Source organism: Leucoraja erinacea, chromosome 12, assembly GCF_028641065.1.
Source record: "Leucoraja erinacea ecotype New England chromosome 12, Leri_hhj_1, whole genome shotgun sequence".
Classification (NCBI taxonomy): Eukaryota; Metazoa; Chordata; class Chondrichthyes; order Rajiformes; family Rajidae; genus Leucoraja; species Leucoraja erinaceus.
The window spans coordinates 24288611-24360699 of NC_073388.1; the positions used below are offsets into that span (position 1 = coordinate 24288611).

The following is a 72089-nucleotide window of genomic DNA, read 5'->3' on the forward strand; positions in this document are numbered from 1 at the left end:
TGTGTGTTATCTACTTAAGGCTGTGTCTATAGGTCCTCCTGACTGTCCTGTCCAGTAATGGTTGCCTCATAGAACCAGTTCTATATTCAACCCCAAGGTTCACTCTGTTAATCATGTTCTCAATCACCATCCTCGCAGGCATCAAATGTGTGATTAACATCCACGTGTAACTCCTTTCACTTCTTTCACCTTATCATTCCTGCATTCTGATACTTTGGCAATCTCCAATGTCTCCATCTAGACAATTCTCCATGGATTGGTGGTCAGATCACTTCCACTGTGTCCCGTACCTGAAGCTGTCCTGTGTCTAGGCCCACCCTGTGTCTAGGGGCGCCTCTTCTGACTTCTGTCTGTGAAGCGATTTCTACGTAGTCAGAAACATTTGTTTTCCATAATTATTCATATCCTGAATCTTCACATACACTTCCTATAATTATTTTATTTCATCGAATTTCTTCTATGTTCACTCGGACACTACCCAGAATTAAATCAAAGGTGTGTGAACAGCATCCAGTTGTTAACAAATAGCACAAATCATTTTATTATTATTATTGCCAGCTTGGAAAAATTCTTTAAAAATGAATGGGAGAATTTACATGAAGTTGGGATTTCATAGGTCAGGTCTTCCATAATCCAGGGAGTCGCTGTATCTTATCAGAAACAATACCCACTGTTTTCTTCACCATGCCTATGAGATGCTATATGGTATGATGATGTTAAAATGTGTTGGCTTCCATCTGAACAGGGCATTGTGACAAACTAAGTCAACTGGAGCCACTGACCAATATTCCCAGGTAGGCAAGGGATATATTTTATATATCGTTTGCATATCTTTCATTCATTGTTTTTTATCTTCTATATCTCTCGTTTCCCTTTCCCATGACATTCAGTCTGATGAAGGGCCTCGACCTGAAACGTCACCCATTCCTACACAGAACTAGTGTGAACGGGCGATTGATGGTCAGTATCGACTTGGTGGGCCAAAGGGCCTGTTTCCATGCTGTATCTCTAAACTAAGAGTCCACTGTCCTTAGGTCATGGGTTGTTTACACTACGTAAATCATGACTCTACCCGCCCTATAGCTGGGGGTAATACTTGACTCCTGCAAAGATCTCCATAAATTGTAATAGACTCAGGTGGATCCACTATTAAGCTTTGCTCTATACAGCTGATTAACCCAATGGTGCTCTTTGTCTTACAGCCAAAGCTCTTCTTTGTGTTACAAATTGCGAAGGGACTCAATGTGTTTGAAAACCCTATAAAAATGGAGTAATACTGTGGCATTACGAGGAAAGATTAGATTAGTTATTGTCATATACACCAGGATGCAATGAAATTCCTGTTTGCTTGAAGTTCATAGAGTAAATAGTATAAGGTAATGATAAATATTACAATAATTACATACAACAAATGCAAAACAATGGAATGGTGCCAAGATTGTAGTGCAATCTGATATAGTGCAAAACGAAAACCCACAGTGCAAGAACAAAATAACCAAATAGTTAGAGTATGTGGCAGCACTTTCAATGGGGTGTGAAAAGGGCAATTGGTTCAGGAATCTGATAGCTATGGGGAAGAAGTTGGATGTCTGTGCTTTTAAGCTCCTGTACCTTCTCCCAGTAGGAAAGCTCTCTAATATTAGTCAGTTCTTTAGAATCTATATGGCTGCCAACTTGTCTTGGCCAATTTCAAATGAAAGCAAACAATTCTTCTTCTTTCGTGTGGCATGCACAGCCTAAAGTTGTTGGACAACTTGTTCTATTTGATCTTCCGTTTGTGCAAGTCGAGTTGATTGCATTAGTCGAAACAGGGCGGACCACGTGAAGGTTGCAATCTTCCACCCCAGCAAACAACCCCTGAGACACTTAATAGTCAGGTAGATGCAGTTCCTGAAATCCATTCAACTATCTATAGGCATAAGGGAAGTCCAACATTGAGGTATTGAGAACCTAACAACTACGTAATAATATCTTGGGACGTTGGCCATGGATACAGCTCATTATCAACAGTTCTGTTCAGTTCCATCTGCATTGGGGATGACCAGCATTGTAATTACCCAATCACTGCGCCTGCCCTCCAAAAGCTTCTATCTTCAGCTTCCAATCCACCTATGGTTTAAGGGTCCGAGGAGTTGGTAGTAGCTGGCAGTCAATGGGGTTGACTGGTGGACAAGTGCAAAGATGGTCTTGTATTCCACAAGACACTACACTTATCATTGAAAAGTTGCTCTCATGCACAGATGATTCAGCAGACTCATGGTCGCCTTTACAACACTACTGATTTCCACCCACGCAAGATGTTTGGAGCAGACATTTGCCCATCAGTACAGGGTGGCTTGTTTAATTGGCCACAGTCATTCTAGACATCCTCAGCATGGTTTCTTCCTGGACAGTGCACAATAAATCTCCAAGATTCTGCAGGACCTTCCTGGAGAACCACATAAAGTGGTGCTGCAGGTTCCCACTGAAGTCATGATGAAAAACTGCTTCAACATACCATGACTCACTTATCTGTAATCTGCACCATCTTAATCATCATCCACCTCGAACAACAACTCATAATTTCCATTAAGGCCGTGCAGTTCCTTCCCACCACATCGTTTATTTTTTTTTGCCAAAGTCGCTTTCAGTGAACCCAGGTTTGCAGTTCTGGTCTCACTCACCATTACAGGAAAGATGTAGAGGCTTTAGAGAGGGTACAGAGGAGGTTTACTAGAATGATGCCTGTATTAGAGGGTTTCAAATACAGGGAGAGGTTGGAGAGACAAATAATTTTCTTTGCACTGTTGACCTAATATATAAAATTATGAGAGGCATTGATAGTCAGAACCCTTTCCCGAGGGTGGAAATGTGCAACAGTATAGGACATAGCTAAAATGGTAAGAGGGTGAAAGTTCATTGGAGATGTGTAGGACAAGTTTTTTTTTTTTTTTTACACACAGTGTGGTGGGGGCCTGAAACACATGGTAGCAGTGGTGATGGAGGCAGATATGATGGTGGTGTTTCAGAGGCTTTTAGATAGACATACAGATGTTGAGGAAATGGAAGGATATGGATCATGTACGGGCAGATGAGATCAGTTTCACTAGGCATCATGTTTGGCACAAACATTGTGAAAAGGGCCCATCCCTGTGCTGTACTGTTCTATGTTCTATGTTCTATGAAGGAGCCTCCTGCTTTTCAATGTCATACCAGGTCAGAAACTATCTCCAGTGTCCCTTCAAACATTGAATCCTTTCTCCAACCAGATCCAGTTAAATGTTCAAGAAGGAACTGCAGATGCTGGAAGATCGAAGGTACACAAAAATGCTGGAGAAACTCAGCGGGTGCAGCAGCATCTATGGAGCGAAGGAAATAGGCGACGTTTCGGGCCAAAACCCTTCTTCAGACCTACTTTTGATCAGACCATCGGCCTCATCTACAAAAATATTTCTATAGAGACACTGCAGAGATACTCTAACACAATGCCTCCAAAGATCGTCAAGGGTAAGAACTTTAACATGCGAAGGGCAGAACAAACTGGTGACTACAAGCCCAGGGTAGCGAGATAAAGGTGCAGTTTCAAGAGCTTTTTAGATTGTGGTTTGCGGTTTCAGCAAGCTCCCATACATAGCTCATGTCTGTCTCTACCGCCACTAGTAATATTTCCTTCCTCTTTCCACAGGTAACTACGTATCTCTGTTCTGAGTTCTACCCTGGGACTTTTATGATATTGTTTCCTCTTAATGAACAAATTAACTTGCTCCATTCAGAAAGCAACTAAACTAAACAGCACCTTGATGCAAACACAATGAGAGCTCACTAATGCCTCTACTACCTCAGAAATTTGAGGAGATTTGACATGTCACCAAATACTCTATCAAAATCTACAAGTATATGGTGGAGAGCATATTGATTGGTTGCATCATGGCCTGATTTGGAAATTTGAACAATTGAGAATGAAGGTCTGCAGAAAAGTACTTACATTGCTTGGTTCATCATAGACACCGACTGTTCCACCATCAAAAGGATTTACATGAAGTGATGCCTCAAGAAGGCAGCGAATAACATCAGTCCCAAGGCACCTTGGCCTCGCTCCCTTCTCACTGATGCCAGAAAGAAGGTAAATGAGCCTGATAGCTATTGCCTCCAGGTTTAAGAACAGCTTCTTCCCATCGATCATCAAGTTCTTGAACCACCCTGCATAACCCTAACCACAACCCTACCTGAACTACCTTAATCCTACCAAACCATAATGGACTTTGAAGTGGACAGATTCTGAAGAAGGGATCTGACCCGAAACATCACCTAATCCTTTTTCTCCAGAGATGCTGCCTGACCCATTGAGTTACTCACAGCATTTTGTCTCTATGTTAACTATGGACTTTGCTCTAATATGGTTGCTCTGCATACTTTGGTTTTTGCACTATCGTGGTCTAGTTAGTTTAGAATAACTGCTAACTTATTGTACATTCATTGATGTTATGAACACCTTGAGATTGCAAATCCTCTAATTTGTCAGATTCAACACGCAACAAAGCAGGTTGCACAAAATCAGCAATGTGGCAGTTACATAGGAGGTGTGGACATAATTCCTCATCCGCAGAAAAAACAACATTGGTTGCTAAATTGTAGAATTAACTGGAGAGTAAGTTCTTGAATATTAATCCTTATGGGGTAATTTCCTCGCTGTTCTCTATCTGATTGGAATAAGCCACATTAAAAAATATTTTTCATGATGTATTGGAACTGATTTGATTCATTTGATTTTGACTAAAAATGTTGAAGCAACAACTTATATTTATTCAGGATTTTCAATGATAACTAATACTAAATTCCTTCACTACAAACCTCATGAAGGTAACCAATGATCTAGCTGACAAACAACATAGAAAGACAATGAGGCAAGAGGTGGGATTGGGAGGTGGGGAATAGAGGGTATAAGCTTGGTTCATGGACGGAAGGAGATTCCAGACAGTACAAATAGATGTCAAAAATGAAATCCCAATCAATCAATATACTGTAACTGGAGGCAATTGAAACTGCAAATTCATAAATATCTCTGGGACAATTTCTTCTGCAACTTGCGATGCTTCCACTTGGCATTAAACCAACATCACTACACAGGCTGAAGGCTTCAATGTACAGGGAGCCCTTTTTAAGTCTATTAAGTGATAATGAACACAACTGTTCTGGTAATTTTTCAAAACTCTTTAGATTCTGTATTGAGTAGTTCCTGAGGATTTGAGGGTAGCTAATGTAAAAGGGAGGGAGAGAGAAAACGGGGAATTACAGACCAGTTAGCCTAACAACGGTAGTGGGGAAACTGCTCGAGTCAGTTATTAAAGATGGGATAGCAGCACATTGGGAAAGTGGTGAAATCATTGGACAAAGTCAGCATGGATTTATGAAAGGTAAATCATGTCTGACGAATTTTATAGAATTTTTCGAGGATGTAACTAGTAGAGTGGATAAGGGAGAACCAGTGGATGTGTTATATCTGGACTTTCAGAAGGCTTTCGACAAGGTCCCACATAAGAGATCAGTATACAAACTTAAAGCACACGGTGTTGGGAGTTCAGTATTGATGTGGATAGAGAACTGGCTGGCAGACATGAAGCAAAGAGTAGGAGTAAACGGGTCCTTTTCACAATGACAGGCAGTGACTAGTGGGATACCGCAAGGCTCAGTGCTGGGACCCCAGCTATTTACAATATATATTAATGATTTGGACGAGGGAATTGAATGCAACATCTCCAAGTTTGCGGATGACACGAAGCTGGGGGGCAGTGTTAGCTGTGAGGAGGATGCTAGGAGGCTGCAAGGTGACTTGGATAGGCTGGGTGAGTGGGAAAATGCATGGCAGATGCAGTATAATGTGGATAAATGTGAGATTATACACTTTGGTGGCAAAAACAGGAAAGTAGACTATTATCTGAATGGTGGCCGATTAGGAAAAGGGGAGATGCAACGAGACCTGGGTATCATGGTACACCAGTCATTGAAAGTAGGCATGCAGGTGCAGCAGGCAGTGAAGAAAGCCAATGGTATATTAGCATTCATAGCAAAAGGATTTGAGTGTAGGAGCAGGGAGATTCTACTGCAGTTGTACAGGGTCTTGGTGGGACCACACCTGGAGTATTGCGTACAGTTTTGGTCTCCTAATCTAATAAAATACATTCTTACCATAGAGGGAGTACAGAGAAGGTTCACCAGACTGATTCCTGGGATGTCAGGACTTTCATATGAAGAAAGACTGGATAGACTCGGCTTGTACTCGCTAGAATTTAGAAGATTGAGGGGAGATCTTATAGAAACTTACAAAATTCTTAAGGGATTGGACAGGCTAGATGCAGGAAGATTGTTCCCGATGTTGGGGAAGTCCAGAACAAGGGGTCACAGTTTACGGATAAGGGGGAAATCTTTTAGGACCGAGATGAGAAAAACATTTTTCACACAGAGAGTGGTGAAACTCTGGAATTCTCTGCCGCAGAAGGTATTTGAGGCCAGTTCATTGGCTATATTTAAGAGGGAGTTAGATGTGGCCCTTGTGGCTAAAGGGATCAGGGGGTATTGAGAGAAGGCAGGTACAGGATACTGAGTTGGATGATCAGCCATGATCATAATGAATGGCGGTGCAGGCTCGAAGGGCCGAATGGCCTACTCCTGCACCTATTTTCTATGTTTCTATGTTTCTATGTAGTTGAGGCCAATCATTGGCTATATTTAAGAGGGAGTTAGATGTGGCCCTTGTGGCTAAAGGGATCAGGGGGTATGGAGAGAAGGCAGGTACAGGATACGGAGTTGGATGATCAGCCATGATCATATTGAATGGCGGTGCAGGCTCGAAGGGCCAAATGGCCTACTCCTGCAACTATTTTCTATGTTTCTATGATGGGACAATTTTGTGTCACAGACCAGCAAGAGAATGCTTTCCATGTTTGCGATGTCTTCACGAACTTTTATACGTAAAGTCATAAATGATGAGATTTCTACTCTTTCCCTATCATAAGGAAGGCCTTGTGCTGCTGAGTAAAAATGCAACTGAAAAAAACCCAGCCACATGTTGATGATGCGTAATAGACAGACTCTGAGACTTAAAGGCCAGCACATGGCTTTGGTAGAGTCGCCAGGCTAGTAATACAGAAGTGTTTAAGAGGGAACTGCAGATGCTGGAAAATCGAAGGTAGACAAAAATGTTGGAGAAACTCAGCGGGCGCAGCAGCATCTATGGAGCGAAGGAAATAGGCTGAGTTTCCGCTGAGTTTTCGCTGCACCCGCTGAGTTTCTCCAGCACTTTTGTCTACCTTAGTAATGCAGAAGGCTGGGCTCAAATTACACAATGGTAGCTGAAGGTTTGAATTCTGCTAAGAAGCAACTAACTTTAGAGCAAAACTATTAGATTGTTTTAAAAACACACTCAATTCACTAATGTTGATATGAAATACAAACTGCCGAATAAATAAATAAAAATAAAAAGTCTGGAAATATTTAGCAGATCAGGAAGTTCCTGTGGAAAAGATTTTTGACCAGCTGAGTGTACTATCTGGATCATATACTGGCCATTTTTATTGAAAGGCCAGACACAGTAACATAACAGGTACAGGATACTGAGTTGGATGATCAGCCATGATCATATTGAATGGCGGTGCAGGCTCGAAGGGCCGAATGGCCTACTCCTGCACCTAATTTCTATGTTTCTATGTTTCTATATGTGGCACCGGACCAGCCTGGCAAGCCAATTAGTCATGAGGCAACAAAGGGATTGTCTAGTGACTATGAAATATAAACAGAATAAAGGACAGTAATCTGAATATTTTGTCAGCATTTTCTGTGTGTATAAAATATTTTCAATTGTTGATATCAGAAGCAAATGCCTGGTCTGAGTTAAGGTCTGAGTGTTATTAGTATGGTCTATTGAGTCTTTCCTTCTTGTTTTATTTTGCCGCAATGAGTTGAGGAAGTAGGCGTATGCTTGAAACCACTGATCAGAAAACATGTCATAGAAATTACATCAGGAGGCTCAAACGCATGAGCAAAAGAGCAAAGCAAAACCTACGTAGTCCTCTCAATGGAAATTCCACCAACAGAGGAATATAAAGTGTCTCTCAGTGAACCAGCAGCATTTTCAGTGAGACAGAGGCAGAAGCAACTCACAGCAGGTAAGAGTCTATGAAATTATAACTCAGGTCTTCACCCACAGTCCAGTTGCTTCTTAATTATTTATGATTATTGAGTAGCTGCCCAGGTGAGAGATTTAAAGTGAAGTACACAGAACCGCTGACAAACTCCACCCTTCATTGCGGCTTATCATGGAAAACTTTTGTAGTGAAATCGCCAGATATTTGGGAGAGTTTGAAGAGTTTGGTTGTTCAACATCATGGTTGGGGGGGGGGGGGGGGGGGGGGGGGGGGGGTCATTTAGAAACATTTAGAACATAGAAACATAGAAATTAGGTGCAGGAGTAGGTTGTGTTTTGATTGTTTATTATAAACAGTAATGTTAGTGTGAACAAATGTACTGCAATTGTGTATGGGATGGTATTCAGATGGTGAGAGATCAAAGGTATAGACAGCAAATGTGCAGTTAATGTGGCAGGCAGAGGCAGACAGTGTGGATGTAAAGATCTGCAACGTTACTGCATGCGTTAGCACTGAGTGAGTGTAATTACTGTGTTTAGTTTGCAATATTATGTAATGTATTGTTGTCATATAAAAGGTAATCAGCAGAGAGTACTGACTGTTGGAGGAAAAGTTTAATTTTTCTCTTAGGTATAGTTTAAATTTGCTCTTACTTCACGTAGGTAATGTTAAGCATCTTAAGTATCGTTGCAGCTAGTGGGGGATATCTCATTGTACTGTAGATTTTCAGCTTGTAGGTGGTCAGAAGGCTTTGAGAGTTCAGACAGTGAGTTACTCACCACAGAATATCCAGAAACGTTTGCAGGGACAGTAATTGCGTGGTTGTCCAGAAACATTTCTGAGTAATGACTACCTCCGAAGATTGATGATGGGGAATTTAACAATAGTTAAGCTATTGAGTGTCAAAGGTGAATGGTTAGACACTCTCTAATCTATAACTGAATATTATTTAGTTTAGTATAGTTTAACTTAGTTTATTGTCACATATACCGAAGTACAGTGCAAAGCTTTTGTTGCATGGTATCCAGTCAGTTGGATAGACTGGGAAATACTGTTTTGCTTCTTGTGTCAATAGAATAGTATTAGCTGATAGATTGGATAGCATGCAAAACAAATCTTTTCATTGTACCTTGGTACATGTGATAATAATAAGCCTAACCTAAGCCAATTACAAGGACCGCTCATACCCGTTTATTTTCACATAATCTCTATCATCGGGAAAAAGATACAAAAACCATGAAAGCACATTAAACCAGTCTCAAGTCCAGCTTTTTCCTCGCTGTCATCAAACTCTTGAATGGACCCCTCCCTAATGACATCAGGGATGAATTTGTTGATATTCCAATCTACCTCATAATGGCCCTTGCACTTTTTTTATCTGCACTTTCTCTGTCGCTGTAATACTATATTTTGCACTGTTTATTTTTCTCTTTTGCAGTACCTGATATACTCACGCGTATTATGGTTTGCCGGGATTGTGCACAAAACAATGTTTTTCACTGTTTCTTGGTACAGGTGATAATAATAATCAATACCAATAGATTACTGCCCCAATGTATTAAATGTCTGCATTTGATAGTAGAATCCACAGTATTTTGTCCAACATACATCAACTTTCAAGCTGCGCTCTTGAATTCTATTTCCCTTCAAGCTACATATTACCTGCAAGTTTCACCGTTTCTGAATCCGTATTTTTAATTTTAATATAAATAAGAAATCTGTTGGAGTCCCATAAACAAACACTTATGCACGACATATAAAACTGCCTGACGCCTCCTCATCTCAATACAATTCCTCAAAAAAGCAACCATTGCAATTAATCTATAATTCAATCAACTTTCCCTACTCAAAATTTAGACTGAACTTTAACCTTAGCCAATCACAATTCGTGTCATATGCTGCATGGAATTTGAATTAAACCACCTGGTACAATTTTCCATTTGAGTTGTCACAACATCAAATTTTGTGTAAGTTCAACAGATGTGATTTTCCATTTTTAAAGGTAGTTTTTACATTATAAAAACAGACAATAAATAGATTCAATGATGATAATAATACAATTCAATTTCACATAATGGCAATATGAGCTCTGAGTATTATAATTTAATTTTCCTGTTTCTTGTTGGCAACATATTTTTAGTGCTTCCCACAGCCTAACAGCTCACGTTTTGATGCATTAAACTGAACATTCATTGAGGCCATTTACTGCTGCAATATTATAGTATAAGGACTTGACTGTCATTAAGTTTACCGGATTGAACAAAGGCTTTGAAGTGTTCAGTGGCCACCACAAGCCTATTAACCACAATTGCTCAACTGAACAGCAGGCTAATGCGGAAACAGGGTGTGAGAAAAGTCTTCAAAATGTCACTATGTGTGAAGAACTGATTTCTTCATGACAGAACTTGTTAGGGTTTGGGATGGAAATGAGGATGTGGGTACTAGTTTGAGCCAGAAAACTAATTTAGGGGCAACTTATTTGACTCAAATACACTAATACCCTAAATATTGGAAACATTGAGTTTCCTGATTGTCTAGTTAACTAGCTTTAGACAAATTTTCATTCATTTGCTTGCATTCTGATATGAAAATGCTCAACGATTAAGCCATTTTGTGTCCCTTTTCATTGTACCTGTACCTTACCACGTTGCGTATACATGAATGAACTCAATGTTTAACTTTAAACTTAACTTTAAAATATATATTAATATCTGAAAAAAGCCAATAATAGCTGCAAGAGTTTAAAAAAGACAACATTCCACGAATGACAAATTACCCAAAATAGATTACAAACAATGACTATACCTCGGATAAGATAAGAAGTGTTCAGTCTAAAATGCCTTGCTCCTGGATTGAAAAAAATGGGCCTGCTTCAATTCAGCTAACTTTTAACGTAATGGAATATTTTTGCTTGCAAATTGAATCTTATGTTTTCTTTTCTCCCCATGTTTTAGATGACCATCATGACTAACATGTCTTTGTTGGTGGTATACCATGACAACATCACCCACACCACAATGAGCTCCAGTGCATCAGTCAAGGAATCGGGCTGTATAATTGAAGATGGCTTCCTTTCAATCTTGTTGCCTATTTTCTACACAATTATCTGTGTGATTGGGCTGCTGAGCAACCTGTTGGCTTTGTGGGTGTTTTACTTCAACCAGAAGAAGGCAACGTCAATCTCTACATACATGAAGCACCTGGCCCTGGCCGACCTGCTCTTGTTGCTCTGCCTTCCTTTCAGGATCTCCTACCACATCGGAGAGTATGAATGGCTGGCTACGTGTTACTTCTGCAAGATCATTGGGGCTTTCTTCTACATCAACATGTATGTCAGCATTGCATTCCTAGTGCTGATCAGCTTGGACCGCTATTTAAAGATCACCAGGCCTCTCCGCAAGTTCAGGATCCACAACATGAAATGGAGTTCGTGTATCTCCATGGGCGTGTGGGTCTTCACAATTCTGCTCATGCTACCCTTTATTGTGTTGAGCATCTTGAACTCAAAAGACTCAAGATGCTTCCACTACAAGAAGCAAGGTTTAACAGCCGGTTCAATGAACCTGGTCGCAGTGATTTTTATTTTCATACTCTCATTGCTTTTCCTAGTATCCTACGCTAAGATTGCTGTCAAGCTTTACAGAATCTCCCTGGGGAAAAAAAGGGAGCAGATCAGGAAAGTGAGGACCAGAGCCATTTTGAAGACTTTTATCGTTCTTGCGATCTACATTATGTGTTTCATGCCGTATCACATTGTCCGAATCCCGTACGTTCTGTCACAGATGAACATAATCTCCAGCTGCCAATCGGAGCATATCCTGCATGTAGCCAACGAACTGGTGCTGTGTCTCTCTGCCCTCAACAGCTGCCTTGATCCAATCATCTATTTCTTCCTCTCCAATTCTTTTCGCCGGACTATAATGTATACCGTTCATGGAAAGTTCAACAAGAATTTTCCCAAAACCAACGGGACGAAGAACAGTTTTAAATCCATCACAGAGATCTGAGTGTCAGAGCTGCAAACACCTGAGTAGATGATACAGAAGCAGAAGGTGTGGTCTTCAGGGTAGCATAGTCTTGCTCGAGGATGGTGTATCAGGAAAGGCTTGGCATCGTTACTTTCCTGCGGATTTAAGCAGCCTTACCAGGTGGAGCACAAATAGCCACTTATGGATTAATCCTGTAACCAGACTGGCAAATACATAGGATGCTTCATTTAAAAACATGATCACAATAAGGAAAATCCAGTTACTATGGGACGAGGGCAGCTACAGTTATGTGGAGTCTGATGAATGCTGGAACTCATGGAAATAGAAATATCGATGCAGGAAACCTTTGATGTAATCATACGTATTTCCACTGTGGCTTTATCACAACAGAAACTTAGTGTTTTTGCAAAGATGCAAGACCTACATTATATCCAATTTATGGCCCTGGTAAAAGGGCACGAGGAATGCTCACCGTCATTTCACATGCTTATAACATGGCATCGTATTAAAGTGCAATAAGGTATATTCCTCCTTGCGTAGCCTCAAGGTCAGTTATGGCAAACCTTCAGCTTTCAACTTCTCCTTTCCAAGCTATGTGGACACCAGGATGTATGGACTATCTGGAGAGAAGCAGAAGAAACTTCGCAACGCTTTTCACTCGCCTCCCAGAGCACAAGTTTTATGGAAAAGCAAATTCCACGGGGACATTTCTTAAAGAGAATAATTATTGTTTTAATGAGAACCCACCTTATCTGCACTAAAGACACCTTTTGGCCTGCTGGATGAAATAGAAATGAACCACAGGGCAGAGAAAAATATGCGGTGAATTCATTTTCTAGTGCAATAAGCAAAATGGAGTAGTCAATACACGAACTGACTAAATATATTGTGGCTTAAAGAGCCACCTTATATGTCTTATTTTATAAATAATTGTCTTTAAATGGAGTTAAACTTAAACCATTAAAATTATTAAACTGTAAATAAATGCAATGTGCAAATGGAAATTGTATATAAAAATCCACAAATTATGCTCAGTGTTACATCAAAATTTAGTCAAAAGGTAATTTTGTACAATTTAGCTTTACTCAAATAAAATATTTTATTTTTTCAATTATTTTTGGTTTTGAATTTTTAAACAGAGTTATTTGCAGAGACTGGGTGATAGGTTGCTGTCTCCTACATTTGCTGGATCTCTCCTTTGCTAACCATTTTAACTCCCCTTCCCACATTGACTTTCTATCCTTGGCTAAAGTGAAATCACGTGCAGCACCTCGTGTTCCGCTTGGGAGCTTGCACCCAATGGTATGAACATTAAATTCTCCAGTTTCAAGTAATACTCATACCTCCTCTCTTTTGCACTGCACCCCACACCCTCCTTCCTCGCCTACCACCCTCCTCCTTTCCCCACCTCTGTAGGCTCATCTCCCATTCCCGAGTCCCCATTTCCATCGATCCTCCCCCTCACCCCCTTCTGTCTGCTTTTCACTAATAGCCTTGGTCACTTACTCCACCCATCTGCCAGTCATTCCCCACATTCAACTGTATCCACCCACTTGCCAGCCTTAGCTCCACCCTCAACTCTCTTTCCAGTTTTCTTCCTGCTACTCCATCAGCCTGAGGAAGGATCCCAATCCAAGTCTGTCCATACACCCTCCACAGATGCTGCCTGACCTTCTGAGTTCCTCCAGCACTTTGTTTTTTGCTGTAATAATATTACAGATTGAAGCATTCTCTTTTCAGATGTTGCCCGACCAGCATTTTTAGGCTTTGTTATTAATGACAATATGCACTGCATATTTCCTTACTCTAACTCACTGCGGACACTACCTCTTCTCAAGATGTACAGAAGTGTGAAAATGCGCACCTCCAGATTAAAGGACTTTCTTCTCAGCTGTGATCAGGCAACTGGCCCATCCTATCACCAACTAGAGAGCGGTCTTGAGTTACATTTACCTCATTGGAGATCCTCGGACTATCTTTAATCAGACTTGACTGAACTTTATCTTGGACTAAACATTATTCCCTTTATCCTGTATCTGTACAGTGAGGACAGCTTAATTGTAATCATGTATAGTCCTTCTGCTGACTGGATAGCACACAACAAAAAGCTGTTCACTGTACCGCAGTACACGTGACAATAAACTAAACTAGATAAATATTATAAGCTGTTCAAGAAGGAACTGCAGATGCTGGAATATCAAAGGTACACAAAAATGTTGGAGAAACTCAGCGAGTGCAGCAGCATCTATGGAGCGAAGGAAATAGGTAACGTTTCGGGCCAAAACTCTTCTTCAGACTGATGGGGGTTGGGGGGGAAGAAAGGAAAAAGGAGGAGGAGCCCGAAGGCTGAGGGATGGGAGGAGATAGCCCGAGGGCTGAGGAAGGAGACAGCAAGGGCTAACAAAATTGGGAGAATTCAATGTTCATGCCCGCAGGATGCAGACTACCCAAGCGGAATATGAGGTGCTGTTCCTTCAATTTCTGGTGTTGCTCGCTCTGGCCATGGAAGAGACCCAGGACAGAGAGGTCAGATGGGGAATGGGAGGGGGAGTTGAAGTGCTGAGCAACCGAGAGGTCAGGTTGGTTAATGCGGGTCGAGCGGAGGTGTTCGGCGAAACGATCGTCAAGCCTCCGCTTGGTCTCACCGATGTAGATCAGCTGACATCTAGAGCAGCGGATGCAATACAGTGGCTTGCAAAAGTTTTCATACCCCTTGAACTTTTCCACATTTTGTCACGTTACAACCACAAACGTAAATGTATTTTATTGGGATTTTATGTGATAGACCAACACAAAGTGGTGCATAATTGTGAAGTGGAAGGAAATGATACATGGTTTTCAAATTTATTTACCAATAAAAAACTGAAAAGTGTGGCGTGCAAAAGTATTCAGCCCCCCTGAGTCAATACTTTGTAGAACCACCTTTTGCTGCAATTACAGCTGCAAGTCTTTTGGGGTATGTCTCTACCAGCTTTGCACATCTAGAGACTGAAATCTTTGCCCATTCTTCTTTGCAAAATAGCTCAAGCTCAGTCAGATTGGATGGAGAGCGTTTGTGAACAGCAATTTTCAAGTCTTGCCAGAGATTCTCAATTGGATTTAGGTCTGGACTTTGACTGGGCCATTCTAACACATGAATATGCTTTGATCTAAACCACTCCATTGTAGCTGTGGCTGTATGTTTAGGGTCGTTGTCCTGCTGGAAGGTGAACCTCCGCCCCAGTCTCAAGTCTTTTGCAGACTCTTAACAGGTTTTCTTCCAAGATTGCCCTGTATTTGGCTCCATCCATCTTCCCATCAACTCTGAACAGCTTCCCTGTCCCTGCTGAAGAAAAGCATCCACACAGCATGATGTTGCCACCACCATGTTTCACAGTGGGGATGGTGTGTTCAGGGTGATGTGCAGTGTTAGTTTTCCACCACACATAGTGTTTTGCATTTAGGCCAAAAACTTCAATTTTTGTCTCATCTGACCAGAGCACCTTCCTCCACATGTTTGCTGTGTCCCCCACATGGCTTGTGGCAAACTGCAAACGGGACTTCTTATGGCTTTTTTTCAACAATGGCTTTCTTCTTGCCACTCTTCCATAAAGGCCCGATTTGTGGAGTGCACGACTAATAGTTGTCCTGTGGACAGATTCTCCCACCTGAGCTGTGGATCTCTGCAGCTCTTTTAGAGTTACCATGGGCCTCTTGGCTGCTTCTCTGATCAATGCTCTCCTTGCCCGGCCTGTCAGTTTAGGTGGACGGCCATGTCTTGGTAGGTTTGCAGTTGTGCCATACTCTTTCCATTTTCGGATGATGGATTGAACAGTGCTCCGTGAGATGTTCAATGCTTGGGATATTTTTTTATAACCTAACCCTGCTTTAAACTTCTCCACAACTTTATCCCTGACCGGTCTGGCGTGTTCCTTGGGCTTCATGATGTTGTTTGTTCACTAATGTTCTCTAACAAACCTCTGAGGCCTTCACAGAACAGCTGTATTTATACTGAGATTAGATTACACACAAGTGGACTCTATTTACTAATTAGGTGACTTCTGAAGGCAATTGGTTGCACTGGATTTTATTTAGGGGTATCAGAGTAAAGGGGGTTGAATACTTTTGCACGCCACACTTTTCAGTTTTTTATTTGTAAAAAAATTTGAAAACCATGTATCATTTTCCTTCCACTTCACAATTATGTGCCACTTGGTGTAGGTCTATCACATAAAATCCCATTTACGTTTGTGGTTGTAACGTGACAAAATGTGGAAAAGTTCAAGGGGTATGAATACTTTTGCAAGCCACTGTAGATGAGGTTGGAGGAGATGCAGATGAACCTCCGTCGCACCTGGAACGACTGCTTGGGTCCTTGAATGGAGTCGATGGGGGAGGTTAAGGGACAAGTGTTGCATCTCTTGCGGCTGCAACGGAAAGTGCCCGGGGAGGGGCTGTTTTATTTTTCTTGTCTGGCTCTTTCTACCATCCACCTGCCTCTGCCTCCCAACTCCTTCCCTCCACATCCCCCCCAGCTGGCTCCACCCGGCCATCATCCCTAACCCCTCCTTAGAGCACTTCTCACCTACGCTCATTTCACCCCTACGATCATATTTTAAATTGGCTAATATTTATCTCCGCTCTTAGTCCTGCTGCAAGATCTCAACTCAAAAAATTACCAATTCTTTTATCCCCACAGATACTGTTCGACCTTCTGAGTTCCTCCTGCAATTAGATTTTTTTTTGTTCTGGATTCCAACATCTGCAGTCTCTTGTAGTCCCTTCCTCTATACAGCCTTTCTGCACAATTCACATCAGAGCAAGCTCCCACGGATCACCCCCCGTTTCATCAACCCTCATCTCACAGTGACACAAGGTCACTCGTAGCCCGAGACGTGATAAGTGTAACCCATTCGGCAGTGGGTGTGAGAGAACAAAGTCCCGTGTTTCCTTCACTTCTATAACAGTTTTCCACGCAGCTGTTCTGTGGTGGCCATGGGGAGAGCACTTTAACATCCACTGCTCCTCTTAATGTTGCAGCAGCTACATGTTTTTTTAAGCAGCTTTTAGAGATTGTCTGCATAAATCTTGTTTCAGCACATGATTTATATTCAAAATATCATAAAACTAATTTAATGAACGCTATTCCAATTTCATAGGTCCGCAGAGGACCGAGTGAGCGTTAGCTTTGTACATAGCTCACGCTTGGTGCACCAAAAGAGGGTGACATTCAATTCTGAAGCAATTGCGTCACTATTTCATGAACCACTGATTCTCCTTCCAGCATTTCATTTATCTGTTGAATTGTCGCTTGGCTCCCTCCCCTGGCTCAACGTTCTATTACAACTGCAGGTATCCTTTCTACACAACCATGCAGAATTTTAACTCTTACATTTTCTCACTGGTTGCAACGGATAATCCAACAAGCTGAGTGGAATCAGCACAAATTGTGAACAGCAAAGGTCATATGGCTCATGTCAGCTTACCTGTCCTGAATCCTAACTCGAGTAGGCACCTTACTGCAATATTTCATCATCTGTGTTAAACTTGGAATCAGTGGTAGAGAAACACTTGCAATGTGATTCATACTGCTATTACTTACAACAAAATTTGCCAATGGCTTGCAGCTAAAGAGGCATCCAAATTTTCTGGGAGCATTATTTACATAACTATTGGTGAAAGCATTGAAATAAAACATGTAAAAGAGACACAATCTACTAGGGCAGTCGAGTTTGACCTTTCAAAGATTCTCTTGAGTAAGTGCTTTTCAACAATGCTCTGAGACACAAACAAATCAAAAGGGAACATCTCCACTCTTCTACTTCTCCCCAATATTATTTCATAACAGTTGGGATAGAATTACCATCTGCTATCTGTACCAAGGGGCTGGCCTGCCCAGAAGAAAAAATCAGAACTGCAGAGACGAGGGCTCTGTTGCAAATAAAAAACAGAAAAAACACAGATGCCAAAGTTCTGAAATAAAAAATGAAAATGCGAGAAATAGTCAGATCAGGCAGCAACTGTGGAAGGAGAAACAAAGTCAAAGTTTCAGGTCTAGGACTCTTCTGAGGACCTGAAGCATCAACTCTGTTTTTCTTTCCATATCGGGTGCCTTATCTGCTGAGAGTATTGTAAGAAACCCTTGTGCCCCTCCACAGCAAGTTAGAAGTTAGGAGGAGGATTTTCCTCAGTGTGTTCCACAATTTCTGAGACTGCTTCTCGGAACCAAGTGACACCAAGATCTGGTGGCAATTCTCTCATTGCAGAGACTGCAAACCAGAGCTATAAATTACATTGCTGAGTGATTTCATAGAACTTAATCCTCAGAGTGGAGTTGCACGTAGAAGGATAATTGCAGAGTCCCTGGATCCAGGGGTGGGTTGCCTACTGGTGAACGAATACAAACCAGATCCCCTTCTGAATGTGGCGAGTCACATTACAGACACAATAGATTGAAACATTATTTTTATTTTTTACATTCAACAAAGATACAACAATTCATCATTTTTGGAAAGGCAACAGGGATTATATATATATATATTTTTTAAACATGAACCATCTATAAAGATCTTAAGTGGAGAGTTACTGTTGAATACGTTGGGGAGACATCATTCACTGTGGCACAATTTTACCCAATGTTGAGAGTGAATTCACAGGGCTCGTCATCATCTTTACCCTTTTCACTTTGCACTCAAAACTAGTTTAAGTCACATGTAGATAGAGTCCAATTACCTGAGTGGAGAAAATAGCTATCAGAAAATCAGAAGGAAAAAGGAAACAGCTCACAGCAAAGCATTTCGACTATTAACATAGAGCCATTTTTTACTTTTTCCAAAAATGTATCCTTACTAGCTTTTCTTGTTATTTCCCAGTTAACCACTGAGATATCCACTACGATTCTCAGCCTCAAATTCATGTTGACATTCTCCACGTGGTCCTAGACAATGAACAGCCTGATGCAGCACTCATCAGATGCACAGGCTCATACATACATTCCAGCTACTGCTGAGAGGAAGAGCAGTGTGGTAATGTACAGCCATTAGCAACCTGCAGTGACTGCTCCCAGGGCTGCACAAGCACTACCAGACCAGTGTCTTGGGAGTAGCCATAATGGGGGAGGCTGTGTTAACGTGCATGTGCTTTGTTGAGGGTAAGTGCTGAGGCTTCGACTCATGAAGCTTTGGCAAGGAGGCGGGGTGGAGGGTGACAAGAAGATAAGGTCCGAGTTTTTTTTAATTGAAGAGATTGGTTGAAGACGACTTTTGGCATGCTGGCCTTCATCAGTCAGAGAATAAGTGTAGAAGTTGGAACATTATGTTATAGTTGCATAAGTCACTATTGAGACCACATTTGCGGTATTGCGTTCAGTTTTTGTCACCCTGTTATAGAAAAGATTATGCTAAGTTAGAAAGAATGCAGAGACGATTTACAAGGATGTTGCAGGGCATGAAGACCTGTGCTATAGTAAGAGGTTGGGCAGGAGAGGACTTCATTTCCTGGAGCACAGGAGACTGTGGTGTGATCTTATAAATGCCTGTTAGGTTATGAGGGGGAATAGATATTGTAAATGCAGTCTTTTATCCAGGTTTGGAAATCAAGAACTAGAGGGCATAGGATTAAGTTGAGAGGGGAATTAATTCGATACTCTATACTCATGACTGCGTAGCCGGTCACAGTGCGAACTCCATCATCAAGTTCGCTGACGACACCATTGTTGTGGGATGTATCACTGATGGGGATGAGTCAGAATATAGAAGAGAGATCGAGCAACTGTCCATATGGTGCCAGCACAATAGCCTGGCCCTCAACACCAGCAAAACCAAGGAACTGATTGTGGACTTTGGAAGGAGTAGGATGGGGACCCACAGTCCTGTTTATATCAATGGGTCGATGGTTGAAAGGGTCAAGAGCTTCAAATTCCTGGGCGTGCACATCTCTGAAGATCTTTCCTGGTCCGAGAACACTAATGCAATTATCAAGAAAGCTCATCAGCGCCTCTACTTCCTGAGAAGACTACGGAGAGTCGGTTTGTCAAGGAGGACTCTCTCTAACTTCTACAGGTGCACAGTAGAGAGCATGCTGACCGGTTGCATCGTGGCTTGGTTCGGCAACTTGAGCGCCCTGGAAAGGAAAAGACTACAAAAAGTAGTAAACACTGCCCAGTCCATCATCGGCTCTGACCTTCCTTCCATCGAGGGGATTTATCGCAGTCGCTGCCTCAAAAAGGCTGGCAGTATCATCAAAGACCCACACCATCCTGGCCACACACTCATCTCCCTGCTACCTTCAGGTAGAAGGTACAGGAGCCTGAAGACTGCAACAACCAGGTTCAGGAATAGCTACTTCCCCACAGCCATCAGGCTATTAAACCTGGCTCGGACAAAACTTTGATTATTAATAACCAATTATCTGTTATTTGCACTTTATCATTTTATTTATTCATGTGTGTATATATTTATATTACGGTATATAGACACATTGATCTGTTTTGTAGTAAATGCCTACTATGTTCTGTGTGCTGAAGCAAAGCAAGAATTTCATTGTCCTATCAGGGACACATGACAATAAACTCACTTGAACTTAATAAGAACTTGCGGGACAACATTCTCACATATAGGGTCGTGGGTATATGTATCAAGCTGCAGAGGAAGTAGTTGCAGCAGACATAATAACAACATTAAAAAAAACATTTTACTGGTATATGGATAAGAACGGTTTCGGGAGATATGGACCACATGCAAGAAAATGGGACTAGCTTAGATTGGCCATCTTTATCAGCATGGCAAACTTGGGCCAAAGGGCACATTTCCATGCTCTCTGACTCTATGACTAAATCTTAACTAACCTCCTTCCACCTAGATGAAGGATGCATGAGACCCAGTCTGTCCAATGATGGACTGACAGTCAATGCATTGTCTAGTGAAGACAAATTTCTATCTGAAATGTCCTCGCTCTTCAGGGAACAGGGATTCCCCTCCTCCACCATAGATGAGGCTCGCACCAGGGTCTCTTCCATACCCCGCAACGCTGCTCTCTCTCCCCATCCCCGCACTCGCAACAAGGGCAGAGTCCCCCTAGTCCTCACCTTTCACCCCACCAGCCGGCAAATACAACAAATAATCCTCCGCCATTTCCGCCACCTCCAACATGACCCCACCACTCACCACATCTTCCCATCTGCCCCCATGTCTGCCTTCCACAAAGACCGCTCCCTCCGAAACTCCCTTGTCAATTCTTCCCTTCCCTCTCGTACCAACCCCTCCCCGGGCACTTTCCGTTGCAACCGCAAGAAATGCAACACCTGTCCCTTCACCTCCCCCCTCGACTCCATTCAAGGACCCAAGCAGTCGTTCCAGGTGCGACAAAGGTTCACCTGTATCTCCTCCAACCTCATCTACTGCAAGCCGCTGTTCTAGATGTCAGCTGATCTACATCGGTGAGATTAAGCGGAGGTTGGGCGATCATTTCGCCGAACACCTCCGCTCAGTCCACAATAACTTACCTGAACTCCCGGTGGCTCAGCACTTCAACTCCCCCTCCCATTCCCAATCCGACCTCTCTGTCCTGGGTCTCCTCCATTGCCAGAGTGAGCAACACCGGAAATTGGAGGAACAGCACCTCATATTCCGCCTGGGTAGCTTGCGTCCTGATGGCATGAACATTGAATTCTCCCAATTTTGCTAGCCCTTGCTGTCTCCTCCCCTTCCTTAACCCTCAAGCTGTCTCCTCCCATCCCCCCGCCTCGGGCTCCTCCTCCTCTCTTTTTCCTTCCTTCTCCTCCCCCTCCACCCCCCATCAGTCTGAAGAAGTGTTTCGGCCCGAAACTTCACCCATTTCCTTCGCTCCATAGATGCTGCTGCGCCCGCTGAGTTTCTCCAGCATTTTTGCGTACCTAAGACAAATTTCTAACTGGGAGTATGGGGCATTGTGATCAGGAGAGGCAAAGAGGCATGCTGTTGGATGCACCGCACTTGGATCATGCTAGAGAGGTTAACTGAAAGACTAGGCTGCTGTAGAGGAACAACAAGGAGAGGAGAAATGTGGGGCAACCACTGTGTTAAGGGGTTGTCCCAATTCCCTTACCATTTATCTTGACTTTCCCCTCTACAAAATGAACTAAGCATTTTCAAAATAGTGAAACCATTGACATGAAGGTCAAAAGCAACTTGGGGATTCTTGTGCATAGATCAATTTAAAAAAATGGGTCAGACAGCATGTCTGGAGAAAAGGAATAGGTGGCATTTCACAGTCGAGACCCTTCTTCAGACTGAAGCTCTCTTGTATTAGCAAAATAACCCAGCTGCTAACAGGCAACTGAATCATCCTACCGTGATCAGAGAGCACTGCTGAACTATCTACCTCTAATGTCCCACAGATTATCTTTGACCTGACTTTGCTAGCTTTACCTTGCACTAAAAGTTATTCACTTATCTTATACCTTTACACTGTAAATGGATTGATTGTCTGAATAGGATAGGAATAGGAATACTTTATTGTCACATGTGACTAGGCACAGTGAGATTCTTTGCTTGCATGTACAATGTATACAAATAGCAGCCACCTACAGCACTGACAAATTTACGAAGCACGATGACTCCCCCTTGTTTCTCCCCCCCCCACCTACTACCTACCCCCCCCCCCCCCCCCCCCCCCCCCACACACACACACAGCGGTCCCTCCATGCCAAGTCCTCCATTGTTCTTCCCCTCCCCCTTCACAGCGGTCTCCCCATTGACCGTGGGTCGGCCTGCGAGGCATCGCCGCCGCCGCGAGGCTTCACCACCGCCCGAGGCTCCATCGTCACGAGGGGTCACTGCTGTCGACACCCCACTTCACGCCTCCATGAGACTCAACTGACCCAGACTCTGACCCGCGAGGCCCCGGCCAGGCTCCGACCCAGGCTTCTACATGGCGATCCGGGAGGCATGGAGAGCGCGGCACCTCGATAAAGACCTCCGGCTGCGTTCCCAGTCCACAGCCATCGCCTGTGGAGATGGACTGGATGGAAGGAGGTAATGAGCCTGTGATCAACTGGGCTGCAGGTTCAGGTGGTTAAGAGCAGAGCAGATGCCAAACCAGAAATGTATTGTCTTCCTGCTGACTGGTTAGCACGCAACAAAGAGCTTTTATCTATACCGTTGCACATGTGACTATAAACTATACTGAACTGAACTGATGCCAAATCAACTGTTAATGTTAACTCTTGCATTCAGTTCGCCAGGCGCATTAAAAAGGCAGCTAATAACAGATGGTCAAGTTTAATCACCTACTTCTGTTCCCATGGCTCCCCTCGAGGACATCCACACTTGGCGTCATTGATAGATTTTATCAGATGATTTAGTAGCAACAGGTTTCCTTTCACTGGACAATAATAAGGTTACTTCTCACCCTCTGTATGAACAGGTTTTTCCTGGTCATGGCCACAATAATCACACTCAGGCAAGTGGACAAGCCCAGCAGCTGCAGGAATGTTGGAACAGAGGGCAGGTGTCGCATCCAGAAAGTCATGGTCATCGGCTGAGTTGGAATTTCCTGAATGTAGACAATGAATAAGCTTTAATCCTTCCTGTTCAGCAACTCCATTTAATGGTTATTTTGTACAAATAATTGCTTTTATTATGTGTTATCATTGCCCCGTCTTCTACAGGTGCACAGTAGAGAGCATACCGACTGCTTGCATCGTGGCCTGGTTCGGCAACTTGAACGTCCAGGAGCGGAAAAGACTGCAAAAAGTTGTGACCACTGCCCAGTCCATCACCAGCTCTGACCTCCCCACCATCAAAGGGATCTAAAATAGTTGCTGCCTCAGAATGGCAGTCAACATCATCAAAGATGCACACCATCCTGGTCACACACTCATTTCACCATTACCATCGGGAAGAAGGTACAGGAGCCTGAAAACTGTAACATCCAGGTTCAGGAACAGCTTCTTCCCTACAGCCAACACGACAACAAATACTGAAATACAACAGACTATTATTATTATTATTGTACTATATCTGTTTATTTATTGAGTATGTGTGCATGTGTATATACACACACTGAACTTTTTTTTCTCCCGTTATGTACTATGTTTACATATTCTGTTGTGCTGCAGCAGGGAGAAATTCCATTGTCCCATCTGGGACATATGACAATAAAACACTCTCGACTTTCTTGACTCTCTTGTTGGTAGAGGTCAAAGGTTAATTTATTTGAGAGAAACAGCATGGGAAAAGGCACACCGTGTCCACACTGACCATTGATCACTGATTCACACTCGTTCTATGTTATCGCACTTTCACTTCTACTCCCTACACACTCGAGGTAATTTACAGCAACTAATTAACCTACAAATCCGCACATCTTTAGGATGTGGGAAGAAACTGGAGCATCCAAAGGAAACCCATGTAGTCACAAGGGGAAGGCGCAAACTCTCCACAGACAGCGCCCTCCATGGATCACTGTGTATATTTACAGTTGGGAATATGTCCTTATGTCCCACAAGCTAAAGCACAGTTCATTCCTACTCTCCAGATATACTAACGCTTATCACAGAAACCAGTCACTCAACTTCAAATCTGTTTTATTACTCAATCACCAGGCTGATTTAGTAACAGGTTGCTTACAGTTTTAGTTTAGGTTTCTCAGCACTTACTTGAACCTCAGGCTCGAGACTCCATATTGCTGCCTCTGGAATGATTCCCACTGCACACATTACCTGCAGATGGAACACGGGCTGAATGACAACATTGCTCAGCAATTATTCTCACACACAGATAGTTCAAACTGAACCAAACTTGAACTCGGATTCTATCTGTTCAGTGTCATCTCAGGGGAGAGTATAATGTTACACTCACTATTTTCACCTCCATGGACTTCTCATGTTTTACATGACTAACCCATGCTGAAATTACCACCACTGCATACAGTTGTTCAGATGTGTTTGTTAGTGGGGAAATACACGATTTTTCAAGTTTAAAGCAGGATATAATTCTAATGAAAAACAACATTTGGACAATACTTTGAACGGAACAGTATATTGATAAATATATACAAATAGAACATGCTGCAAATAATCAACATATCCATGGACCTTTCACTGCTGTTTCCGCTTCTCCGCTTCTCACTTCACAGAAGGCCTGCCACATTGCTCCAGCTTTTTCTTTTAAGTTTTAGGTCACCAGAATTTACAGTATTTGTCTATTACACTGGTGACAGTTCAAAACCAGTGCCCACAAGCACACTGATGCCACTCGCTTCTATCCTCTGTCAGCATTGATTTAGCCGATCCCAACAGCATGATCAGCTTCAACATCTCCAAATGTCCTTTCTCCTCTAAATAAGAAGTTAGTGTGGGCAGGCTATTCCAGTATGTTCTAATACATATTTAATTTGTCAGAGAAATATACAGAGGCTTGACTGAAGTGAATCAATGGTTGGTGGGGGAGTCATTTCATGTAGGTCTCATTCCTGGTTTACCTCTCTGGCAGCACGTTCCCCAGCCCGTACCGCTCCATCCATGTACCCACTCCACTTGGTAGCCGTTTCGGTGCCGGCAAAGTAGAGTCTCCCAAAAGGCTCTCGTAGAACTCTGCACATTGAAAGCAATGTGTATCAGTTAATTCATCAAACCAAGTCAGTTTATCTAATACTGAGTAGTCATCTCCTGTTTAGATCAGAATCTGAATACGTTGTCCCTCATTGAATTTTGTGCAACATGTGCTGTCCAAGTGTTTGACCTCACAGGCCACTGTGGAGCCTTGGGTCCTAAATAGAAAACACTAATGTTCATTAGTTTGTTTATATCGCCATCTGACGATATCAACAAATCTCAGTTAGAGATGCAGGAGTTGTCCACTGGGGAGGCAGCAGTGCTAAGAAAAGTCCTTTCCAAAATCCACTTGCCGGATCTCCTATTTGCCTCTGAGATTTGTAAGAGATATAGCCGGTAGAAACATAGAAACAAGGTGCAGGAGTAGGCCATTCAGCCCTTCGAGCCTGCACCGCCATTCAATATGATCATGGCTGATCATCCAACTCAGTATCCTGTACCTGCCTTCAAGGCACCTACCACAAGGCCTTAAAGATACCACCAAAAATGTCTTCCATTTTCACTGGAAGAATGTGAAGAAAGGTCGGTGTCCACTCCCAGCTCGACATCCCACACATGAGCCTCTAGTTACACTCAGTCATATTGGCAGGCCCAGCACCAGACTCCCAATCCAGGCACTCTGTCCTCATCTCCATAACTGGAAGAGTTATCCAACAGACAAACAAAAAGATTCAAGGACGCACATAAAGTCTACTTAAAAAATACAAACTCCTCCTAGAATCCCAGGCCCATAACCATTATTCCAGATGGAATGGAAAGCCTAGTGTCCATGTATTGGGAGCTCATTGAAGTCCAACACAGTGATGGAAGGTGTGCACCATCACACAAATTATCCACCTGCGCTTGTCATCAGTGGAAGAGTCTGTGGCTCCTACAATAGTCACCTCAGAAAACCCAAAACTGGAGTGGAACCATTCATCCTTGAGTCTGAGGGATTGCTTAATAAAATAGGCCAGCAAGCACCATGGGGATGGATGAACAACTGTTAGTATGGTTTAGGACATGTGCAGCAGAGTTTTAGATGATCTAAAGTTGAGATAAACTAGTTCGCGGGAGTTCAGGTGCATTTGTATTGGAATTATTATATCTTATGGCAACAAGGGAGGAAATAAAATTGTTCAATTGTAGATTACTAGAAGGAAAGCTGGAGTTAGACAATGTTATAGAGGCAGAAACAGATGGCATGGATAAGTAGTGCAATACATAACTCTGAGACAAACATGAGTCCGAGCTTGTGAATAGTCTAGTTCTGTTTCAGAAGAATTACAACAGATACTATTCATCTGCAGAGGTCCATCTTGGTTGTAAGCATAATGTTGATCCCATTTACTTGACAGAAGGGACATTCTGTTCTATGTTGCAGCTATCAAGAGCAAATATTGTGACGTGCGTACCTGCCAAACTGAACAAACGTTCCGGGTGGGAAATATGCAGTGTAGCAGCCACCTGAATACTGCTCTGCACACCAGTCCTTCTCTTCATAATGAACAGCCTGGCAGAAATAAAAGTTAATCTTGTCATTACCTGTAATCAGGGACGGCCTTAAGCCGATTGGACCGATTGCTCCCAATTGTCCCCGCGATTAAGGGGACCCCGCGCCAGAGTAATCTAATCTCGGCTAGGGTAGATCTACCCCGGGTGGAGGGGGGAGAGAGGGGCGGAGAGAGAGTAGAGGGGTGTGAGGGGGAATGGAGAAGGAGGAGATGGGTCGTTCGCTCACGGCAGCGCTCCCACCCCTCCAGTCGCCGTGCTTCACACACACAGCCCCGGCTCCACCCCTCTCTCTCCCCGGGGAGATGCGGTGAACAATACACGGAGGGCCAGCCCGGGGTTAGGAGCAACGTTTACAAACATCGGCCTCAACTCCCACTTGTCCGCCCAGACCCCGGCATCTGCTCCCGCCGCCGGCCCTCTCCCTCCCTTCTCTCCTTCCCTCCCTCCTTCCTCTCTCTTTTCCCTTCTCTCATTCGCTCCATCCCTTCTTTCTCTCCTTCCCTCCCTCCTTTCTCTACTTCCCTCCCTCCCGTCCTTCCTCCCTTCTCTCCCTCCCTCCCACACACACATAACGCACAGACAACTAACACACACATCTAAGTTAGGATGGGGTAGAAGCCCAAAGGGTAGGATGGGGCTGAAGCCCAAAATTTAATGCCTGGACTGGTTTTTCACCAATGGTTATTGGTTTTCCAGGATCTATTTAATTAAATTACTTTTTTTTTCATTTCAGTCACTAAAACAAGACGTATTGTAACTATATACTTTTCAGAGCTGATCTACACATTTTGTTTGTTACTTGTAGGCTTACATGTATACAATTTTATATTAAAATGTAGCTTAGATCTGTTTGGTCCACTAAGTCGCATGCACTTTTTAAACGCACATTTTGATTATTTTCCATTCTACCATAGAGATATCAAGTCTACAATAGACTTTAATTATATTTCTATTAATCTACAGACCTTGGCTGGGAACCTGGGGCTCACCAAAATTGTTCCCAATTGGGCCACGCACCTCCTAAGGCCGGCCCTGCATGTAATAATAACAACAGATGTATGTGGGCACTCAACTTCTGTGTAGGCACTCAATTAATTTTCTGAGCGCATAATATGAACATAATTTTTGAATATTCTTTGAACAATAGTCATTGTAAGGCATGAACCAACTGGAGAAAATGGTGACCATATTACCGAGGGAAGGACAAACAAGAATAAAATTACCAATTTTATAATGAGACTGCTGTTGGGCCTTTGTCATGGAGTCATACGAGTCGAAAAGGTACCCCTCAGGTTCCTATTAAATCTTTTCCCCTTCACCTTAAACCTATGTCCTCTTGTTCTCCATTCGCCTCTGGGGGAGACCCTGTGCACTTGCCCAAGAATCAATGGCAAGTGACAAGCAGATCAATATTTGTTTTTGGCCCGTGGATGTACGAGTGGCATTTTCAAAAGTGAATCCCAACCCCAACCCCCCTCACCCTTCTTTAGAAAGTGCTTACATACAGGGCTTCCTCTGTTCCCAGAACTTTTGCGTAAATCTGGCAAATTCTTTTCTTCCTGAAAAAGAAACAAGACTTTGTGCCAAAAATCTCAACTAAAAAAATCACTAGGTTAAAACCGTGGCATAAAATATCACAGCCATTGGAAATCTGATATAAATCAAAGGATGGTAGAAAGAGAAAGACAGGCAGCTTCTGTGGAGAGAGAATTGCTGTTTCATCAGCAAAGTTTTTAAGATGGAGCAGATGGGGGGGGGGGGAATGGCAGAGAGAGCAAAAGGAACACTAGAGTCGGGATATGGGAGGAAAAGTAGGGGAGAATAAATAACAAAAATGGCTGTAAAGTGAATTAAAGGAGCATAGTAAAGACATATATTGAATAATAAGTGGGTTTTGAGATGATGAAATTAGGAGGAGGAATACAACATTTGAAGAGACCAGAAGGAGGGAAATAAAAACTGTGAATGTAGGAAATATAATATACAAAGGCAGGAATAGTGGTAATAATCTGAAATTGTTGAATTCAGTGTTGTCCTAAGAATTGTAATGAGCCTGGTGAAAAGGTAAGGATGTATATCAGAGTGGATTTGGGAGAGTGAAGTGAAAAACTAAAGTGACACAAGTCTTGAAACTCAGGGAAGTCCTTGCGCATTGCAAAGAGGTGTTCTGAAAAGTTGTCACCTTATCCATGTTTGTTTGTTTTTAGTGCAAACACAGCATTAACAACAAATGAAGATCATATAGGTGAGCATGCCATGAAGATTTTGGAATGCCAAGAAATGAAGGGATATGGGGCAGGAAAGTGGTGCTGAGGGAGGGTTACACGGGAACAGGTTCAAGGATCTGACTAGTAGAACAGGAAAAGGCTCACTGGTCTGTTTAGTTGCAAATCAGTTTTATTGGCAAGAGAGGACAAAAACAATCTCTCTCCCCCCCTAAATATAGCTCTACCGGCCAAAGCCCAGTGGGCTTTAAACATAGGTTAATTAAACATACAAGGTTAATTCCTGGGAAGACTGAGATATTTATATGCTGAGAGAATGGAGCAGCTGGGCTTGTACACTCTGGGGTTTAGAAGAATGAGAGGGTATCTCATTGAAACATATAAGATTGTTAAGGGCTTGGACACGCTAGAGGCAGGAAACATGTTCCCGATGTTGGGGGACTCCAGAACCAGGGGCCACACAGTTTAAAACTAAGGGGTAAGCCATTTAGAACGGAGACGAGGAAACACTTTTTCTCACAGAGAGTGGTGAGTCTGGAATTCTCTGCCTCAGAGGGCAGGGGGGAGGCAGGTTCTCTGGATGCTTTCAAGAGAGAGCTAGATAGGGCTCTTAAAAATAGCGGAGTCAGGTAGATATGGGGAGTGGGCAGGAACGGGGTACTGATTGGGGATGATTGGCCATGTTCACATTGAATGGTGGTGCTGGCTCGATGGGCCGAATGGCCTACTCCTGCACCTATTGTCTATTGACCACAATGCTATGGGTCACAGACTGTTCTGGAAAATTCTCGTATAACAGGGAGAGGGTAGGCCAGGTTGTTATTGAACAGTGAAGTAAACACAGGAGGCTGAATGTCCAACTCCTGCTTCCAATTTTTTTTTCTCTAATGCTTTAAGCACAAATAAATTTGCACTGCATGTGGAGAGATGTTTTGAACCATGGAATTGGTTCCTCGAAATTGGAACTGCTTCCCTTCCAATTTAAGTTGGAAGGGAGGAGGTTAACAGACATTAGTTGCAAATCCTCTGATTGCATGGTACTGGATGTTGGTGCAGCTGGAAAAGTGGAGCAGATTCCTGGTCCTCGTGAAATGCTTAAAAAGGGGGCATGGGTGCACGGTAGATTATGGCCCAAGGGTGAGGACTCCAGAAATGATGATGATTTATCAACGTACATGTTGGTTTGGTGGATGGTGAGGAGAAGAGCTCATGAGAGCACGAGAAATGCAGACAATGAAACAGGCACGGGTGATGGCCCACTTAACCCAAGATTGAAGAGAAAGCAAGATACAACAGAAGCGGTATTGTGGAAGGTGGCATTGTCAGAGCAAATGTGGTGGAGAAGAACATTTGCAGAATGACATGGAGTCCTTATAGAAACAGGGCAGAAAGAAATGTAATGTTAAATGTTGTGTCGCTAAGCTGTCACTTTTAATTTTCCATCCCACTGACTTCTCCATTTGTAGCTTCCTACACCATCTCAACAAAGCTCAATGTAAGCTTTGCACTCCTGTCTGGGCACGTTTATAACTCTTGTGACAAGGTCGAATTCAACTTTTTAGAAAACCGGCTACTTTCATTTTGTAATGAAAACAAATCATTTACCTGCAATATTGACTGCCACATATATCTGTTGAAGCAGTTAATGGAGGGCCAAAACATACACGGGGGGCGATGAAGTGAGGGGACTGGGTAGAAAGTAGAAGAGTGGGAAAAATTAATGTGGGAAAATTAAAGTAATTTAAAGTTGTGGATTCCATGGATTTCATTAAAGGCTCCGTGGTTTCATCTAACTGATTAATTTTTTTTAAAGGTTTACTCAATATTTTAATTTTTAACGTTAAGCTCATATTACAGGAGTGAAGGTCAAACTGGGCAGTATCTGACCTGGAACAGTGGTCTGGAATACTTAAGGTAAAACTGAAAGCTATTTTCACACCTCTCCTGATAAACTTTACAACCACAATCCCAGTGGATAATAGGGGTCGAGGAAAGAGCATTGACGTCGCGGCCCTGTTTCCACCACTCACAAGAAGCACAAGCAGTGCAAGACGCCATTGTATACAGATGTCGAGAAGTGTGTCAGCTCTGGCTGAACAATGTCTAATCTAGTGATCTGAACTCGATAAGAAGTGGATAATATGCTATTTGCACTAATATGTGAAGAATCACTCAATTAATTGCTCTTTAATTTACAGAACCATTGTGGAATAAAGCCATTTATAATGCTCACAATTTTAATAAAAGATGGAAGCACATGGAATGTTGTTGCACGCTCTCATTCCTGTTTCTAAACAGTGTTCTACAGGGGAATTTTGCCAACAGTACTGAAAACGGTTAAGATCACCCTCATTAAACACTGGAGAACATTTGTAAAGCCTTTCTTTACACGTCAGTTGATTTAAAACAAAATTATATAAGGTGACACAATATCAGATCAAATATTACAACACCCACCTCTCTGCTTTGGTGAGATCAAGCAAGAGTCGAGCCTTCCTCGCCAGTATAAACCTAGAAATAAATAGCAGTGTTCAAATAAAACATAATAATCCAGCTCTTGATCAATGGGAGGCAACTGATATCTGGCATCTGACATCAAGATAAACGGCAGATGCAGGAATCTGATTTTTGCATCTGGGTTTGCTAAATTTCAGGAATTGGTTCCTCTTTTTCTTAGAGTTTAACAATATAAGAGTCAATTTCATTAACACAAATAATTTGACAGGGATTGACAGAATAGATACTGTTTCTATTAGCCAGAGCATCTAATTCTGGGGTGGGGATGGTGGTGGGCGAGGCGTGGCTGTCTCAGGACAAAGAAAACCAGTTAGAAGAGAGACACAAGGGACTTCTGGAATCTGGTGTTAAAAAAAAACCCAATCTGCTGGATAGCAATCAGTGAGTTGAGCAGCATCTGTGGGTGGAAAGGAATGTTTGACACATCGGGTCGAAACCCTGCATCAGGACTGAGAGTGGAGATGGCCAGCACTGAGAGGAGAGAGAGGGAGATGTGTGGCCTCTTTGTTTGTACCCCACAGATTTGCTCGATGCATTGATTTCCTCTAACAGATTTGTGAATGCTAAAGAGGGATCATGTCTTTTGTGTAAATTATGTTAAATGTTTGGGTTGTGAAATGCTCAGTGAATGCATAAATTCATGCTGAGACGTTCAGATTTATGGACACAAAATGAATCAAGGGAATAGAATAGGGGAGGAAAGTGATCAAGCATACAGTAGAATTATCCATAATTGTAAATAGTGACAGGGTCATCTCAATACTCCTTTTCCTATTTCTTATATTTTTAAAAGTTGTAGAAATGAAATGATTGAAATGATTCAATTTATTGTCATTGTCAGTGTACAGTACAGAGACAACGAAATGCATTTTTAGCATCTCCCTTGAAAGGGAGACACAGGGCGTCGCGGTGTGCCCGCGCCTGCCGCCGTAACATTCCATTACAGGCAAAGGTGGGTGAAGTGTCTTGCCCAAGGACACAACGACAGTATGCACTCCAAGCGGGATTTGAAAATGTTACCTTCCGGTGCCAGCCGAACTATTAGCCCAATGCTATCTGTAAAGGGTATGTTAATGGTTTGTATATGGCAAAGTACATTCAACAAATTTGAAACTAAATGTGGTTAAAATGTTAGGTGCAAGATATGACAATGCTTCAAAGGCTAGAATAATAAAGAATTAATTAATTTTTATGTGTTTTACAGGATTTGGAGTCCACGGTTCCCCTTGAACATTTACATATGTGGGAAAGTATCAGGATAGTAGAGATCCAGATACACTTGCTAAAACATTTTTTGACAAGCCCACACTCAACCTACCCTCACGTAATTTAATGCATATCTGTATGAAAAGGGATGTCAGAACAGACGTACTGTTCTTGTCCAGATTTAATGTCCAGTGACTTAAAATACCCTCTCACATTTTATTTTCTTTCAGCTATCTAAGCGCTCTGGAATTCCCTTCCTATAACAGGCCCTTCGGTCCAACTTGCCCAGGTCGAACAAGATGCCCCATCTATACTACTCCCACCTATCCATGTTTGGCCCTTATCCCGAAAACCTTAAACCCTTCCTATTCATGTACCTGTCCAAATGTCTTTTAAAATGTTGTTATAGTACCTGCCTCAAATACCTCTTCTGGCAGCTCTTTCCATAAATCCACCACCCTCTGTGTTAAAGAGTTCCTCTTCAGTTGATCCTATCTTTTACCTCTCACCTTAAACTTATGTCCCCAGGTTTGGGTAAAAGATCATTTATTTTCCTCATGATCTTATCCACCTCACCCTCCTGTGTTCCATGGTATAACATCCTAGCCTGCTCATCCTTTCCCTATAACTCATGCCCTCAAGTCTGGACAACATCCTTGTAAGTCCCATCTGCACTCTTACCAGTTTAATGACATCCTTCCTAGAGCAGGGTGACCAAAGCTGAACACGATACTCCAAATGCAGCCTCCCCAACATCCCGTACAAAAATATATATATTTTAGATTGATTATTAAAAATAAAAATGCATGCCATGACTTGCAATTGACAACATTTCAGGAAACCCCCTACTCATAATAAACTCCACAGCCTTGGCTACATTTGCAGTCATCTATTTATTACTCAATGACTTCTCTGCATTAGCTAGTAATCGGTATAGTTACTACATTGTTCCCATGCTTTGAGAATTTGCTGCACTAAATTCAATCCCTTTAACATAAAACGATATATTGCATTGTGCATTTCCTCAGCTCTGTGAACTATACCCCATAATTGCAGGATGTGAACCATCAGGCTTGGTGTCATCCAGTGTCATGGAAATAGGTGACTCCTCATCTTCGATCATCATGGTTCCACAGAAACCTGTCACAAAAATCATGGTTTATTGTAGGCCATTAGGAAATATTTTGTGGTAGAATACAACCACTTTAGAATGCAGGCCTGATAAATACTGCTTCCTTAGAATCACAGATTCTGTTCAGCACTGGGCTGAAGAGAACTAATGAAACAGACTGCATAAGGTTAGCACTTCAACTCCCCCTCCCATTTCCAATCCAACCTCTCTGTCTTGGGTCTCCTCCATTGCCAGAGTGAGCAACAGCGGAAATTGGAGGAACAGCACCTCATATTCCGCCTGGGGACCTTGCGTCCGGATGGCATTAACATTGAATTCTCTCAATTTTGCTAGCCCTTGCTGTCTCCTCCCCTTCCTTAACCCTCTAGCTGTCTCCTCCCACCCTCCTATCTGCCCGCCCTCGGGCTCCTCCTCCTCCCCTTTTCCTTCCTTCTCCCCCCCCACCCCCCATCAGTCTGAAGAAGGGTTTCGGCCCGAAACGTCGCCTATTTCCTTCGCTCCATAGATGCTGCTGCATCCGCTGAGTTTCTCCAGCAATTTTGTGTACCTGCATAAGGTTACGTTGTTACTGGATCATTTACTGATGCTCAGTGAAGTATTGACTTCACTCAGGGTTGAAAGGATAAACAAAGAATGTTTCCAATGCATCTATCTATTGAGACTTAAGAACAAAGAAAAACTGCAGAGGCAGAAAATGTGAAAGAAAATAATTCTGGAAAGAAATTTCCCAGTAAACTGGGAAAAGTAAAACATCAAGCATGCTTTAATTGCAGAGAACAGGGAAGGGTGGAATGAACAACATGTCTTTGATAGAATGGAGACTAATGATATAAGGCATGCAGCACTATTTGAGAGAGGGTGGCGAAGACTCTTTAATCCCCACTGAACTATATGGAGGAAATGCAAATAATAATTGAATAAAACACAAAACTTTTACATGAAATCTGAAATAATAAAAATCCTGGAAGTACTCAGAATATACAAGGGAAAATGTAAAGAGAAGCATTAATGTTACAAGTTTTCATAGAAGTGGCCAGTTCTGATAAAAACTGGTAAAGCCAGTTATCAGAAATAGTTCAATTCAGTTTTGAGTTACAAAAGATATAAAGTGCATTTCCAACATCTTTTGTCATTAACTTAAATTCAAAGAGCCCAACACAATACATGGATTCACACATGCAAGAAAATACTTTAATGTGGTAAAATACCCTCAAGCACTTAAAAGGATCAAAGTCAATCAACAATGTCGAGTCACATTAGAGGTTATTAGATCAAATAAGTTGTAGAATATTCAAAATATACATACATTAAAAACAAGGGTAATCAGGGAGGTTGGGAATTTGTGCTTTGTCAGATGATGTGAGTTTGTACTAAACAAGTACGTTGCATCTGTATTCACCAAGAAGGGCATTGAGGACAGTAAGATCAGTGTGGACAATACTGACATGCAAGGGCAGTTTGAAATCAAGGTGTTTGAGCTCCTGAAGAACATTAAGGTAGATAAACCTTTGATGATAGGATCTATCCCAGATTATTAAGTGAGGCAAGAGGGAAGAATGCAGGAGCCTTGTCAACAATCTTTGCATTCAAGCACAGGTCTCTGAGGGCTGGTGAGCAGCTAATGCTCCTTTGTTTAAGAAGGGAGGTAGGGGGAATCCAGGCAATTATAAGCCGGTGAGCCTCACGTCAGAGGTAGAGAAGCTATTGGAGAGCATCTTCAGGAGAGGATTTACTCCCATTTGAAAGCGAATACTACTGAAGGCCAGTCAGCATTGGCTTTGTACAAAGCAGGCCGTGTATTACTAACAATAGAAATGTTTTGAGTAGGTGACAAAGAAGATCAGTGAGAATAGGGCAGTGAATGTTGTTTACATGGATTTTTAATAAGGCTTTTAATAAAGTTTCCCCTTTGTAGGCTGATCCAGAAGATTAAGATACACGATTCATACAGGTTTGGCCACACGGATTCAGAACTGGCTTACTAATTGAAGAGCAGTGATGGTTTGGCAATTATATTCCTGTTCAATTTTTATTGCAAACAAAATATTGCAGAGAGCAAAACTTAAAGTTATTAATTTTTCATACACTTGATTTATGCAAAGATATAATTTAAATCAATGGGCAATGATAAATATTTTATGTGTAGGAAGGAACTGCAGATGCTGGTTTATAAAGATAAGACACAAAATGCTGGAGTAACTCAGTGGGACAGGCATCTCTGTATAGAAGGAATGGGTGATGTTTTGGGTCGAGAAGAAGAGCCTCGACCCGAAATATCATCCGTTCCTTCTATCCAGAGATAAATACTTTATACTAGTTACGTACCATATATAAAAGCCCCTATTACCTGCTGTAGTTAACCTAAAAGGCTCCATAGCATTACTTCAACAAGATTAGTGAGCTTTCTCTTGTCCAGCCACATCTTACAGTGCCCATAGCTGATTATCTGGTTAGCTATTTGTGGAAACCATAGCAGTCTATATTTCAAAAGTAATCTATTATCTGTGAATATTTGAGATTTTCCATGGACTTAACTACTAAATAATGGCTGTTTATTTTTCTAAATCAGCATTTTTTTTTCCATCTTTTTGAGGGTTTTGGACTGTGTCCATTTCTAATTAGTCTGCATCACTCGACCCATACAGACCTTTCTCCTTCCAGAATGGCTGGTTGTAGTAGACCATGCATTTAATGATGGAGCCCATCGGCACCCGCTGAATCAACTGGTTACGAAGCGGAGGCACTGGAGGACTGAAGTGGATTTGCTGGGTGAGGGCGGGAGGAATAGCACAGATGACATAATCTGCCTGAAGAAACCAGACAAAGAATTAACCAGAGAGTAATTGGTGCCATTCTGTACAAGACAAATATATCTCAAAAAATCGAAGCAATGCAGAATGAGAAGTTATAATAAAAGGTGTACCCGGAAGTGGTGTACACATGCAGGCGTGTGTCCAATTTCATCCACGACAAACATTATTTATACTCGTTCAAATTGATTTTCATTTGCATGATGCTGAAAACCTAGTCTTGAGAGATGTATGAAGGCTGCAACCTTCAACATGAACATACACGGTCAAGCCACAATGTATAAAATGGTTCTGTTGCAGAATTTACTGCACTACTACCAAAGTTATTGTAACGTGGGATTTTCCTGAACTACATTGATGATACGCTGTGTGTCGTCAGGGATGACGCAGGGTTCAACGGTGACCACATCGACACTCACAGCAGGATGAACGTGATTTATTCTATTTACAGTGGTAAAAATGCCCCTCACTGTCAGAGTGCACGTGCCATGATGCTGACGATCTGAGGCTTGACCCAGCATCTTAGTCCTGGTCTTCGAAAGAGGAGGTTTGGCGAGCTAATAGCGCTTTCTCACGGGGCGACTTGAAGCAAGAGGTAACCAGAGTTGAACATCGTGGGAACCTCGTACGATAACCGTACTGCATTCGTGGGCCACCGTGGACCACCGTGGCGCTAACGGCAGGTACTCGTGTAACTTGTTGACTCGGGAGAAAATTCAAGCAAGCTTGAATTTCTCCAAGAGTGACTTGTACACTTGTGGTTGAACATTGAAACATTATATGGACGTAGTGGCCAGTGCGATATCCGTTATAACTCTTGCGTTTACCGTGGGAACTCCTGCGAACGGTGAACCCGGAAGCTGGACAGAGGGGGCAGAAGGCGAGTAAAAAAGGTGGTCCAGTTATCCCTCGAACGTTGAGAATTATTTATGTAGTCTTTAACCGTTTGAGTTTTAGTTTATTTTAGTTGTTGGCCACTCACCATTTGGTGTGACATCTAGAGTCCTTTATAAATGTCTGTATGGTAATGTGTGTTTTTTCCTCTTGGGCATTACTTTGTTTCTGTTGGAGGCTCCACATTTTATTATAGCCTGAAGTGTGATAAAGCTTTTAACTCAGCAGTTTGATTGTCAGTGCTTGTTTACCTCATTGTTAAATAAATATATATTTTTACTATCAGATTGATGTCTGCAATTCTTCATTAACACATACTACAAGATGAATGTCTCTAATGTTATAATCCCTCTCATGCTGAAACACAAAATAGTTAAAGGGAGGTGATATAATCACATTTTCATTCTTTTTCATTTTTGAGTGTTCAGGACCCTCAATTGCTGAGCTATTTAAACGTTTGAAAGTTTCACCTCTCAGTAGATAATAAAATAAGACAATCATCACCGTCAATGTGAGACAAAGTCTTTATTCCTATTTGACAATATAAAAAGACGACTTCTTGCACATATTGAGAGACGGTGCATCACACCAAACAACATTTGTCTAAAAAAGGGCTTCGCAAACATGAAAATCAACAAATGAGGCACGCTAGATTTTTTAAAACAGATTCTATTCATTAACCTCCGCAACAAGCCTAAACTCAGGCAATAAAAGGGACAATGCAATGTGCTAAATGGCAGGTTTTGCGGACAATCATCTTATAGGAAGCACTTTTCAAAGGACAACACTTAAAAGTGAAACAAAGAGAAATAAGCAGGATTACAACGGGACATTATTATCAGCTTATTTTCTATGCATGTCTGCTAACATGCAGTAGTGTTCCTGTGGTCGGCTACCCATCAATAGAGCTGTCCTGCCATGGCACACTCCCCAATTGTGAATTGCAGTAAGCGCAGAGATGGCCTCTTTGCTCTTTCCCACTGTATGTGCCCGAGTTACCTTTGAAACGCTGCAGTGGGACCATTTCCGCCTCGGTTGCGCCACTTCCCCATGTACCTAGTGTTATTCCCCCTGTGTCACTGTCCACTAGGTCACTGTCCTGGATGGCTGTTGCTGATCCTGCAGCTGCACCTCTCATTCGGATCAGGTTGTGCAGAACACATGCTGCATATACTATAGTCTCCACATTCTTGGGCTTCTGCTCCATTGTCTTGAGCAAGCATCTAAATCTGTTTGCCAAGATGCCAAAAGAATTTAAATCTCACCCTTCTGCCTTCACGCAAGTGTCCTCGATTCACATAGATTAGATTAGATTAGATAGCCTTTATTGTCATTCAGACCGAAGTCTGAACGAAATTGCAGCAGTCATACATATAATACAATAAAAACAACAATAAACACATATTAACATCCACCACAGTGAGTCCACCCAGCATCTCCTCACTGTGATGGAGGCAAAAGTCTTAGGTCTGCAGTCTCTTCCCTCCTCTTCTCCCTCTGCACTGAGGCGATACCCCCCGGGCGATGTTATAAATCAGTCCCGCGGCTCAAACACCGCGGCCCGGGGTGGTCGAAGCTGCCGCCCACCAGTCCTGCAGACGGAGCCGCTGGCCCACGGCCGAACCCCGGACTCAGGCCACCACCACCAGAACACTGTCCCAGCCACCCTCACGTGAGTACTGCACCGTCTTCAGCCTCGGGCTGGGCCGCCCCGACATGGGCGCTGAACCTCCCCCCGGACCGGGCTGCCCCGACTTGGGCGCCGGAACTCCACCGGACCGGGCCGGGCTGCCCCGACTTGGGCGCCGAACCTCCCTCGGGCTGCGAGCGCCGCACCTCCCCGAGCTCGGCCGCTCCGACGGGAGCCTCGTTCCACCCTCGGGCTGGCCGCCCTCACGGGAGCGTCCCAACCTCTTCCAGCCCTGAGCCGGACCACCATCACGGGAGCGAGCTCAGGGCGAGTCCTGATGGGCTCTGCCTCCGGAGCCTCGAGGTCGTCAGCTCCATTAGGCCTCAGCGCAGACGGAGGCAGAGAAGGGGAATACGACAAAAAGGTCGCATTCCCCCGCAGGGAGAGACTGCAAACCCCGTTTCAACCCCACCCCCCCCCCCCCCCCCCCCAAAAACACAAGCTAAAGACCAAAAACTAGACTAACCAAAACAAAATAAACAACACAAAAAACACAAAACAAACGGGACTGCCGGTGAGCCGCTGCAGCCAGAGCCGCGCCGCCACTCCATATAGAGGGCTGCTGCATACAGCGCGTCAATGAAAAACACCACCATCCTGTACTCGAAACTACTTAGTACAGGCATGTCTCCAAATGAGCCAATTCAACCAAGGGAGGATATTTATAGTGTGTGAAAAAAAAAGTTACATCATTTGTGCCACGTGATGATTTAACAACACTTCACAGTACACAATGTTCATTCAATATTTAACGGGAAAGTTCGGGAGACGGATAAGTCACTCGCACAAATAACAGAAATGCCGATTACCCGTGGGAACTCTTTATCTACCCCCCGTTATATAGTGTGATATCGTGCTAGACCATGACCACTTCACTCTGGTTACATCTTGCGTCAAGTCGCCCCGTGAGAAAGTGACATAAGGCTTCTTCCTGCAGTTCACACTTGTCTCAAGAGATGGTGCTGACAGTCTAGGTTTCTTAATGGCAGCTCAGCTTTGGGCTTGAAGAGGCAACTCTGGATTATCCTGGTGGCCAGCCTTTGTCCCTGTGTGTGTGTAGGGGTGCAGTCCCTCACGGTCTGTGGGCAGGAAGAGGTTCTGACACCTCAGGGTTGCTGTGACCTCAGCTTTAGCCTCAGTAGAGGCATTGGCTGTTTGAGCATCTTCCCGGCAGTGCAGTCTTGAGCACAAGGTGGCGTTGGTGGTCTTAGATTTGTCCCAGTGGATCAGTCTTCCTCGAACCTGTGACAGGGAAACACAGGGGGTGCTCCACTTTGCTTCCCTTCCCTCTTTCTTACTTCTTTCCTCTTTGCTGTTTGTTCCCTTGTCCTCTCCCTTCTCCCAGTCTGTCTCTCTGGCTAGAGTTTTATAGGGAGTAGGCTGACAAGGTTTAAGTGGCCAGTCAATATCAGTTAATGGACTCAGCTAAACCAATGCTGCCGAGCCTGTCCTGGCCTGCCAGCCCTTTACAGGGATCAGGGCGGCATCCAAGGGGGAGGATAATGTCACAGCTGATAGACCAGAACTTTACCGTCACCAGCAGCCTACAACTAATGTAACTTCTCGCGTTGCTTCACAAGTAGACAGATGTCAACTGGAGACAGAGAAGTTGGTTTGGGGAGATTTGTGAAGGAACCGAGATCTGAAAAGACAGGCTTTGGGGGGAAATTATAGAGTGGATACATCGTTACCAATGATAAAGCAAAGCGATGATAGACTAGAGTAAGAGAATTTGGAGGAAAATGTAAATTGGTTGAACCTAAAATCAACAAGAAATGTAGTAATAATAATGGCTTAAATTCAAGCAGTGGGTTGGAGTGCAAGTGTGGGCCTAAAATGCCTGAAGTGATGGGCATGGAGGATAAGTGTGGGACAGGAAATGAGCACCTGAGTTTTTGATGCTGGATCTCACACTGGGGATTGGAGAGTGGTGATGAATGGGATGTCAGAATGTTGAGTGTTAGAGCAGTAGATCTAGAGTGACTAGTTTGTGCATATGACTTTTGGCGTGGAGAGCCAAGTTAAGGAGAACAATGTTGTGGAGATGGAATGAAGGAAAGTGATGGAGGAAGTACGACATCTAAAACACAACATAGTTGCAAAACTACATGCTGAAATACGATTTGGTTTTAAAGAGTTTGAATACACAAATCGTAATTTTAATGCAGTACCTTTCATTAGTAAGTTGAGCGTGGAAACGATATTATTTTGTAGCATAACCAGAGGGTACTGGGGTTGCTACCTACAATTGTTGTTGTGCAGTCTAGAATACTCACATACCTTGTACCTCTCTCCATGCAGCGTCTCCACGTCAACAGTACCCTCCGCTTGTTTAACTCCCACCACCGGTCTGTTCAATCTCACACTGTCCTTCATTCTTTCAGCCAGACGCTCACTTATTTGTCCTGAGCCGCCAATAAATTTCCTTTCCTGAGAAAAGAAGCATTAACATCAATATGTCGCATCTTCAAAGAAAAACCAGTGGAGGAAACAGCATTTAAAATATCTTTATAAAATTTCAAAATGTTCTAGGAAAAGGTTTTTTTGGAAACAAGGGAAAGTGTGGCTGGGGAATGCATTGTTAGAGTAAGTGATTGAAGGATTAATCAGATGAGCATTTAGTAATAATTTCGATAAAGAGGATAGAGAATCTAATCCCATCCAAATTTTCAGAATGATTTATTTTGTTCAGTATGGACTGATTTGTCCAAAAGGTCCATAATTCTCTGTAATTGTTCATAAAAAGAGATCTGAATATTATGATACTCCAGCACCGTGTCTTTGTGTGTAAATTAGCACCTGCAGATTTTTGTTTCTATATTGTGATACTCAGTTGCATGCAGAGGTGAGCGTGGGTTGAACCTGCTGGTGTAAAATGGGTGACAGCTATTCAACAGTTCAATTCACAAGTTCCTGATTTATATTTCCATTGGCTTCAAAGTCATGAGCCACCTCTCACTGTGTCAGTGCCTTTCAAACTGTCAACAATTTACAATCTATTTCCTGATTGCATTATAGCAACAAGGATTTTGTTCCAGGTGGTCCTGAAATTTTGCAACACAAACGCAATCTTTCTTTTATTGTCAAGTCCAGAAATTCCTGCTGATAATATAGATAGACAAAAACCTTAATATTTTTATTTGACATTATTGTGACTTTTTAAAATCAGGATAAAACTTATTTAAATATGAATGTTACGCATAACAACATCACCACCAGTTAATGCAGTTAAAGACCCGAAGCAGAGCTATAAGGATATATTTTTATTCTATCTTGGAAAATAACTTCTGGCTTTAGCTTAAGTTTTCATAAGTGCAATTGCAAAAGCAATTCAAGTATTTTTCCTGAGTTGAAGGTATTAGTGCAAAGTTAATTTAATGATATTAATCTGACAGAATTCCTGAACCATATTAACTATCTCACTTGTCAGTAGAAATTGTAAGTATGTGAATATTAGGCTCTCAAACCTGGCCTCCATTAGTGGTAGAAAATATTCGTCTCGTCCCTCCACATTGTTTCACATACCACAGAAACCAAAGTGCAGATACTTCATGAGGCTCTGAAGTGACATTCACATTGACAAAGAGTGTGGCAAATTCCCTCGCCGTTCTGCAATTAAACATACACGGTCAATATTTAAAAGTATTTAATGATCTCCATTCTATGATCACCTTAAAAGAGCCTAAACAATTTAAAAAGGGATTTTGAACCACTACTTCCTGAGAGAAGTTTATTATCATAATAGGCACCCACCTAGGTACTGGCATTTTCATCCAAATGAAAGGCTCGCTTCCAGTTTGTTGATGGAACAGCGTGAAATGCCAAGAGAAAATAGACGGGTGTCTTTCTCCTTCCTCTCTGGGGAACGATTGGCATTCTAACCTGGGAATATTTGCAATTTGACTTATTTTGAGGAAAGTCTAATTTGGATGAAACCTATGCCTATCCAGTTGAACCTGATTTGAAAACTGATATCCTTGGTATTGATAGGTACAGAGCTCATCAATAAGATCCATCTATTCAAGGTGCAAGGTTTCTGAAGTAGGCTGTTGCATTTGCTCTCATGGTGGCAAGACCGAGCTCATGTTCGTAAACAGCAGAACATTGCTGTTGTGGGAAAGATTTTCTTTACAGAATATTACCTTCTGTTGAGAATACCATCACAAACAGAAATGAGCGGTCAGTAGCAGCCCACCTGGTCCAGCAAAGTTTGTCAATTAACTGTTTCATGGTCATGTTATCCCACTCTTCTCCACGTTGAGTGTTCCATGGTGCATCTGCAGGAATCTACAAATATCAAATTAACAATTCTGATCAATTCATGATAATGAAAAAGGCTGGCAACATGGGATTGAGTTAGAATACTGCCTCCCCCCCCCCCATTTCAAATACTTATTTAGAAATTCTATACAGATGGAAAATAAACAAAGTCTCCTTACGATGGTAATTTATCAAAAATTATATTCTCCAGTTCCAGGGATAAAATTCCTGACAAAACAAATTAATTGGATCCAAAATTTCCAGGTTGATCGAGGGCATAGCTAAACAATTGCACTTCTGATAGGCCCTATAATTCCTGGTAGGGGCAGATATTTGGCAGATGAATTGACTGGCCTAAGCTCAGTTCAGTTCACTCCCCAGCAGATGCTAGTTTATAAAAAAAAAGGCCAAGTCTTTTTGGAGTAACCCAGCAGATTAGGCAGTATCTCCAGAGGATGTGGATAGGTGATGTTTCTGGTCGGGAACTTTCTTCATGTTAAGTTCCAACCTGAAACATCACCTATCCATGTTCTCCGGAGATGCTGCCTGACCCACTGAGACATTCCAACAATAGAGACAATAGACAATAGACAATAAGTGCAGGAGTAGGCCATTTGGCCCTTCGATCCAGCACCGCCATTCAATGTGCGCTGATCACCCCCAATCAGTACCTCGTTCCTGCCTTCTCCCCATATCCCCTGACTCCGTTATTTTTACGAGCCCTATCTTTGTCTTTTACAGTTAAATCCTTGTCCTTACAATGATCACTGTATGCAAGTAACAGAGTGAGGAGAAGATTGTGTGAACACTGCAAATCCTGTTCCTTTGAAAATGTAGCAACTATTTAAAATGTACTGTTTGCCAAGATCCATTCATCAACGCAATTCTACTTGGTTCAAGGGAAGCTATGCAATTGTTGGTGGCCATATCTTGGATCCATAGCCAGTCTGCTACTTACGTTGTATTCAGAAAACTTTTATTATTTTTGGAATTGAACTATTTCAACACAATTAACAAACTAATCTGGGCTCCACAATGGGTTTCTGAGAATACTGGAGGAGGAGATAACATCAACAAATAATCTAAATTCTGCTCTTCCAGCCAGAACTACTTGTTACATTTAGATTTTCCAAGGCATTTGCCAGGGTTTTGTCTCCAGAAGTGGTGCCTCAATCGACTTTCCTTGTAGGCCAGGCTTACTTCACTGAGCCACAGGTGAGCATTTTATCACTTCAGTACTTTACAACACAGTCTTTGATAACATATTTGCCTTGGCATCCTAGTCTATAACATTTGAGTGTTTCCACCCAGATGACAGTGTGGGCCATTGAATGTTTCAGAATTATTAGAATTGCTAAGGGCTGTTAGATTTGTTGAATACTTCCTTGAGTTACTGGGTTCTTGAAATGTAGGGCCTCAGATTTATTACAACTAGAAACATTTTGATCAGTCAGCAGATGTCTTTTAGTAAACCTGGAGTCTGGTTCATGGTCAGCACAGATTTTAAGATTCACTGACTTCCTATAAAAACTATGATAATAAGGATAAAAACATTAAAAATAAATGTTGGGCTCTTTCAAACTCTCAATAACATGTTCCAGGAAAGAAGCATGCCTGTCACCTCATTTCCCATGTCATCCAAAGTTCTCCAGAAGTTGTTGTAGTCCATATAAGCAATCGGGTTCCACACAGGAGGGAATGGCCCATTAAATGGGTAAGATTTCCCCTGCAAAACAAGATAACGAAGGCTATTCACCTGAAAAAAATCCATATGCATCCACGGGCTTTGTGCCCATGGTTACTTGATGGAGCACTTGGCATATATCCATTTCTCAAAGATGAATGGTTAAATGTTAGTTTTGTACCCATTGCACACTCAATAGTCAGATGTCTTCTCTCGTTCTCACCTTCCACCCCCACCATGCCCAGTCCAAAGCAAGCGCTGTCTGCGGAGGGCGCTCAGCATCGCCAAGGACTGCTCTCACCCCAACCATGGACTGTTTACCCTCTTACCATCCGGGAGGCGCTACAGGTCTCTCCATTGCCGGACCAGCAGGTCCAGGAACAGCTTCTTCCCTGCGGCTGTCACTCTACTCAACAATGTACCTCGGTGACTGCCAAAGGTAAGGAAATCCAAGAGGGATATTTATTGTTTGTGGGTGATGGGAATACTTGATAGCATTGGAACACTTGTCAAATGAGCCTTCATATATATGTATTCCCTCAGTAAGAAACAATAGCTGAATCCAAAGGCAACAGGATACAGACCTGAATCAATCAAATATTTCAACAATGTTATCATCAGAAGTGTCTCCGCTTTTGGCGTGGCATTATCTACAGCATCTTATCGGTGGATGCAGTGAGCGGGAAGTCTCCGGCTCCTTGCCCAGCAATCTCAGATTCATAAGTTGCCTGGAAACAAGATACTCTAAGCAGACACCAAGGAAACAACACCGCTGGAGGGGGGGGGGGGGGGGGGGGGGGGGGGGGGGGGGGGGGGGGGGGGGGGGGGGGTGGGGGGGGGGGGGGGGGGGGGGGGGGGGGGGGGGGGGGGAGAGGGAGAGTCAGAGAGCGCTCTGTGTTTATTACTGTGATAACTTTGTCTCTAATTGTAATTGCTGTCCATGGTTTGTGTCAGAATCGTTCATCATGGAAAGTCTTTAAAGTTGATACTAAATACAAACAAGATTTAACTGATGCTACATTATCATGGTTGCTAGGCACATGGTGACAGAATCACACCATTGTAGATGTAGTCGATCGTGTTGTATAATTCAATGTCACACCACAAAGCCATTCAGAAAGATGGTTTGGTCAGTCAGTTATACGAAGACGAAGGCTTAGACAGATTGTTACATGACATGGTTTTTGTGGGGATCCGATAGCCAGTGGCAGAATATTGGGGACTGCCATTAAACTAATATCAACAACCAAGTAATTAAATAAAATTGAATAAACTAATCATAGCATTTGAAAAAGTGTCAATCCAAAACATATTTATATGTCATAAACTGTATATAGTGACAATGCTATTCTTAACAAAACTCAAAGTTTGCATACACAGTCAGTATTATTCCCAGTCAGAATGAAAGTTATAAACAATTCCCTTGTCAATCACACATTGTGTAATTATGCAATTAAATCAAGCTTTATAACTCAATTAAGAGTTACTCTCTCATAACAGGGAATAAAAAATAAGATTTCAGTGTCTGTGGGCTCTTTGGGACTGCTGCTTGATAAGGCACATTACAATAAACTTAAGTATCTAATATTAAAAACACTCAACTCTTAACTAATCCCAATGGCTGGATTTCCTGTCTTTTTTTTTTGACTGTCTCTCGTTTTCTCATCGTACCACACATCAGTAAACTCAAACAGATAAATTAAAAATGACAGCCTCACTTCAGGGCCTTTCATTTTTATTCTGTATCCATAACAACAGAAGCAAAATACAAGCACAAAAGAGCAATTTGTCTCTGGGAAACAGTGATAGAGGCACATTTCCATGTATATCAAAGGAGAAACAACTAGACTTTTTATCTCCAGTTATAATGAAAGGATGCGCATAATATAATGCATGAAAATTTCCATGTGGAGCTTTGTGATAATTGCTATCACTTTAACAATCATGAGTCACTTTACTTCTTTTGATGTAGGTAACCAGGTGCATCTGTCACTAACAAATAATAATTTTGTTTTATTTTTAGCAAAGTTTAAATGCTTAAAGTGTCGTCGACTTGTTGAATCATCACCAAACCCAGCACAAAGAAAGTGGTAAGAGATGGCAGGTATGATTTGAATATCAATCCTTTTTTCTTCCTTTGACAATTCATCAATTACCACATGAATTATTGCTTCAACATCACAAGATAGAGAAATAAGTGGGAAAAATGTACTCCCTCTAAAACTGGATATTTGTCATCAGATTTGCAGTTTAGAAATGTCTGCATTGTGCAGATATAAAACAACATTGACAGGTACTTTTACTAAGAAAAGTATATTCTCAAAGCACCTTTAAAAAAAATTGCATCTGTATTTGATCTTTTTTCCTAATAACGTGCTGATGAAGAAAAAATATTCTAGGCTATGAATATTTATATTAATTTTAATAAAGCCATTGAGATTTCTCAAAATGAAGATCATTTTCAACATTCCATTTCCATGTGAGCCTTGATACAACTGGCCTCAAATGTGGAACTAAACAGCAATATTAGGCAGATTTGAATTACAAGGAATCAGACTAAAATATTTCATTAAATTTGATATAATGAACCCTCTGTTAGCCATCAATTTAAACTTCCATTGGAAAAGTAAATGAAGAACATTTACAAGATTCCTCTGGCATTTTTATTGGTCTTCCCCTGCAATAATAACAGGACATTTTAACATCCTTCTATGGAAATTCAAGCCTAATATATATTTTTATATTTAATGAGGTATTATAAAGACTGACAGCCAAAGCGTAATGGTAGTTATTTGATAATTGAATACCAGTCAGTCCAAATGAAGTAACATTTGAATGCAGTTTTGAATCTTTTTTGAAAGTCTCAAGATTGTTGCCATGTGACACACAGGCAGGGAATGTAATTTTATTTCAAAAGAAAGTGATTCATGCGAGGCAGTTTGATATTCCATTTTGAAGAAGATACAAGGAAGGTCCGGCCATGTCTGTCATCTGCTCAATTGATCATCCACAAAACGACAAATATCAGCAACAATGAGCGCTTCATTCTCTAGAATTACATCCTTTAACTCCAATATTATTAGAAAATGAAAGAATATTTTACCTTTACAAAGTGAATCAGTTTCTCTTTCTCATTTACTTTGTAAGTCTCTATTTCCAGCTCCTTGGCCAAACGCAAAATCCGGTTTTGTGTCGGTCCAATATATGCTCCCCCTAAGTCAACGTACTGGAACTCTGGACCCTACAAGGAATAATTGCATCAATGAATAACCATTTTCTTTTTAATTTCTTGCCTGTTCCTTTAACAGCGATGACTTCTGCTGGTTCACAGTTCTCTTGGTGGTGGTATCCTTAATGCTTCCTGAAATACTATTTATGATGGGCACATCTTGGCAATCATTGTGGATGTGCTATTCAACAGTGTGTGAAAGGCAAGGCAAATTCTTGTATTATAGGGTGATTTCACTAAAGGTCACTGGAGCGTAGATCCGCACCCACGTGACCAAAATTCTCAAGTGGAGGACACTCGAGGGTTCGGTACATGTTAGTGGATGGGAAAAAACGCATTTTCCCACCCGTTAATAACATAGAAAACGGCGAGGTTGTGAGCTGCAAATTACTGTGCCAGTCGGGGTGACCGTGAGGCACAGCTACCTAGATTTACAGGGAAAAAAAAAGATAGCAAGTAAGGTAAATTCAAGAGGGAACTGAAGGTGCCAAACCGGCGGAAATGAACAGCCGGCATTTGCCGTGGATATTTACAGGTCCAAAATATCGGGAATTATCGCGTTTGCTCGCTGAATTTATCAAAAGTAAGTTAATAATGCCTTACTTTTGATGAAATTCAGCGAGCAAACGCGATAATTCCCGATATTTTGGACCTGTAAATATCCACGGCAAATGTCGGCTGTTCATTTCCGCCGGATTGGCACCTTCAGTTCCGTCTTGAATTTACCTTACTTGCTATCTTTTTTTTCCCTGTAAATCTAGGTAGCTGTGCCTCACGGTCACCCCGACTGGCACAGTAAATTGCAGCTCACAACCTCGCCGTTTTCTATGTTTTTAACGGGTGGGAAAATGCGTTTTTTCCCATCCACTAACATGTACCGAACCCTCGAGTGTCCTCCACTTGAGAATTTTGGTCACGTAGGTGCGGATCTACGCTCCAGTGACCTTTAGTGAAATCGCCCTATACAACATAGAACAGTACAGCATAGGAATGGCCCTTCAGCCCACAACGTTAGTGCCGAATAGGATGCCAAGTTGAACTGACATCATCTGCCTGTAGATAATCCAAATCCCTCTATTCCTTGCACTTCCAAGCGCCTGTCTGAAATCCTCCCAAATGCCACTATCGTATCTGCTGCTCCCACCACCACCATTGGCAATGTGTTCCAAGCCCTCACTACTCTGTGTAAATGAAATTCATGCATGCACATTAACCAGCAGGAATCACTTAACAGGAATTGGCAACAGTGATTATTTTTCAATATAACATTTAATATTTTTCATGCATATTTTTAATACAAAAGCCAAATCTGCCAATAGCATCTTGTTATAAATTTCCTGATATAAAGACCCATTCTTGATATACTTTTTTCAGTACAAAGAAAACAAACTTTACATTGGAGAAAAAACAATTGTCCTTAGCATGCAAGATAAAAGGAAAATAAGGAATTTGAGCAGAAAGGTTTGTTTTTGCCTGAATTGAAGGGCGGGGAAAGAGGAGGGATGACAATGGAGGACCAAGGAGGATTTTGGTTGCGCTGAGCATGGAAGAGATCAACCAGGGTAGGGGGTGGGAATGGGAAATTAGCTCCATAGCCGTGTGTTGGGAGAAGGGAAGTTTTCAGCAAGTGAACACTTCATTTTCACAGGTGGATTCTACTGCTTTGTGGGGGGAGCCAAATAACACGTTGCAATGATATACTTGTGATAGGTTTGCAGTCAGCAAATATTATAGATAGACACACGCTGGGTGCTGAAATAATTCCTTGTGCATTATTATAACATTAAACTCAAGTGTACAAAGTATAGCAGTACTTCAAGAATCACAGATCAGATTATTAATCCCATTTGATCAGAACATAGTTTTTTTCTATGAGGTGTGGTTAAAAACAAAAACTCCTTTACTTTCAGACTGACCAATGAGCAGGGAGACAAGCTGCAGTATACTTCAAAAGGTGCAAGTGAGTTAATTCACAGGTATAGGGGTGGCATAGTGGCACAGATGGTAGAGCTGCTGCCTCAACGCTAAAGATCCAGGCAAATTGTGCAAATGTGGAGGTTTGCACATTCTCCTTGTGATCGTGTGGGTTTCCTGCAGGTGCTCTGGTTTCCTCCCACATCCCAAAGATGTGCAGATTTGTCATTTTAATTGGCTGCTGTGTATTGCCCCTAGTGTGCAGGCAGCCAATGCAAAAGTGGGATAATGTAGAAGTAACGTGAATGGGTGATCAACGGTTGGCATGGTCTTGGTGGGCAAAAGACCCGTTTCCATGCTGCATCTTCCAGTCAATCAATAGCAAGTATCAGGGCATTCACTTCCCTCTTCTGCCAGTGTGCAATAATGGCAGTGTTTTCAGCCCTCTTTGTGGACTAGTAATCACAAGTACTCCTCATGGATTTCACCTGCAGACCAAATATCCTTCTCATGCTCCACAGAAACAGGCTAGGACACCATGGAATACATTCTGCTGGTAATCCAAATCCCAAGCTTGCCGTTTCGGGAACCTATTCTTCCCCAGAATGTAGAGATCATGATTATTTTCATTTCTTACTCGAACTGTGTATGTCCTTCCACCAACACGATCCTGCGCTTCTAACACTAGCACTTTCAGGCCTTCCTCTATCAGCAGCTTGGCAGCTGACAGACCTGTAAAATACAAACAACAGTGATGGGCAGCAACCAGGAGGCTCTATATACCAAGAGAGACCTGGACTCAGGCCAGAAAATAAGGTTGCACAAAACAAATAATTTTAGCATTACAAATAATTCATTAGATTTTCAACTCTTCTGTCAATATTGAATCAGAGCAAAACAAATAAAATCTTAATCAAAGATGGCCAAGTTTAAATCAGGCACAGCATAGTTGTGCTTCTCCACAGTGAATCTAAGACACTTTGAATGAGAACTTGTGGAAACCAACCAGGATATCTGATCAATGTTCACAATTTATTGAATGAAATCAGTTTCCAACAGTTTTGAATGTGGTCTGAAAATGATGCCACAATTTACATTTAGTCTTTGTAGATTGGTTATTGCATGTGAACCAATCATGGTAGAGTAGCATCATTAACCCCACCTTACTGTATGCTTTATATTAACACCCACTTCCTACATTAGGTAGTCTTGGAAGCGGTAGTGATGAACTAACAACCTGCTGTACCGCTATACTATGTGTTACAATTAAAGATGACTTTAAACTCTAGACATGTGTAACATCAATCATTTACAGTCTTCTCAAGAAAAAATAGTGCATTGCTTCTTCCCTTTAGCCACTGATTCTTCCATCATTTACTCCCTTGGTTTAAATATATATGGTGATATTTTTCTATTTCAAAACACAGTTCCAGAAATTATGAGATAAACCTGTCGGCACTGCAGGAAGCTTCTACTTCCATTACAAGTTAAACAAAGTTTAATGGTCTTTTGCAGATATTAATCAATATAAACTCATTGGTCTGCTTTCAGAGTCATGCTTGCCTCCCACTCATTTCCTACACGCTGTCAGCGTAATAAAGGTTTCTGAAATGATTTATTCAGCCAATTAAGCTGCAAATCAATCCATGTTAAAGTACAGCAGCAAAGCAGGAAATTACACATCTCACCGTGAAGGTGGTAAACAACCAAACGCGAATGATTTCAGAACACCAGCTGTTATTACGCAGCTCGTATGCTATAAAAACTCTAATTTAAGGACACAATATCCTGTTGATGATACTAGGCTTGAAATGAAAACAGTAAAAACGCAAGCCTTATGATTTATTCCTGTTCTGTCTAAAATTCGAGCTGATGGCATACGAGGAGAAATTAACAATATTAAAATATTCAGCACACAATTTCTATGCAGATTAAGTTATATCTGTGTTCGATTCTAAAGGGTTACTGCTGTGCTGCAGATTTGCAAGCTATTCTCAGATATTGCAACATAGTCTTCTGTTTGTCCATACTGTCACATTTATGGCAAAAAAAAAAACAATCCAACAAAATATCTATATACAAAATTGCTGGAGAAACTCAGCAGGTGCAACAGCATCTATGGAGCGAAGAAAATAGGCGACGTTTTGGGCCGAAACCCTTCTTCAGACTGAAGAAGGGTTTCGGCCCGAAACGTCGCCTATTTTCTTCGCTCCATAGATGCTGCTGCACCCGCTGACTTTCTCCAGCAATTTTGTGTACCTTTGATCTTTCAGCATCTGCAGTTCCTTCTTGAACAAAATATCTATATATACTGAATGATAATCTTGAGGTGACCATTATCTGCCAATCCCCTGTATTAGCCCACAACTCCAAGCTACCATCAGCTATTGTCAATAACTGGTACATATATAGTACTTTGCAAAACATGGAAGGAGATATTAAAGATGATCAACCATTTCCTAATGAAACAGATTATTAAACAGCTTTTAAAAAGGAAAGTGATGTTTCAGAAATTAAGGCTCTGGAGCGACACCTTGTGATGGCTCAGTTATTATCGAACCCTCGTGATTGGCTGGAGAAGTCACATGAGCGCCGGAGTTATTTGCGGGCTTTTTCTGTAATGGTTCATTGTAGCGCCACGCTAGTAGAACAAACATCGTTGTTATTTGGCCACAGGTGTGGTTTTCCCAGGCACAGGGTGGTGCATCATATCCCCACTATGGGACCGCCAGTGCATGCTCGGGCGCGCTGGCTCCGGCCTGACAAGCTGCGCATCGCCAGAGAGGAGTACCAGATGATGGAGGACATGGGGATCGTGTGGCAATTGGATTGCTAGGTTTGGGATTCCGGCAGACATTTCTACCGACCGGGGGGCACAGTTCACGTCCTCGTTGTGGGCTTCGCTGGCAAAATTATACGGGGCACAATTGCACCACACCACCGCCTATCACCCCCAGGAAAACGGGCTCATGGAGCAGTTCCACCGCCACCTCAAAGCGGCACTGAAGGCACTGCTCATGGGTCCGGACTGGGTCGGCCATTTGCATTGGGTGTTATTAGGTATCCGCACGGCCCCCAAAGCGGACTTAGATGCGTCGTCTGCCGAGTTAGTGTACGGCTCAGCTTTGCGGGTGCCCGGGGATTTTCTCCCTTCGGTTCGAGGGCAGCTGGAATCTGCCTCGGCGATGTTGGCGAGTCTCTGGGAGCGAGTGAGCTGCCTGGCTCCCGTGCCTACCTTGCGTCATGGGACAACCCCGGTCCACATGCCGCCGGTCCTTAAGAACTGCTCATTTGTTTTTGTTCACAGGGAGTCGAACAGGTCCCCGCTGCAGCGTGTCTACGAAGGTCCATTCCTGGTGTCGTGACCTTGACCTTGGACGTTGGGGGGCGAGTGGAGGTTGTCTCCGTCACCCGGCTCAAGCCAGCTCTCCTGGACGTTGACAGCCCGTTGGTGGTGGCACAGCCTCGATATAGGAGCCGTCCGCTGGCCGATCCGGCGGCACCTGTTGTGCCCATTTCCCCCGCACCGGTTACTTCTGTTACTCCCACCCTGTTACGGTCCCCTGGCTTTGTTCCGCAAGCCCCCCCTGTAACACCCGCCCCGTCTCCTGTTACCACTTGTTCCGGTTGCCGTTTCCGTACCTCAGGTTCTGGGGGGGGGGGGGGGGGGGTCCCTGTAGCGACATCTTGTGGTCACTCTGTTATTATCAAACCCTCGTGATTGGCTGGAGAACGCCGGTGTTTATTCGTGGGCTTTTTCTGTAACGGTTCTTCTAGCGCCACGCGAGTAGAATAAACATCATTGGTATTTGGATATCTTTCACGACTCGGGTGATTTCTTTATTTTCATTCCAAAGTAAAGAATTTTTGCTCACCCAAAACGTCTCGACTCGCCAAAGCTCCACCAATTTGTCAAAGAAGTTATGTTGTCATTTTGTGGATTAAAGTTTTCCGTATTTAATGTCCTTGTCCATGTAAACTCATCAAAACCACAAATACTATCCTCCAATTCAGGGTAAAACTTCAGACCATTTCAAACTCGCCATCTTGGTGATAGCAGTTACACAAATATCTGGCTGGTTCCTTCGAAGAGTAGCTGTGCGCACACATCCTTTCTTTTCAACCCCATCCCACAATTATCCCATTCCTCCCCCCACCCCCCCCTCCATCTCCATCCCCACTGGGTGTTCTCCTGGCATTGTTCCCTTTTGCCCAAAGTCCCTTATTTAATTCCACACCACCTTCCTTTCCGACTAGGTTTCATCATTTGCAACCCTTAGTTGCCTCTACCATCTCCTCACACCCTCTGTTACTATTCCTTCTCTTCTCTACCAACTCCATCTGCCAAACAACCACCCCTCATCTGGATCCACCGATTGCTTGCCTCCACCTCACCTCTTCATACTGACTACATCATCTCTATTCAGTCCCAATGAAGAGTCACAACCCAAAATGCTGACAGTGTTAATCCTGGGTGCATTTTTGGAAATCTCTACCCTCTCCAAGGCTTGTACTTCATTCATATATTGTGTTGCCCAACAGTGGGCACAACATTGCAGTAATTCAGAAGAATTCAACATAATTTTAATGTTTATAAATTGTCTTTTTAACAATTTTATCAACAACAAGACAGGCCTCTACTGCTGCAGAAGGCAGTGGAGGCCGATTCTCTGGATGCTTTCAAGAGAGAGTTGGATAGAGCTCTTAAAGATAGCGGAGTCAAGGGATATGGGAGAAGGCAGGAACGGGGTACTAATTGTGGATGATCAGCCATGATCACAGTTGATGGTAGTGCTGGCTTGAAAAACCGAATGGCCTACTACTACACCTATTGTCTAAGACTGACCTGAGCATACATTGCATATGTAACATCAACATAGCAAGAATAACGAGGCATTTATTTGCTATCTAATACGGCAACTGTGCAGCTTCACCAATATCTATTGCCGATACGTGCTCTCTATCAAGTAATATCCACCCATGACATCGTTTGAACGGGTACTAACGTTCGAGGGAATCACAAATAAATTCTGCAATCTCAACTCTAACGACAGAATACTTTCAAAATATTAACCTGGTAAACCCTCCTGGAAAACAAATGATTTGATTATGATCCACACTGTTACAAATGGATTTGTTTGTGATGGACAAATCTGTCATTGGAGATAGAAGTATTGGAGAGATAGACCATCAGTGCAAGTCTCCCAAGTTAATTGGTCGATTTGCACAGGTTTGCCATCTGCATCACAAAAATGGCATCTTGCCTGATTGCTGCAGGATTTTCACATCCTCAAAACTGTTACTTTTTGCAATGAGTTTATACTTAATGGCTTTGGGACTGCATAGTGTTAATAATTACAACCCCAATGTCATTGAATCTTTTTGGACAAGAAACAAAAAGTTAACAATTTAAACACTGTATTCTCTTTCCAACAAGGTGCAAACTCAAATATATATTATGTTATACTTTTTGTCTTTTTCCCACCATTCCCTCACTTTGTAAATTCAGTTTCTAAATTTAGTTAAATCACAAACTTTTTCCTTTCTCGATCTCTGATAGTTGCTGGTTTAAAAAAAACCTTATTCGCCTACATCATCCTAAAAGCCAAGAGGCTCTACAACACGTGCACTGCAATAGTCATTAATGCCTCTAATAAATTACAAAAATAATTGATTTTAAAATAATTTCAAACAGGAGACTGCATCTCTGTTACACACCGTTGGATGCCTTGCTGTGGCAAGGTTTTGTCCGTGATATTTTACATTTGTTCACTTCCAGACTAAAAAAAAGCGAGTAGACGAATGAGATTGGATCAAAGAAGAAATTAGCCTGAAGCACTGCACACTCATCGATAATGCTCATTGTTAATGGTTTTACGACTACCAAGGTAACTATAACTTAAAAGGCTAAACCCATCATAACATATACTAAGTTCAGGGATACAGCGTCTAAATATCATTTTCGGCCCACCGAGTCCACGGTAATAAGATTTTGTTTTAAATCACAGCGTGCTTTTAAGAGGATAGCAGTCGTGAAACGCCTAGAGACTTCGTCTTAAATAAAAATCTACCTGAATGTCACAGAAAACAATTGGTTTTGTTTCGACATTTTGGATAAATTAGAAACAAAATAAGGGCGGCACGGTGTTAGACACAGAGTTGCTGCCTGAAAGCGCTTCCAACCCGGGTTCGATCGCGGCTACAGGTGTTGTCTGTACGATGTTTGTACGTTTCTCTGCGGGGTCCTTGACCTACCGGGATCTCAGGTTTCTCCCCACACTCCAAAGACGTGTAGGTTTGTGGGTTAGTTGGCATGGTAAAATCGTCCCTAGTGTGTGTAGGATAGTGTTCATGTTAATGTCACGGACAATATCTTGCCACAGTCAACAAGGCACCTCACGGTCGGTGTGCGAGGTCGCTGGCCGGCACCGTCTGGGTGGGCCGAATGGCCTGTTTCCGCGCTGTATATCTAACCTAAAGAATATTCGTTTTAATAATATTTTCGATCTTAGCCAATTTAGGTCAAATACAAGGCGACAGCGATTGAAACGGTTTATTCCTGATTTAATGCACGAATCCGAAAAAAAAGCAAAGAGACTCACTCACCAGACAAGCCCCCACCAATGATAATCACGTCTTGTTTTCCAGTGGACATTTTCTCAATTTTCTTTTAAACCCCCCTCGCTACCTTTTGATTCTTTGCTGTAGTTTATGAGCAATTTCTTTGCAGTTAGTTTGTCTACAGCAAGGAGGAGGAGTGGGATGAGAGCTGGCGACGGATAGGTGGTTACAGGTGAAGAGTTGATTGGTAGACAACGGAAGGGTGGAGAGAGCAGCAAAAGGTATTGACAAGATTGTCAAGGGCTGGGCATTTAATGTTTCAAGTTAAGAAATAAAGCTGAGAATCTAATGCAGTTATAGACTGATAATACGTTTAAAAACAGAGGAACAGCCCACACATAAAACACATACTATTATGTGTGTAGGTTTCATTAAAGGAATATATGTGGGTCCACGTTGACATAAATAAGCTGCTTAGACTACATTTCCTCCCATCCTGTCTCTTTGAAGGAAGCCATTCTGCTCCTTCATTTTCTTTGTCTCCATCACATCCATTCTCAAAATGAGGCTTTTACCCCCAGGACATTTGAAATGTCCTTTTTTCAGGAAATTTGTCCCCCTCCCACTCACAGCTCACCCCTCCCAACCCACTGTTGATGAAACAACCACCAACATCACTCTCACATTACCTCTCCACAGACAGAACCAGGGTAGAGTTCCTTTAGATCTTACCTTTCACCTCACCAGTCTCTTCATCCATCATATAATTTTACGACATTGCCGCCAAATTGGACCACGGATGACATCTTCCGTTTTCCACAGGGACTATACTTCCATGACGATTTGGTTTACTTATCCCTCCCCACCACATGCTTACCCACACCAATACATTGCTCTGGAACCAAAGGAAGTGTAGCACATTTCCTCACATCTGCTCCCTCATCAGCCAGGATGATCAGCCAAGATCATATTGCATGGTGGTGCTGGCTCAAAGGGCCAAATGGCCTACTCCTGCACCTATTTTCTATGTTTCTATCTCCACCCAGGGATCTAAACCACCCTTCCAGGTAAGACAGTAACTGTACCTCATCCAACCTCACCTATAGCACTCAGTGTACTCAGTGCAGCCTCCTCTACATTGGCAAGATCAAACTCAAGTAGGCAACTGCTTCGCCAAGTATCTGTATTTTGTCCACTCCAGCCATCCAGGTTTTCCAGATTCCAACCATTTTTATTCCACTTTACATTTCTACAGCAACCTGTCTGTCTACAATCCAACAGCATGAATAATTAATTCTATAATTTCAGATAAAGCACATCATCCCTTTCTCCCATCTTCCCTAGTCCTCCATCCATCCATCCATCCATCCACCCTCCCTCCCTCCTTTCCACCTTAACCCTTCATCTCCCTATCAGTTTTTATTTATATCTTTCCCTGCCTCCCACGGGATTCCCTTCCATTACTCACCCCCCCTCTTCTCTTTATATTGTTTCCATCTGCCATCATACCTCATTCAATTTGTTTTCACCTGCCTATCCTTATCACATCTTTCCAGAATCTGCAGACATTTGTTCTCCACTTAACACCTTCTGGTCTCTGCTGCAGTGTTCTGGTCTCTGCTGCAGTGTTCACCCTTACCATTCCCCACCGCCATTATCAACTAACTTCACTTGTATCTACCAATTGCTTGCCCGCTCGTACATACGGTTCCCTTCCCTGACCTCTTTATACTGGCTAATTCCCCTCTACTCTAGGTGATGCGCCATGACCAGAAATTTCAACTATCCAATTTCCTCCTCAGATGTAGCCTGACCTGCTGAGTTTCTCCAGCTGGTCTTTTTTTTTTGCTTCAGATTCCATGCATTTTCTGTGTGCCTATTTTGAGATAATTGTTTCTGTGTCATTGCTATCTAAATCACCAGGGTGGAAAATATTGCCTATTCGTCACTGATCATTTTGCACAGATAACACACATTTTGCACAAGAATAAAGGGGAAGTCATTTAAGACTGAGGTGAGAAAAAACTTTTTCACCCAGAGAGTTGTGAATTTATGGAATTCCCTGCCACAGAGGGCAATGGAGGCCAAGTCACTGGATGGATTTAAGAGAGCGTTAAATAGAGCTCCAGGGGCTAGTGGAGTCAAGGGATAAGGGGAGAAGGCAGGCATGGGTTATTGATAGGGGATGATCAGCCATGATCACAATGAATGGCGGTGCTGGCTCAAAGGGCCGAATGGCCTCCTCCTCCACCTATTTTCTATGTTTCTATGTAATCTCAAAGGCTTGTTGCATCGCACAGACTAACTTTTGTCAGTAGTGTTTCTGAAATCATTTAGAGATAAATTGTATTTTGGATTAGTTGGGAGGTACACAGAATGCACTCTGGATGGGGATCTTCAATATCCATCATCAACGGTGATTTGGTAGCAGCACCACAGAATGAGTAAGCCGAGGCCTGGAGATCCAAAACCAGGTGATCTCTGGTCGTTATCCAAATATAGTGCAGTGTAGGGGGCGCTGCTCTGGCAGCAGCCATGTCAGCAGCGTGTCAGTTTTTTCAACTTTTTTTATTTTTTAGTATGTTTTAAAGTATGTATTTAATGTTCCTTCGTATGTTTTGTGTGGGGGGTGGTGTGGGGGGGAAACCGCTTCGGTCGCCTCCTCCATGGAGAGGTGGGTTTTTTCAGGTCGCCTCCCCCGTGGCCTAACATCAAGGATCGGTGCGGCCTTTCCCGGAGACACGCCCGGGGCTTCAGCGGCGGGCGCAGCGTGGACTCTCGTTGTGGAGCGGGTGAGCCCTCGCTGGGGGCTCGCTGGAGGGGAGCGCTCCGTTTCGCTGGCCCAGGGCTGCCGGCAGCCTGAAGCCGCTGTCTGCAGAGTTCCAGCTGGCGCAGCGTCTACAGCCCTCGTGGGGGACCCGGGGGAAGAAGAAGCCATCACTGCCGGCCCGCGGCCAACTTATACCGCGGGTCCGGCATGGACTCACCATCACCGTTGGAGGGGAGCTTCGACCGCCAGCCTTGCAGTCTACGGTGCTTCTGGCTGCGGCGGAGTCTTTAAATCTCGACCGACCGGCCTACACCATCTTAAAGCCGTGGTCTCCAGTGAGGAAAAGCAGATCCTGGACTGACTCTGGACTCTGGTCCTGTCCACGGGGGGGGGGAATGGAGGACTGGCCAAATTTTGTGCCTGCCACCACAGTGATGAATGCTGTGGTGGATGTTTGTGTTACAGTTTTATTGTGGTTGTGTGTTCTTTATTATTGTACTGCTGCTGACAACCCAAATTTCCACCGACCCTGGTTGTGTGGCAATAAATTATATTATATCTAATCTAATCATAGGTGCAACAATGGCCTCTACTCGACAATATGGAAAATTCCCCATTATGTCCTGTTCACAAAAAGCGACAAATCCAATCCAGCTAATGACCATCCAATTAATCTGCTCTCAATCATCAGCAAAGTGATGGACGTCTTTGTTAACAAAGGTACCAATGGCACTTACTCATCAATAACCTTATCATCAATGCCCAATTTTGGGTTTTAGCAGAACTACTAAGTTCATCACACCCTCGGCCCAAGCAAGACCAAAGGGCTAAATTCCAGAGTTGAGCCAAAATTGATTGTCCCTGACATCAACATTTGGCCAAGTGTGGCATCACAGAATGCTGGTAAATCTGAATCCAATGGACATTAAGGCTGTGACTCTCCAATTGTTTGTATAGAAAAAACATAATGCAAACACCATGGCTACAAGAGCAAGTCTGAGGTTGAGCATCCTGCAGATAATGACTCGCCTCCTAATACACCAAAGTCTTTCCACCATTTATTAGTTACAATTTGTGTGTGTAAAGTGTAATGAAAAAACTACTTTTTCAGATGAATTCAACTCAACAAGCCCAATTCCATTGAAGATTTAATACTTATGATGGTTGATGACATACCAATCAAGTAGGCATGATTAGTAACACATCAACCTATTTGTGTGCTGCAATGGCAAGTCAAATTTCACTACACCAATTGGTGTGTGATAATAAATGTCCTTTGTATCCTATGTATAATATTCAATCCCTCTAGCACAGATGTACAGAAGTGGCAGTGTACCATCTATAAAATGTAAGGAATCAATAACCACATGAGAATTGAACATTTCATGTAACTTGCAGTATATTCTATTTCATGATTTCTGTCTTAAATTAAGTGTGTAGCATAGAAAACAGGAATGTTTAAAAGTAATGCTTTCATATCATTCGGCAGGTTGGGCAACCGGGCACAACTGATGAAATCTAGGCAGTTATTTTAATGTTACACAGAAAAGCTGGAGAAACTCAGCGGGTGCAGCAGCATCTATGGAGCGAAGGAAATAGGCAACGTTTCGGGCCGAAACCCTTCTTCAGATGCTGCTGCACCCGCTGAGTTTCTCCAGCTTTTCTGTGTAACCTTCGATTCTCCAGCATCTGCAGTTCCCTCTTAAACACAGTTATTTTAATGAACTAGCAAGAGAATACTGGATTGTATGTGGTCTTGTATTTTGAATGAGCGATAAGACTAACTCTTTTTTTCCCTTCCGTTTCACTTTAATGACCCTAGGAGGGGCAGATGCTCCTCAAACTGCGGAGCACCTTTGACAATAAAGCTCACCCCCTCCAATAAAACACTGGTCAACTTGAGGAGTACCTTCAACAACAGACTAGTTCCACCAAGATGCAGTACAGAACACCACAGGAGATCCTTCTTCCCTGTGGCTTTCAAACTATACAACTCTGTCGTAGGGTACACTAACTCCCCTCCCCAATCTTAGCACACCCCAACCCTTTCCACTCATCACTTTAATTTCATATTTGATGTATCTTGTATTTTATGACTGTTGGCAGATCAATTTCCCTTTGGGATAAATAAAGTTCTATTGTATCGTATAGTAAAAAGCAGGCATATTTTCATTGTGTTCTGGCCAAGATTTGCAATCAAGCATTTGAGAAAATTATCCAATCATTTACATCACTGCACAGTGGATTGAGCGGTTCACCAACAATACCAAAATGATACTTAACTTCAAAGGGATTTCATTGAATGGCCTGAGATGATATTTTCACACATAGAAAAATCCAACAATATTTCATCCATTGCCAATTGTCTGCCCACTAGAAACTGCAGATACAAAAAACAGAGGGCCATCATATACAATTTGGATTCCTTCCCCAACTAACATAGCCAAGAGGGATTTTCATACATTCACTGTTTCTCCAAATCTGATGTGTCCAAAGATTTGGATATATTGTATTTGTATTTTAAAACCAATTGGCTAATTGTAAAATATTTTGGAATGTGGTAACTTAAGTAAATAATAATCTTTGTCCTTTTCATTATTTACAAAAATGAGTTAATTCAATACATGTAAAGACATAAAGCCATTGTATAAATAATGCTAAATTCAATATCTTTCCACAACATGAAGTTACTCTTTACCGCCTTGATGATAGATTTCTGATTTTCTCTTTTCACAATTTTATACACTTTCCATCACCATAACAGAAACAAGAAAGATGAACAGATGAAGAATACATCAAGTCTGGGTACATGTTATTATTATCAATTATAGTATCATTTTTGCATCACCTTAGACGTCTACACTCCAAGTGTGACGATATTAATGGAGAAGAGAAAGTAAATTCAGAGACATAAATTACACAGAATAAATGCATAACAGGGAAAAAAATGCTTGAAAAAAAAAAAGCCGTGAAAGATGCTGTCCAGAGGATCTTCTCAGAATAACACTGCTGCTTTGTTGAAATTGCTCCGGTTTCAAGCTTGGAGAACCGTGTTGAAATCAAAGCCTAACCTTTCCAGAAATGAAAAAGGGATGAAAATATTGAAATATTTCAAAATATATTTTCTACTTCTGATTGATATTTTACTACGTCTGTGAAATTTGTTACATTTATGTTTAAAATTGAGCTGTAAATGAGACAAGAATTTAAACAATTGACGCAAGATTTCTGAATTAATAGCACACTTCCTTTAACTAAGAAAAAGGTGTTTGTTGCTCTATGAAGATGTTACCAATTAAAACATTTATCTGCTGACATTTCTATTAAGGCTGCGAAATCTAATTCACATTAAGTAAGAAAGATCATTTGCTACTGAAGCTGGAATCAGAATTCTAGCTTAGTACGTGAGAAGGTTAAGTAAAATGTATCATCTATTGTAGCTTTGTTATTTCCTATTCCAGATTTTCTATTCACTACAAAATTATTGCTTTACTTGCATGTTTATGAGGTGCAACATATTTGGTGGATACTGAATAAGATGTGTATGCCTATATTAAAAAACAACAACAAATATCCAATGCTACTGCTGACAGTGGACGGTTTAAAACAATAATCAAGGCAAGAGATATATGAATTAATTATTTTTTGCTTGAACATCCCTAAGTTAATATCTTTTTAATATTATAAACATATACAAACATAAAATATTTAAAGCAGAACATTCTGATGTTACTATAGAAGTAGAAATTGGATTTTGTTCTTAATACTGTTTATGTTTAATCTCTACAGCTGTTTAGGTTCAATCTCTATAGCTTTATATTACAATTCATTAGATTTCCTATTCATCTTTAAAGATCATCAGTATGAAATCTCTTATTAAGTTACAAGGACTGCAGATGCTGATTTACAAAAAAACTGAGTGATCAGGCAGCATCTCCGGAGGACATTAGTATGCAACTCTTCAGACTCTGGAGAAGGGTCTCAACCTAAAACATCACCTGTCCATGTCCTCCAGAAAGGCTGCCTTACCCACTGAGTTACGCCAGCACATTGGAAAAAAGTTTGTAAATCACTTTCCATGGAGGTCCAATAATTCTGTGAAAAGGATCAATTCCTGGAAAATATATGCAATTCTTACTGAAGTTCTGATGAGTTACTCCAGCACTTTGTTTTTTTCTTTTGGAAACCAGCATCTGCAATTCCTTGTGTCTACATTCCAAGATATTGTGTTTCGCTAAGTTAATATTCCATTCAAATATCACTAAAATGTTCCAAAGTGCAGAGATGAATCAATGCCATGCACATAGATGATATGCTGACACTTTAAATGGCAATGCATCCTAAATATTTCTGAAGTTGGGAACAGAATTATTCACATAGACTTTTGTCTAGTCACCAAATTCATCCACGGGATGAAATATTACAAATAAATAGTTTCACTTTATAAGTATAACATGTCTTATGCCTTTTGAGTTTTTCAAAGATGTGTTCTACATTATGCACAAGCTCTTGAATTTGGCATATTATTTTTAGATATTTATATTTAAATAAATCATAGCATCAAATAGGTGCCTCAAATTTCAGTTTTATAATGTAAATAACAAATAAAAACACGTAGCCATTTTTTTTTTAAACAATTTATCAAGTACTCAACAAATTCCTTGGTCTCAAGAGATAACATTAATTAAACCAACTTCTATTTCCACGTGGTTCAAATGAAAGAATAATTATTTTATATTGTCAGCAAACTAATCCAAACAACAACTTGATATAAATAGAGCTATTGATCCCAGTGCTGGTTTCCAGAAATGTGGACGCATATCCAGCAATTACTGGAAACATTTCCTTTTGGTGTAAAAGCCAACCAAAACCAATGTGTGCTTCCTTCCATTTGTTGGACAGGCTTGAATAAAGGTAATACATTGAGTGAGATCTCAAACTTGATACAAAAGCTTTGCTACATAGCTTTGTTGCAGTCAAATGGCTTCTTTGCTCATCAGAAAAAGATAATCTGGTTACACTTTTCCGTTTATCTTCCCTCATCACCTACAATCCCTTTCATTTTAGGACTGCTAGTTCCTGGAGGAGTTGTTCTTTCTCCCGCTGAAGTTCCAGGATGTGTTGTTTGTTCTGATCTAAACGATCCTCCAGCCACTGTAGCAGAGGACCACTAATAGATGACATCTGGCTGCACAGATTCTTTGTGAAAACTGGGGAAAATCAAATCAAAATTAACTTATTTGCAGTGAAGGAACCTAAAAGAAAAATATATATTTAAAGCAAAGAAGTCCCCATCAGTGCACAATTTGCATCTAAAGCATGAAATTGTAGGTTCCTAAGAAACACATTATTTCTTTAGTGCAACTTGGTGCAACACCCGAAACTGGGATAAAGTACACCAAACTCATAATCTATCCAACCCAATGAAATGTGTACAGAATTACACCCACAGTACTTCTCGCATAGCTAGAGATATGTATAAGAGCCAAATCTTTTATTCCCATTAATGCCTTGTTAATCATTCATTTTCAATTGTGATTAACAATCTTACACCACAGCGAGGTTATTACAGAATATAAATTGTCTCTATTTTAGTATTGGATGTTTCCTCTCTGTATTTTATTGATTCAAGAATTTATTTTTCTGTGCATCTGAATTCTTGTTTCAGAACTTATACAGTGGGACAATGAGAGATGAGAGAAGGGTGAGAGAAGCTGAGAGAAGTCAAAAGATTTGGCTGTAGTTTTAATATTTTACACTAACATAAAGTGAATCCATATAAAATTAACCTTTAAAAAAAATCAATTATCTATTGAGTTAATTGCATGGAGAAAAATATTTCACGTTACACAGATAACATTTTCCGCATGGTGTACTATTTTTGCATGCCCTCTCATTCCAATTTAGTCCTTCAACAAAATCAATTAATTCCTCACACATAACATCACTTACTTTGCTCTATTTCATCCATCTCTTAGGTTCTCTTGGCTCAACTTCTCCAACACTACATAACCTCCAAAAATTCCAACATACTGCACTGTATTCCTTCCAAATAAAGACCCCCATCCGTATGCATGTGTCGTGGGACTGGGATCCATGGGGATAATATTGTTTGAATTTTTGAAACTACCTAAAACAAATCATCCTTTCTTCTTTTCAGAGACACTATTGGTGCCTTCCCTCCAATATAAAGGCATTTTCCACCTCTCTAGACTGAAGGGCTCACTCCATCACTCCATAATCCAGTCCCTACGAAAATAATGAGCATTCAAGGAATGTTCATGAAATCATGTTACATCAATAACTGCATTCAGATAAGAAGTTAACCAACAGTAAAGAAAATATACACAATAATGCTGGACAGGCGCTGTCTCCACAGTTCAGATATAAATTAATGTGCTAACTGGAATTTGAAATAACAAGAATTCTAGAGATATTCAACAGGCCAAGCAGCTGGATAGAGAAACAAAGTCAATGTTTAAAATCAATGATTTATTTCATTAACCTCTGAAAAAAAAATTCCCCTTTCTGCATATGCAGAGGGAAAGTACTTCAAGCATTTCCTCTCCTTAGTTAACAATGGACACTAGTTTGGAGAAGTAATTTTCACAGAATTTTCCAGCATATTTCAATTATGCCACAGGTTCTATCATCTATAATGTGGTACCTATGTACCTGTGGTATAGCGACAATGATGCTCGCATTACATTGCAGGCAACAATATAAATTTCATTACAAATCACTCAAGTACATTGTACTACCTTCTTTAATTGAAAAAAAAATGTTTTATGGCTATAGTACTCAAGGTGTATCTGAATATGGCATAGTACATGTTTGTGAACACTACACATAGGAATGCAAAAATAATACCAATAGTAAAAATGTTAAACCACACAGTAAACGTTCATCCTCTGTTGCCTAAGACAACCATGCCAGATAGTAACACCAGCACTAAAGTTGCATGTTGAACTTTGCTACTAAAACTTCCATGATTACAATGGAACTGAATTTATTGAGGCTTAGTATAGTACACAGTATCACAGAAAAGTAAGATGTGAAGACTTTGGAAGGGTGCAGAGGAGGTTCACTAGCATATTGGCTGGATTGGAGTATATTAGTTATGAAGAGATTTGGACAAATTTGAAGATAGGCACAAAATGCTGGAGTAACTCAGTGGGACAGGCAGCATCTCTGGAGAGAAGGAATGGGTGATGTTTCTGGTCGAGACACTTCTTCAGACTTTAGACAAACTTGGATTCTTTCCTCAGGAGCATGACACAAGTCTCTGACAGTACTTTAGTTTAGTTTAGAGATACAGTGCGGAAACAGGCCCTTTGGCCCCCCGAGTCCACGCCGCCCAGCAATCCTCGCACATTAACACTATCCCACACACACTAGGGGCAATTTTTACATTCACCAAGTTGATTAAGCTACAAACCTGTACGTCTTTGGAGTCTGGGAGGAAACCGAAGATCTCGGAGAAAACTCACACAGGTCATGGGGAGAAAGTACAAACTCTGTACAGACAGCACCCGTAGTCTGGATCAAACCAAGGTCTTGGCGCTGCATTCGCTGTAAGGCAGCAACTCTACCGCTGCACCACTGTGCCACCCCCATGCCGCCAACTCTTCCATTATACCATTCAATGTTCATTTCTTTCATTTTAAACACATTAAATCATTATCTACCTGATCCATTATGAATCTTCGTTATTGGATCCAGATGTGTCAGACTGAAAAAAATATATAGAATTACAACTCCATAGAGAATTTCATCTTCAAATTAAGAATTTATTGAGAACATAAATAAATAAACCTAAATAAATAAACTTCAAACAGGCAATAAAATGCTGTCCTAGTTATAAATATAATCAGCTATCAACATTCTAAACTTATTTCCAAACATGATTAACAAATTGTAACCAAAGAGTAACAGCATTTCCCGAACAATGCAAAACTTTCCATCTTGGAACCATGAGTTTGATAAAAAATGAAGCAGGAAAATAGAACGTGATCTCAAAAGCAATTATTGACAAAATGGTGTGTTCATTATCTTTTTATTACGTGACTAATAGAAGCATCATGTAAACCACTTCTAACACACAAGAGTTTTAAATTTATGTCCTTTACTCTATACAGGACTGACCAGTACTATAAACAGAACTTCCAAATTGAAGTTAGGTTGTATACAGGTTACATAATTGCAGATGTATATATGTAATCTATATATTACTGAAACTCTCATCATGTTTGTTTGTATGCGTGCGTGCGTGTGTGTGCGCGCGTGTGAGTGTGCGTGATCCCGAAACTATGACAAAACGCTCCACGATAGCGCTGCAATTTTTGGCCCACCTTACTCACCATTGTCCTGTGATGCGCTGTGCAAGATCCGTTCAGATTGATGGTATAATTTACGTTAGTCACGTTTTAAACTTTACAAAAACCACTTTGACAAAAATCACTTCCACTTGCAGTGCTCGTTAGCAGTGTATGACGTCATAATGGGATCCTGAATCTCACTTACCGAAAAATCGCAATTTTCAAAATAAAAGTGTTTATTCAAATTCTTCCGTTTTCATTCACAATGATATCACAATGGGATCCCGATACTCATTTAAAAAAATCGTGATTTTCCATAAAAACTTACTTTTTATCAAATTCTTGGGGGGAGGGTTAATTTACAAAAAAAAAGACCGCAATTATCATTGTGGGGGGGGGGGGGGGGGGGGGGGGGGGGGGGGGGGGGGGGGGGGGGGGGGGGGGGGGGGGGGGGGGGAGAGAGAGATAGGGGAGAAGTTTCATTTACAAAAAAACATTGCAATTTTCATTGTGTGGGTGGGGGGGTGGGATAGGAAGGGGGAATGGGGGGGATAGAGGGAGAGGAGGGCAGTGGGGGGGGGGGTGGAGGAGGGAGAGTGGTGGAGTGGGATAGGGGAGAGGTGAGGAGTGGGGGAGCAGGGGGATAGAGAGGAGAGGTGGGAGTAGGCAGGGGAGAGGGAGAGGAAAGTGGGGGAGGTGAGGAGGGAGAGTGGGGAGGAAGGGGATAGAGGGAGAGGAGAACTATACATCAGAAGGTGCAACTCCAACATGATCATGGGAGATCCCTTCCACCCCAGCAATGGAATGTTCCAGCTGCTATGGTCAGGCAAACACCTCAATTGACATGCTGTGAGAACGGAGAGGATGAGAAGGAGTTTCTTCCCAGAGGCCAATAGGACTGTAAACTTCTATCTCTCCAGGGACTAACTTTACTGTACCATTTTACTGTTGTGTGGTGTCTTTTTTAAATTGCTGTTTTTTTTCCTTTTTCTTCCCTCCCACAAATATGTAATATGTGAATTCTGTTCCATTCTGTTTGTAGTTTGTTTGTTTGATTTTTTGCACAATCCGCAAGCATTGCCACTTTTCATTTTCATCTAGTATGTGTATGTGACGAATAAACTTGATTTGACTTGACTTGAAATAGTTATGTTACAATTAAGAAATGTATGAATAATGTTTTCAACCATGAACATGGCAGTGTACATACAGATGGCGTGTGTGTGTAGTATTAAGCTTGGTTGTATTTCATTTGCACCCTACCTGTGAATTCTTCTATAAGCATCCTGCTCTTCCTGACAAAGAATTTTTGGAAGTTCCACTGCAGATTCCAGGCATACCTTGCCAATAGTTTCATGTGGCACGACATGAATAGGGATTTCAATTCGTTCATACCTGATATAAAATGATTAAAAACATTAATAGGGTTCTTATGCTTTCCTGGTCCTCAGATTAGCTCGTGATTTATGATATTTGTATACTCCTAAAGATTAAAGCAGAGCCCTAACATCATCAATATATTTTGAGAACAAGTCTTCTGCTATACATTGCTTATTTCATTCTCCAGTTCAATACCTGTCAGAGAAAGCAAGTCATCAATTCCAGACTGAGTTACTGTAAAATGAGTGCAAGAACATATCATTGTTTCCATTCACTCACCGAGAGTTCCCTCATGTTACTAACATTCATTAGAATACATCAAGAACCACGACCGTTAATAAATATTGTTTAACATAATGACATATATTTGATTATACTCACTCAGAACCTTTTTGCGCTTGAATTGACTGGAAACAGGTGTAAAGAACTCGACCAGTCTGAAACAAACAAGGAGAAAGGCAAAATGTATTCTTTATACATGTTACATACATTTTCAATAAGCTATTAAACATAGGTTTTATTTAGAAAAATTAATTATTTTTATAAATAAAAATAAAAATGTTTGGAGCTTAATCATTAACTGTTAAAATAAACATGCTACATTGGTATGGTATTAATCATGAAGGAAAGCAGCTAGGGATTGTTCAACTTTGCTTTGGAGTAGAACATAATGACAAATAAAAATTCTGTTCATACTTCCTTTTTCAAATCCACAGGGGATTAAATGATGAAAGTGCCCCATCTTCTGATAGCTGAAAATGCTTGGAATAATATCAAGCCCAAGACTGTTCAAGTTCTTACTAATTAGCAGTCACGTTATTCAGGCAATGAGGAAAGTTGATCTGGGAAATTAAGTTTGGAATGAAGGTTTCCTTCTTAGGAAAACTTGCAAAGAACTTTTTTATCTGTGAGTTGCTGCAACCACGTTTGATACTGCCAGGGGGTGCCAACATGTTTCTTTCTATTTCTCTGATGTCTCTCAAATAGACAATGCATTGCATGTCAAGCAAGATTTGAAAAAAAAGGAAGCAACATGCTTTTAGATGGTTTGTCATGTCCATGGGACATTCCACATGTTTTAGTCACTGACTGCTGAGATGGATTTTGTGTTGGCTCTAGCAAACACAATGTGCACAGAAGTTTAAATAGAATGATCAATTAACTTGCTTTTGTAAATTGACTAAATGTTGGCCAGATAACTTGTTCTTATTTAAATTATATTATACAATCATATATTAAAACTAATAAAACATTCTCAAATGATTAAAAGCAGGAGAGGTCTTTCAGCATTTCTTTTTTTTTTGTATTTCTGATTTCCAAAATTTGTGTTTGTTTTATCAATCACAATTGTACATATATAATTTGTGCTTTTTCACTTTTAGTCTATCATTAACAGTTACACCAATATCATTATATAACCAGATAGTTAAACCAACAATAAACACAATGGCTTTCTCTCCATCTCTTTGGGGAAGCAATGAACATTGATGTCTGGATCAGCACACAAAAGAATAAAAACTTATATAAACCTTAGTGTTCTTGTCTTCAATGAAACAAGAAAAGATAAGCCCTACAAAACCCTGGTCCATCATCTGGTACATGGCCTGAGTTCGGACATCTGATAGAGAGAAATAGAGCAAATAAATGTTGTTTCATGAGCAAATTTTACAACAGGTACAACACATGGTAACCAAGCTAAAAGCTCAAGATATTGCAGGTAAAGTTATTCAATATAATTTAGCAATTATAGACCTGTTAGTTTGATGTCAGTGGTGGGCAAATTAATGGAAAGGATACTTAGAGATAATATATATTTGATTAGGAACAGTCAACATAGATTTGTGCCTGGAAGGTCATGTTTGACTAATCTTCTTGAGTTTTTTGAAGAGGTTACTAGGGAAATTGATGAGGGTAAAGTGGTGGATGTTGTCTATATGGGCTTCAGTAAGGCCTTTGGCAAGGTTCCACATGGAAGGTTGGTTAAGAAGGTTCAATGGTTGTGTATTAATAGTGGAGTAGCAAGATGGATTCAACAGTGGCTGAATGGGAGATACCAGAGAGTAATGGTGGATAATGGTGGATGTTTGTCAGGTTGGAGGCCAGTGACTAGTGGGGTGCCTCAGGGATCTGTGTTGGGTCCACTGTTTTTGTCATATACATCAATGATCTGGATGATGGTGTGGTAAATTGGATTAGTAAGTATGCAGATGATACTAAGATAGGTGGTGTTGTGGATAATGAAGTAGATTTTCAAAGTCAACAGAGAGATTTAGGCCATTTGGAATGGGCTGAAAGATGGCAGATGAAGTTTAATGCTGATAAG

The 72089-nt window shown here is 41.7% G+C and overlaps 3 protein-coding genes across 3 annotated transcripts in view; 1 reads left to right on the top strand and 2 right to left on the bottom strand.

Moving 5' to 3' along the window:
- Positions 1-8471: 8471 nt before the first annotated feature.
- LOC129702195 (probable G-protein coupled receptor 34) lies at positions 8472-14400 on the top strand. Its single transcript, XM_055643835.1, has one exon. The coding sequence runs from the start codon at positions 11075-11077 to the stop codon at positions 12125-12127; it is 1053 nt and encodes a 350-aa protein (XP_055499810.1). The 5' UTR covers positions 8472-11074; the 3' UTR covers positions 12128-14400.
- A 21-nt stretch (positions 14401-14421) lies between these two features.
- LOC129702194 (amine oxidase [flavin-containing]-like) lies at positions 14422-57673 on the bottom strand. The gene is made up of 16 exons (XM_055643834.1): positions 57344-57673; positions 51375-51469; positions 48698-48835; positions 45532-45636; positions 43846-43937; positions 43118-43259; positions 41931-42080; positions 36904-37063; positions 34168-34264; positions 31859-31912; positions 28678-28735; positions 27077-27174; positions 25550-25661; positions 24726-24788; positions 23477-23620; positions 14422-18820 (listed from the first exon to the last, which is right to left on the bottom strand). Exons 1-16 carry the CDS (start codon positions 57390-57392, stop codon positions 18791-18793), a joined length of 1587 nt encoding a protein of 528 aa, XP_055499809.1. The 5' UTR covers positions 57393-57673; the 3' UTR covers positions 14422-18790.
- A 6987-nt stretch (positions 57674-64660) lies between these two features.
- brcc3 (BRCA1/BRCA2-containing complex, subunit 3) overlaps positions 64661-72089 on the bottom strand; it is a 13205-nt gene continuing 5776 nt past the window's right edge. Inside the window, exons 4-8 of the mRNA XM_055643836.1 lie at positions 71296-71384; positions 70148-70203; positions 69650-69781; positions 67757-67800; positions 64661-65278 (exon numbers count right to left, since the gene is read on the bottom strand). Of these exons, the coding sequence (XP_055499811.1) occupies positions 65127-65278; positions 67757-67800; positions 69650-69781; positions 70148-70203; positions 71296-71384 (473 nt within the window). The 3' untranslated portion in view covers positions 64661-65126. The remainder of the gene's footprint in view (positions 65279-67756; positions 67801-69649; positions 69782-70147; positions 70204-71295; positions 71385-72089) is intronic.

Bases quoted from the DNA above. Each gene is read 5' to 3' on its own strand.
- LOC129702195 (XM_055643835.1), top strand. From the start codon at position 11,075: ATGACCATCATGACTAACATGTCTTTGTTGGTGGTATACCATGACAAC.
- LOC129702194 (XM_055643834.1), bottom strand. From the start codon at position 57,392: ATGTCCACTGGAAAACAAGACGTGATTATCATTGGTGGGGGCTTGTCT. The intron at 27,175-28,677 runs GTAAGCACTTTC...TATTTCTGCCAG, and splicing joins GAACAGAGGAAGCCCTGTAT to GCTGTTCATTATGAAGAGAA. The intron at 25,662-27,076 runs GTACGCACGTCA...TTCAATGTGCAG, and splicing joins ACGTTTGTTCAGTTTGGCAG to AGTTCTACGAGAGCCTTTTG.